Raw genomic sequence first — 72,089 nt, 5'->3', positions numbered from 1 at the left:
AAGGTTATGAAATACCGTAGACATGCAATGTTATATTATTTCGGGTGTACGACATAGAGCTTCGACATTTCTGTGAGTCACTCAGTGCTCTCACCATGATAAGTGTGGTCCCCGTCTGTGGCCATGCGTGGTTATTAGAGTATTATAGACTCTATTCCCTATCTTGCACTTTTCATCTCTTTGACTCATTTGTTCGTGACTAGAATGTTGTACCTCTTCAACCCCTCCGCCCATTTCACCCGGCTCCCACCCCCTTCCCCTCTGGTGACCACCAGTTTGTCCCCTGTTTTTATGAGTCCATCTCAGATTTTTCTTCGTTTATTCATTGGTTTTGTTCTTTAGATTCCTCCAAAACGTGAAGCCATACAGTTCGGTGCTAGTATACTACCCGTCGAAATACTTCACTACTCTTTTCACCAGTATTCATGATACTTGACGGTATTAAGAGATTGCTTTCTGATATTACCCAAGCCCTAAATAGCTATACCTTCTTGCAAAAAGATACACAACAAAAACCCGTGCAACCCAGAAGTGAATGGAGGGATCATTCTAGCCCCTTCCAACTCTCCCAGGGGAGGTGATAGCCATGGATAACCATTCGGTTGTTCTACATTCTGCCTTTCTTTGCCACCCCCACCCCCTTTCTCTCCCACATACAAGATGCTGTTATCTTTTCCTCTTATTAAATGGGGTTCTACCTGGGATTTCAGGGAGCCAGGTAGGAATTCAGAAGCAGCACGAAAACCTCCCAAGGAAGCTCTAGAACCGGGTCTCCTTCCTTCCTGTGCCCCTGGCTGCCCATTGCTCAGAGAGGGATGCGGCTCAAGAGTCTGTGAGGAGACGGTTTTGAGCTCCTTTTGTGAGATCCTCTGATGAAAGGTGCTATATGAAGTGCAAAGACTATTTTTAAGAGTCGGAAAGCACTGAGCATTTGCATACAGGACAGAGGAGGAAAGAGGCCCGCATTTCTGGGTTTCCCACTTTGCTTCAGTGCACACTTCTTGGCTTCCAACTCCCTCTCAGGATGGCAAACTGCAAGGTCCCTGTTGTCCTGACCCGTGGGGTCCTGTGGAGAGCAGCAGAGTCCCCGTACAGAAGCATGGTTCATGTGGGCTGGTGTTCAACTGTAGACATCTTCGTTACTTATGGAAAGTCCAAAGCCTATCTCAGTGGTCCTGTTACTACTTCTTGAGGTCCCCCAGCAGCAGTGTGGAGGAGGGATTGCAAGAGCCTGAGAGAGGAGACCAGTTAGAAGGCAAGGAATGATCAGGGCCTGAATGAAGACAGTGCCCAAGGGAGGAAGAGAGCTAGAGATGTTTCTGAGGTAGAATTGGTGGACCCTGATGACTGAGTGAGGTGGAGACACAGGGACTGAGGTGGGTAGGGAAGAGGAGGGGGGACCAAAGCTAATACTGTACTGTCTAGCCTAGCAGTGTACGAGGCCCCTGGTGTCATTCAAACTCAGTGGGTGCCACTGGACAGACCTGGGCTCCCGGATGCCAGCGTTACCAGGCTGCTGGCATTGCCACTTTGATTTCCCCTTCCTCTCAATCCGCACCTTGACATGGGCATCTCTATCCAGGGGCCGGGCCCGTGGGCAAAGCTCATAAAGTGGTAGCCTCTTTGTATCTCCTGTGCTTTGACCTGTAGGTTTGGTCTCCGTAGGGGTCACCTGGCTTCGTTCTCGTGTGTTGAGGACGTCCGTGATCGCCCGCCAATGGGGTCTGCACAACGTTTGTGGCACCCTGATTAGAAGGTGGGTAGAAGTCTGCTCAGAGAAACAGAGCCCTGCCCAGCTCTCCAGGCCATAGCTGCCGCGCCCCCTGCAGTTTACAGAGTGGCTCCCAAACACAGCATGAGCCTGTGTCCCAACCTTGGGCTCTGAGATGGACTATGCGCCTTGTCTTCCTTCCCACTCCTCCTCAAGGGCGAACTCATGCCTCGCAGTAGTCCACGCGTTGTCTGAGTCCCCGAAGCAGGTGGACCTCGGCCTGCCCTCCCCGGTGCTCTTTGCCACAACCTGGTTATCCAAGACTGGCCCCAACCACTGTCCGTTGGTGTGTCTTTCAGGAAGGTCACCAGCAGAGCGGCTGATGGGGACCCCGTGTGTTGGGGGAGTGGTGGCGCTCCTGACACCACACTGCCTAGCAATGGGCAGGTGTGCCGTGGTGACCTTCGGGAGACCTGCGCTCTCCATACTTCCCCTGAGCCGCCTGGCAGGCATTATGCACGTGGAGAAGCCGCGTGGCAGCCAATTCTGTTGTCCTGTCAGGGAAAGGAATCTCAGGCGAGCTGCAGCTGTCGCACACAGAGGCAAACTCCCGAAGCAGAGTGAGGGGTGTAGGTTAAACATAAGGAGGAGTATTCTGAAAGGAGACTGTCACCTACGTGGTTGGAATCCTCCTGGTCTCTGTCAGCATCACGTTTTCCTTCCTCAGTAACTTGTGAGCCGCTGGGGGAGGTAAGGCTCAGAGTCAGGCACCGGGCAGAAAAGTAGGAAGGCTGATCTCTCCTCCTCAGGACTCTAGGGGTTGGTTTAGTTTCCTAAGATATTATTCATTCCTGAAAGACAGGCGGAGACACAGGCAGAGGGAGACTCAGGGTCCTAGCGGGGGGCCTGATGCATGACTTGACCCCAGGACGCCGAGTTCACACCCTGAGCCGAAGGCACACGCTCAACTGTTGAGTCCCCCGGTGCCCCGGGACTTTAGAATGTAGTCAGTGCGACAGGAGAGAAAGAGAGGGCAGGGGAGAAGCGTGGAGGTCAGAGGCTAAGCACCCCCGTGGTCTGGCGGGTGTAACACGGTCTCTGGCAAGGGCAGCAGACACCCTGGTCTCCCTGGGACAGGATCCCCTTTGCGTCACATTTGACCCAGCCTCACTGTTGTCTCCATTCCTTTCACTCCCTCAAGTCACTGCGAGGCTTTAGAAATGTGGTCAGTGTTCCTCTGTCTGGGCTGGAAACAGAAAGTTTTTTGGCCCGTCGGGCCCCTGGGAGCCCTTAGGGGCCTGGGATAGTTGTTTTCTGCGTCCGTTAAGATGGGGTGTAGCTGTGATTAACGGGGACCTCAGACAGCAGCTCACAGACCAGGAGAGGTCATTTCTCTCTCAAGTGGAAGCCACAGGTAGATAGCTCAGGGCTGGTTTGCTGGTTCTGTTCGCCCACCTAGTGCTTTGGAATCCTGAGTCCTTCTGGCTTCTTGCTTTGTTTTCTCTTTAAGATTTCATCCATCTATTCATCACACACACACACATACACACACACACACACACACAGAAGCAGAGGGAGAAGTAGAGGCAGAGACACAGGCAGAGGGAGAAGCAGGCTCCATGCAGGAGCCTGACGTGGGACTCGATCCCGGCTCTACCAGGTCACAACCTGGCCTGAAGGTGGCCCTAAACGCCTGAGCCACCTGGGGGTGCCCGGCTTCATTCTTCCACCGTACATAGACAGGGTTCCCAAGGTTCCCTCATGGTCCAAGCTGCTGTTCTAGCTCCAGCCATCCTGTAAGCGTCCAAGCCAAGAGGAGTGAGGAGCAACTGAAGAAGCAGGTTAAAGGGCACAGGCCACAAGCTCTTCCAGGAAGGCTGCCGCATGTTTTCCCGAGACACTTTCATGACACCAGTGTCTCCTTGGCCAGAGCTTAGTCCCATGGTTACATTTAACTTCTGGAAGCTGAAAGGGAAGGCTCAAAATTATGGAAGAAGAGGATAGTGGCTCTAAGGGGGCAGTGCAGAGTCTCTCCTTCATCTTACCACTTGCCTCCAAGCAATGAAGTTCTCCCTGATTCTGCTGCACTCTCTCTGTAAGACGAGGTTGTGGTGACCATGTCCAATTTGGAAATAGTGTCACACTGCCCCTACCATGACGTTTTGCAGAGGTCGGGCTGGTAAAACATTGCTGTTCTGGGTTCCTTCACTAGGATTTAGTAATACAACTTCTTTCTTTTTCCTTTAAAGATTTATTTATTTGAGAGAGAGATACAGAGATACAGAGAGAGAGACACAGAATGCAAGAACATGAGTGGGGATAGGGACAGAGGCAAGGGAGAGAGAGAATCCCAAGCAGGCTCCACACCCAGCACTGCAGCCTGACACACGGCTTGATCCTATTACCCCAGAATCATAACCTGAGCCAAAATCAAGACACAGACACTCAATCAAATGAGTCACCCAAGCGCCCCAGTAATGAAATTTCTTACAGCATCATTGTTTAATCTTTAAATGTATGATTTGGGGATCCCTGGGTGGCTCAGCAGTTTAGACCCTGCCTTCGACCAAAGGCGTGATCCCAGATCCTGCGATCGAGTCCCACATCGGCCTCTTTGCATGGAGCCTGCTTCTCCCTCTGCCTGTCTCTCTGCTTCTCTCTTTCTCTCTCTCTCTCTCTCTCTCTCTCTGTGTGTGTGTGTGTATGTGATTTTAATGAGCCCACCTCATTTAAATTAATAGAATATTTTTTTATTTTTTAAATAAATTTACTTTTTATTGGTGTTCAATTTGCCAACATATTGAATAACACCCAGTGCTCATCCCATCAAGTGTCCCCCTCAGTGCCTGTCATCCAGTCACCACCCCCCACCTCCCTTTCTACTACCCCTAGTTCGTGTCCCAGAGTTAGGAGTCTCGCATGTTCTGTCTCCCTTTCTGATATTTCCCACTCATTTTTTCTCCTTTCCCCTTTATTCCCTTTCACTATTTTTTATATTCCCCAAATGAATGAGACGATATAATGTTAAAAAATAAATGTATGATTTATAAATATATCCTCTTTGGGAACTTGGGAACTTCAGTCAGTCGATCATGGGCTCTTAGCTCCAAGCTTTCCACCGCCATCCCAAGCCACCTTTCATCCTACCTGCCTGTTTCAGAGAAGGGGCTGCCCCTACCCTGATGGCACTAATCCTGCCTCTCTGCCCTGGTTCAAAGCTCTGCCAAACTCTTGAGGAACCTTCCTAACAAAACTTTTTTTGGTCTCATATTTGAACCTTCTTCTTTCTTCGCGCACCTTTCTGCCTAATCACATATTTTTCCCTCTGGCCCATACGTGTTTGCTTTCTTCTCTATCTTCTTTGTTCACAGATTATGCTGCATCACTGCTCCTCAGTCCATTGCATTTACTATTTCCGCCATTTGTATATAATATATGTGAATTACCTGAAGAGAATAGATAATTGGAAACTATTGGAAAGGGATTAAGAAGTAATGAGTTTTGAGTATTCACCTTTTTTTCAGTGTATTTTATTTCATTATGACTGTCTCCACCAATTCTCATGGGGTCTTCATCCAATTACTATTGGAGGAGTTCACCGAGGGCATGACATCCAGTTGATTCTTGAGCTAGACCCCAGTGATGGGAGGATCCTCACCTCCTCCCCTGTCCTTGGGCTGCGCATTCTCCTTACTGCTCCCAGAAGCTGTCAAAGGACGTAGGCCCTGAGATACAGCTTGGTGTTGTGACCATCTGGATGGTAGACGTGACTGAACCCAGTTGAGGCCTCTAGATAAACTCTTAGGATTCTGGTGGGCAGATGTAGAGATCGACTCATCTTGCAGCCACCCAAGACAATCCTCATATATAAGTTCCCTTGTTTATTAAACCTGCTACCTCCCGATCTGGAGTGGCCTGCATCTTTCTTTGATCTCTCCCTTCCCTCCACATATGGGACACAGTTTCAGACTATACCCAGGAATCTCCTGAAAAGGTTACAAACCAACAATTACCTAAACTCATGGTTCCTTACTTTGCTCATCTCTTAGATGGGTAGTGATATTCCCAACCTCTTGGGTTTTCCTCATGGAGGACGCCTGATTTCAACTCCTGTTACCAAACTTGCTTCCTCCAAAGGCTGCTTTCTGGGCCTCCCTGAAGCCTCGTTCCTAGGCCCTTTCCTAGGACTAACTACTCTTTGCCTATCCTTCAGCCTGCCACCCCAGCCTTCTGTCCTTTTATGTCCTGGTTCTTTGAATCTGATCAGACATCTGCATACTGCCATGCCCCAGCCCCTTGTAATAAGAGGCAGTACAGACACTCACAGTGGCTTTTGCCGCCGTCTTGTCACCCCATTAATTTGTTCAGCCATTTAGTCAACAGGCTTTTTGTAATTATAGTTAATACGAACCAAGCAGTCACTGTATGCCAGGCACCATTCCAACTACTTTACCTGTTACTCGTCACAACATACCCAAGAGGAATTTGAAAAGTTTAAAAAGCATAATTTACTAGTAAAGCCATGTGGTCCCGAGTGTTCTTTTTGTAGAAAGGGGTTTAATTAAAAAAAAAAGAAAAAGACAAAAAGGAAAGTTGTTTGGTCAGTAATTCATTTTTTTTACTTGTTATATAGGTCTATTCCGACTTGCTTCTTGAGTCAGTGTTGGTTCTCTGTGTCTTCTAGGAAACTCTACATTTTATTCATGTCATCTCCTTTCTCAACATACAGTTATTCATAGTATTTCTATCGAATCCTTTTTATTTGTATATTGTCTACTCTTTAATTCTTGATTTGAGTAATTTGAAACTTCTCTTTTCCTGAATGATCTGATTATAGGTTTGCCAAATGTGTACCCCTGGATTATTCAGTCACTAGCTGGTCCTCGCTTTGAGAAGTGTGTGGCCATGGCTACAACTCATTGTTTAGTCATTGACCAGTGGCCATCCTTAGAAGATTGTGACTTTGGCTATATCGTAAAGACAGAACACATAGAAGCTGATAGGAACTATCAGCTAATCACAATATTTGAGGCAGGGCAACAAGTCGTTTCTTGAAGGAGGAATCTTCTAGTCAATGACTGGATTGCCCCTATGCCTTGGAGACTGTGGCTTAGCACTGTTGAAATGTGGGTAGGGTACCTAGGTGGCTCAATGGTTGAGCACCTGCCTTCGGCTCAGGTCATGATCCTGGGGTCCTGGAATCGAGTCCCACATCAGGCTCACCACTCAGCAGGGAATCTGCTTCTCCCTCTGCCTGTGTCACTGTCTGTCTCTGTATATCTCATGAATAAATAAATAAAATCTTTAAAACAAATAAAAAAAGAAATATGGGTATAAGAGCATTGCTGTTCCTGCTTTAAAAGGCAGCCCATGCACGCACTCCCAAATGACAGAAATTCAAGTTTTTGAGTAGGAGACTGCATTTATTCTTAGACCCCAAGTAGGAGAACCACCTTCTTTTTTATTAATAATATTTTAATTTAGGTATTCAGGCTTCCAGAGATGTAGTGTCTGAGGCGGCCTATTTAAAATTAGGGCACAGCCTTTTTGCTTTCAACAAACAGAACTGACACCGTGAGCTACCAAACAGGAGTGCCAGCCACATCCAGGCAATCTCCCTCTAATGGGCTTTCATCCCTTGATCATCCACTGTCTCACTTCTGGCTACATCCAAAGAGCTTTCCTGTCCAGAGACAAAATTCTGTATTTAAGAACTGTGGCAGTCAAGAGTTCTCTAAACTTTGAAATGACAAGGAGCTGAGGTTGTCACAAAAGTATTCTTCTAGGATTTTTTGAATTAAATCACCAAAATAAAAATAGAAAAAATAATATTTCAATTTAGGTATAATTCACTAAACTAAATCCACCCCTTTAAAATACGTAATTTAGTGGTTTTAGTATATTCACAGGATTGTAAAACCATGGCCATTGTCTGACTCCAGAATATTTTCATTCCCCCAAAAAGAGTCATTCTTTTTTAGGAATGACTTAAATGACTTCCATACCCATTAGGAATCATTCCCTTTAACCCACAAACTCTGGCAGTAACTGATCTGCTTTCTAAGTCTGTGGATTTGCCTGTGTTGGGGACTTTAACTTAGCACAATATTTGAAAGGTTGATCCATGTGGAAGCAAGTATCAGTCCTCCTTTGTTTTTTTCTAAAGTGTTTAGTTCATTCCTTTTTTTAAAATAATTCTTTTTTATTGGTGTTCTATTTGTCAACATACAGAATAACACCCAGTGGTCATCCCGTCAAGTGCCCTTTCAGTGCCCGCCACCCAGTCACCCCCACCTCCCGCCCACCTCCCCTTCCACCACCCCTAGTTCGTTTTCCAGAGTTAGGAGTCTTTCATGTTCTGTCACCCTTTTGGATATTTCCCACTTATTTTTTCGCCTTTCCCCTTTATTCCCTTTCACTATTTTTTATATTCCCCAAATGAATGAGACCATATAATGTTTGTCCTTCTCCGATTGACTTATTTCACTCAGCATAGTACCCTCTAGTTCCATCCACGTCGAAGGAAACGGTGGGCATTTGTCATTTCTAATCGCTGAGTAGTATTCCATTGTATCCATAAACCACATCTTCTTTATCCATTCATCTTTCGATGGACACCTAGGCTCCTTCCACAGTTTGGCTATTGAGGACACTGCTGCTATAAACATCGGGGTGCAGTTCATTCCTTCTGAATGCATGAGTAGTAGGTCATTGTATGACATAGCACATTTTGTTTATCCCTCTGTTGATGTACACTTGGGTTGTTTCTGCTTTCAGGGTATTATGAAAAACACTGCTGTGAGTATTCAGGCACACAATTTTGTGTGGATGTGTGTTTCAGTTCTCTTGCGTGTCTATGTAGGAATGGAATTGCTAGGTCATATGATAACTTTGTGTTTAACTTTCTGAGGATCTTTCTAAGTGTTTTTCAAAGTAGCTACACCCTTTACATTCTCAGCAGCAATATATGTGGTTTCCAATGTCTTCACGTCTTTCCAACAGTTATCCTTTTTTTTTTATTATTATATCCATCCTATAGGTGTTGTAGCGGTAGGAGTTCAACCAGATAAAGACAACCAGTAGTATATAAATAGTATATAAATCAGGAGTCAGCAGCAGAACAATAGAAGGTTGGGTCAGAAAATTCATGGTGGGGGGGTGCGAAGCATAACCTAGGCTTTCCTGGCTGATACAGTCTCCAAAGGCCCTTCCAGGTCTAACATCATACATATCTAGAAGCCAAAGAGGCAGAGAGGGTGAATGTAGCAGTTTACATTCTGTAACAAGTGAAACAAAGCCTAAGCTGTGGGCAATGCTCTTTGTTTCCTTTAGCTCTTCCATGAGATGGCATCTCCCAGGAATTTGGGTCACAGTTTATTGGCTATCTCCCATTTGCCAGGCAGTGTGGCACCACTTGACACAATTCAGGAATGAAGCCTCATGGCAGGACTCGCGAAGTTTCCTTAAGATGCTGGGAAATTTTGAGTAGCAAGCAGTTTTAATGTATTCACAAGTAATTTGAAAGCAACTGGTTTGGGGTCTGTTGAACAGAATTGGAATGACTTGCAACAGCTGTTTCTCTGGAAACCTCACAGGAAGCTGCCTGTCTGGCTCCTCTCACTGGTACTTTTTCCCTGCAGGGAACTGCCTTTTCAGGTGCTGAGTTCTTTTGTCTGTCCTGGGCTAACAGCCAGGCCCAGAAAGCAGCATGCATCCTCATGTACCAGGGCAGCAGATGTATAGGAAAACCCAAGTGTGGGTTTGGAAGAAGAGAGACATGATAGGACTATTTAGAGGCTGATCCCAAATAGGAGAATCCTGTTGGCATCAATTTTCCGTCTGGGCCAAGGCTCCCAACTACATCTCAAGTAACCACAGGATGTGTTTGATGGTCAGCAGACATAACACATGCCTTGTCCTGCTTGACTCATAAATCATGACAGGGTGGTGGAAAGATATGCATGAGTATTTGGGGGTGAGACACGCATATCAGGATATTGATCTACTTATTTATCTAAATGAGAAGAGGCTATTGAGCGGCCAACATCTGGTTTCAAATTATTCCTTGTGACCACTGCATTCTGGAATGGTGGCAGAAGCGAATGGCAGGAGGAAATTCAAGTTAGTCTCTGAGATTTAGCTACTGGAAGCTTAAGTCAGAGGTAAAGGAACCATCCATGTATTTTGATGGAAATTCCAGAACTAGTGCCCCCTACATGTTGGGTTTGGGTTCCATCAAAAGCCAGAATCTAAGCCTATTGTGCCTTGTTGCTTGCTTTAGCAAATGAGATCATCTCCATGACGCTTTGTATAAATTGAAAAGTTCTAGTAAGAGGTTGCTCTTTGTATCGTGATGAAGCAATATACGTATCCTGCAGTAAGTCGGTGTGGTTGTGGACAATCAAAATGCCCGGGCTGCTTTAGGGTCCCAGTGAGAAAATGCCTGTGACCCCTACACTGATGAACAGTGCTGTGTGATGATGGCAGAAGCCGCTCCAGACATGAAGGGATTTTATTAGAACTGGCCACTGGATGGTGGCAAAGGGCGATATTTGACAGATGTAATAGTGACTTCTGGAGCATTGGAGGATCTAAGGGAGGACTTCAGGACCAGCCCCAAGGTTGACAATAACTACAATTCCATGTGCTGCAGGAGGCTTAGGCTTCAGTTTCATCAGAGCTCTATGAAGTACAAGTTTTACACCATTTACGATCCCTCTGTGAGTTGACTGACTTTATCTTGAGGCCATCCTCCAAACAGAGGATACCCCTCCTTGTTTTTGTTTCTTTGGTATTTTCTTTTTCTCTCTCTCTTTTTTTCTTCCTTTTCCAATACAACTAGTTTCTTTCCTTCCTTCTTTCGTCTCTTTTTCTCCTTTTCCCAATACAACTTGTTTTTGGCCACTCTGCACTGAGCAAAATGACTAGAAAGAAGAACTCACCACAAAAGAAAGAATGAGAAACAGTACCCTCTCCCACAGAGTTACAGAATTTGGTTTACAATTCGTTGTCAGAAAGCCAATTCAGAAGTACAAAAATAAAGCTTTTGGTGGCTCTGGAAAAAACCATAAAGGATTCAAGGGACTTCATGAATGCAGAATATAGACCGAATCAGGGAGAAATTAGAAATCAATTTAATGACATGCAATCCAAACTGGAGGTCCTACCGTCAAGGGTTAAGGAGGTAGAAGAAAGAGTGAGTGACATAGAAGACAAGTAGACGGCAAGGAAGGAAGCTGAAGAACAAAGAGAAAAACAATTAAAAGATCATGAGGAAAGGTTAAGGGAAATAAATGACAGCCTCAGAAGGAAAAAAAATCTATGTTTAATTGGGGTTCCAGAGGTCGCTGAGAGGGACAGAGGACCAGATACTGTGGTTGAATAAATCATAGCTGAGAACTTCCCTAACTTGGGGAGGGAAACAGGCATTCAGATCCAGGAGATAGAAACATCCCCCTCTAAAATCAATAAAAAACATTCAACACCTCCGCATTTAATAGTGAAACTTTCAAATTCCAAAGATAAAGAGAAAAATCTTAAAGCAGCAAGAGACAAGAGATCCCTAACCTATATGCGGAGAAGTATTAGGGTAACAGCAGACCTCTCCACAGCCCTGGCAGGCCAGAAAGGGCCGGCAGGATATATTCAGGGTCCTAAATGTGAAGAACCTGCAGCCAAGAATACTTTATCCAGTAAGGTTCTCATTCAGAATAGAAGGAGAGATAAAAACCTTCCAAGATAGGCAGAAACTGAAAGAATATGTGACCACCAAACCAGCTCTGCAAGAAATATTATGGGGGATTATGTTAAATAAAGAGGATGCCCAAAGAAATAATCCACAAAACAGGGACTGAATAGGTATTATGATGACACTAAATTCATATCTTTCAATAGTACCTCTAAATGTGAATGGGCTTAATGATCCCATCAAAAGACAAGGGTTTTCAGACTGGATAAAAAAGCAAGACCCATCTATTTTTTGTGCACAAGAGACTCATTTTAGACATAAGGACACCTACCGCCTGAAAATGAAAGGTTGGAGAACCATTTACCATTCAAATGGTCCTCAAAAGAAAGCAGGAGTGGCCATCCTCATATCAGATAAATTAAAGTTAATCCCAAAGACTGTAGTAAGAGATGAAGAAGGACACTATATCATACTTAAAGGGACTATGCAACAAGACGACCTAACAATCATGACTATTTATGCCCCTAATGTGTGAAATGCCAAGTATATCAATCAACTAATAACCAAAGTTAAGACATACTTAGATAATAGTACATTTTTACTGGGAGATTTCAATATGGCGCTTTCTGGAAAAGACAAATATCCTAAGAACAACACCTCCAAAGAAACAAGAGCTTTAAATGATACACTGGATCAGGTGGACTTCACAGATATGTATAGAACTTCACATCCAACGGTAACTGAATACAACTTCTTCTCAAGTGCGCATGTAACTTTCTCCAGAACAGAGCACATACTAGGTCACAAATCAGGACTTAACCGATACCAAAGAATTGGGAATGTGCCCTGAATATTTTTAGACCATAATGCTTTGAAACTAGAACTCAATCACAAGAAGAATTTTGTAAGAAATGCAAACACGTGGAGGTTAAAGACCACCCTCCTAAAATATGAAAGGATCATCCAGGAAATTAGAGGAGAATTAAAAATCTTCATGGAAAGTAATGAGAATGAAGATACAACTGTTCAAAAGCTTTGAGACACAGCAAAAGCAGTCCTGAGAGGGAAATACACTGCATTACAAGCATGCCTCAAAAACCTGGAAAAAACTCAAATACACAAGCTAACCTTGCACCTAAGGGAGCTGGAGAAAAAAACAGCAAATAACACCTACACCCAGGAGAAGAAGATATTTAATAAAGATTCGAGCAGAACTCAATGACATAGAGACCATAAGAACTGTGTAACATATCAACAAAACCAGGAGTTGGTTCTATGAAACAATTAATAAGATATATAAATCATTATCCAGCTTTATTAAAAAAAGACAAAAGACTCAAATTAATAAACTCATGAATGAGAAGGGAGAGATCACCACCAATACTAAGGAAATACAAACTATTTTAAAAACATATGACCATCTATACGCCAATAAAGTAGGCAATCTTGAAGAAATGGACACATTTCTGGAAAACCACAAGCTACCAAAACTGGAACAGGGATATATAGAAAGCCAGAACAGGCCAATAACCAGCGAGGAAATTGAAGCAGTCATCAAAAATCTCCCAAGACACAAAAGTCCAGGGCCAGATGGCTTCCCAGAGGAATTATCTCAAACGTTTAAAGAAGAAACAATACCTATTCTACTAAAGCTGCTACAAAAGATAGAAAGGGATGGAGTACTTCCAAACTCATTCTATTTGGCCAGCATCACCTTGATTCCAAAACCGGACAATGACCTCACTGAAAAGGAGAATTATAGACCAACATCCCTGATAAACACAGATGCAAAAATTCTCAACAAGATACTAGCCAATAGGATCCAACAGTACATTAAGAAGATTTTTCACCATGACCAAGTGGGATTTGTCCCTGGGATACAAGGCTGGTTCAACACTGGTAAAGCAATCAACGTGATAGATCATATCAACAAGAGAAAAAACAAGAAACATATGATCCTCTCAATAGATAGAGAAGGCAGTTGACAAAATACAGCATCCATTCCTGATCAAAACTCTTCAGAGTGTAGGGATAGAGGGAACATTCCTCAGCATCTGAAAAGTCATCTACGAACAGCCCACAGCAAATATCATTCTTAATAGGGAAGCAGTGGGAGCTTTTCCCCTAAGATCAGGAATAAGACATGGATATCCACTCTCACCATTGCTATTCAACATAGAGCCAGAAGTCCTAGCCTCAGGCAACAAAAAGAAATAAAAGGCATTCAAACTGGCAAAGAAGAAGTCAAACTCTCCCTCTTTGCAGATGACATGATATTGTACACAGAAAACCCAAAAGACCACCCCAAGATTAGTAGGACTCATACGGCAATTCAGCAATGTGGTGAAAGAGACCATTCTCTTACACCATACACAAAGATAAACTCAAAATGGATAAAAGATCTAAATGTGAGACAAGAATTCATCAAAATACTGGAGGAGAACACAGGCAACACCTGTTTGAACTTGGCCACAGCAACTTCTTGCAAGATACATCTAGGAAGGCAAGGGAAACAATAGCAAAAATGAATCACTGAGACCTAATCAAAATAAAAAGCTTCTGCACAGCAAAAGAAACAATCAACAAAACTTAAAGACAACCTACAGAATAGGAGAAGATATTTGCAAATGACCCATCAGATAAAGGGCTAGTTTCCAAGATCTATAAAGAAGTTATTAAACTCAACAGCAAATAAACAAACAATCAAATCATGAAATGGGCAAAAGACATGAACAGAAATCTCACAGAGGAGGACATAGACATGGCCATCAAGCACATGAGAAAATGCTGTGCATCTCTTACCATTAGGGAAATACAAATCAAAACCACAATGAGATACCTCCTCACGCCAGTGAGAATGGGGAAAATCAACCAGACAGGAAACAACAAATGTTGGAGAGGATGTGGAGAAAGGGGAACCCTCTTGCCCTGTTGGTGGAATGTGAACTGGTGCTGTCACTCTGGAAAACTGTGTGCAGGTTCCTCAAAGAGTTAAAAATATATCTGCTCTACGACCCAGCAATTGCACTGCTGGGGATTTACCCCAAAGATACAGATGCAGTGAAATGCGGGGACACCTGCACCCCAATGTTTACAGCAGCAATGTCCACAGTAGCCAAACTGTGGACGGAGTCTCAGTATCCATCAAAAGATGAATGGATAAAGAATTGTGGTCTATGTATACAATGGAATATTACTCAGCCATCAGAAAGGACAAATACCCACCATTTGCTTCAACGTGGATGGAGTCGGAGGGTATTATGCTGAGTGAAGTAAGTCAATCGGAGAAGGACAAACATTATATGGTCTCATTCATTTGGGGAATATAACAATAGTGAAAGGGACTAAAGGGAAAGGATAGAAAATGAGTGGGAAATATCAGTGAGGGTGACAGAACATGAGAAACCCCTAACTCTGGAAAATGAACAAGGTGAGTGGAAAGGGAGGTGGGGGGTTTGGGGTGACTGTGTGACAGGCACTGAAGGGGGCACTTGATGGGATTATCACTGGGTGTGTTTTTGTCTTTTAATTTTTATTTATTTATGATAGTCAGAGAGAGAGAGAGAGAGAGAGAGAGAGAGAGGCAGAGACACAGGCAGAGGGAGAAGCAGGCTCCATGCACCGGGAGCCCGACGTGGGATTCGATCCCGGGTCTCCAGGATCGCACCCTGGGCCAAAGGCAGGCGCCAAACCGCTGCGCCACCCAGGGATCCCAGTCACTGGGTGTTATGTTATATGTTGGCAAATTGAACTCCAATAAAAAATATTGTTGTCCATGTGCTGTAGCACTTCTGAAACCAGAGAGAAAGAACTTTATGTGCCTATACCACCCTATCAGAGGGTGAGCCACGCAAGGCAGCAGTCATGTGTCATGAATCATCATACTGCTGGCACCCATCATGGGCTTTGTCACCCAATAGGAAATCAGGAAAAGTTTCTTTTTTTTTTTTATGATAGGAACACAGTGAGAGAGAGAGGCAGAGACACAGGCAGAGGGAGAAGCAGGCTCCATGCACCGGGAGCCTGACGTGGGATTCGATCCTGGATCTCCAGGATCGCGCCCTGGGCCAAAGGCAGGCGCCAAACCGCTGCGCCACCCAGGGATCCCAGGAAAAGTTTCTTAAACTATATCTTATTCAAAACTTGCACAATCAAGATGCATCAACTTTATCTGGCCTCTGTACACATAACTTCTCAAGACAAATATAAGCACAAAAAGGATAAGTAACACAAATGACATATCTTAAAGCATCTATAGGAGACGTGTCTAACGCTTACACACTCAACGGGAGACGGAACCATTCCAGTCAATGGGTAACTTTAGAAGTCACATTTTTCATGGACATCAGTAAAATGCTGTGAAAGATTAAAATGGTGGCAGGAGAGATTTCCTCACAAGGAGAGCAAGCCGAACCAGTATCCTCCAAGGGCTGGAGGGACAGCTCTAACATTTAGGATGAGATGGCCAACCAAGCACAATAGGAAGGCAAATTAAGCTCATGGGGAGGGGAGCAGGAGACAGAGTGTGCTACAGTTTCCTGATGACTCCAGAAATGTGAAATCAAGGCCTGTCTTAAATAACCTCAAGCAAACTCAATTTTTTACACATCCAGTTGCTTTAAATGTATTCCAAATCAGCTGACTTTTAGCCTTTTACGGCCTGTCTGCTTTGCATATTCTAGAAAACTGTGCCCAACATCTGCTGGACATAGATAAGGTAATTCTAGGGATTTCAGACCTCCAAGCCACTGCTGCCTTTCTCAGTTCTCTGACCTAGAGAATTTACGTTGTGCTGATGGGTGAGAGCATGCTGATTCCCCTATCCTCTGGGAGTTCCCTTGTCTCCTTCCCCTTCTGCGTGGTGAGGTTTTGCCATTCTCTGTAAAAGTAGCTTGTATTTGCCAGCTAAAGCAAATTCTAGTTGATGCAATAGGCAAAACCCGAACTTTGAATGGCTTAACACAGCAGAGTTTGTTTTTTTTGTGCACATAAAATTTGATGCTGTTTGGCAGGGTCTCATCACTCTCAAGGAATCCAAATTTCCAGGCTGTTTTGAAGTGCCACCATGTCAGCATAAGATTGTCATGCTTGATTGTCATGCTGGGTAGAACATTTGGGTAAGCATCCGACTCTTGATTTTGGCTCAGGTCATGATGTCAGGGTCATGAGATTGAGGTCAGGTCAGGTCAGGCTCTGTGCTCAACATGGAGTCTGCTTGGGATTCTCGCTTTCTCTCACTCTGACTCCCACCCCAAAAACCCTGCTCTCTCACGCTCTCATTCTCTCTCTTGAAATAAATAGATAAAATATTTTTTAAAGATTTTATTTATATATTTTAGAGAGAGAAATTGAGCATGAACAGGGGAGACAGGTAGAGCGAGAGGGACAAGCAGATTCCCTGCTGAGCAGGGAGCCCATGTAGGGCTTGATCCCAGGACCCTGAGATCATGACCTGAGCAAAAGGCAGAAACTTAAGTAACTGAGCCACCCAAGTGCCCCAGTAGATAAAATATTTGAAAAAAAGAAAAAAAAGATTACCATGTCTGCTTCTGAGTAAAAGAGAAAGCACAGAAATGGCATACTGGCTTCAGGTGGGGCAAACAATGCTTTTGCTCATATCTCAGTGACAATAGCTAGTCACATGACCCTTCCTAACTACAAGCCAACTGGAAATGTAGTGTCCCTGAATCCAGGAGGGAAAGGAGGACAAGATCCGGTGAGTATTTGTAGTCTCTCCCACACACTGTTACACAGTAGGTGGTGCTCAATTAAAAGTGACCCTTGTAATTTGTGATGACCACAAGCTTCTTCATTTCTTGCAGGACTTTCTGAGAAGGCCAGGTTTGCTTGGATAGTCTCCAAATTTTAAGCGCCGACTATATGACAGATGCTTTCAAATACAATATCATGTAATTTTAAGAGGATCATGTAAATGTCAGTGGGAAGATTTGCCATTCTTTACTCAATAGTACCTTTCTATGCTGCCCTTTGCAACTATCATGTCAGTAGGCTGAGAATTTTCTCCTTCCTTTTGATCCATGAGTCACATCTCAACCTTTGAGTATCTGTTGCCCTCCACAGGACTGAACTTGCCTGAACACCTGCACCAGTGCCATTAGGCACACTGCAAGCCAGGACTTTCCTGTGGGCTGGTACGCAGAGAAGAGGCCAGAGAAGGATGGTTATTTTTCCCTTTTAATCTGAGCTAGCACGTCCACTAAGGCACCATTTTTCTCCTCGTAGGAGGATTTTAAAGCATTCAACCTAATAGATGTTTGCTCCACATTGACTTCCATGGTCTTCTTTCACACAACTATTGAGGGCAACTCTGGGTTTTGATCTCCTAGGTAAGTTCATTTCTCTGCATATGTGTTTAGTAGCCAGTTTCAAATAGGGCATCCCATTAAAATTTTACTGCAAATATCAGGGAGGTTAAAAAACCATCTATTTAATGTCCAGTTTGTTTTTTTAAATAATAAATTTATTATTTATTGGTGTTCAATTTGCCAACGTACAGAATAACACCAAGTGCTCATCCCGTCAAGTGTCCCCCTCAGTGCCCGTCACCCATTCTCCCCCACCCCCTGCCCTCCTCCCCTCCCACCACCCCTAGTTCGTTTCCCAGAGTTAGGAGTCTTTATGTTCTGTCTCCCTTTCTGATATTTCCTACCCATTTCTTCTCCCTTCCCTTATATTCCCTTTCACTATTATTTATATTCCCCAAATGAATGAGACAAATACCCACCATTTGCTTCAAGGTGGATGGAACTGGAGGGTATTATGCTGAGTGAAATAAGTCAATCAGAGAAGGACAAACATTATTTGGTCATTTTTTTAAAATAATAAATTCATTTTTTATTGGTGTTCAATTTGTCATCATGCAGAATAACACGCAGTGCTCATCCCGTCAAGTGCCCACCTCAGTATCTGGTCATTATTGCAAGAAAATGTATGTTTTTTTTAGTATTTTCAAAGAATTGGCATTTGTTAGCTGGTCTTACTCCTTTCTAAAATGTTATTTCTACACTTATCTTCATTATTTCCAACCTTTTATTCCTTTGGGTTCAATACAACCTTTTATTCCTTTGGGTTCATTCCCAAGCTTCTTGAATTTCATAGGTACTTTAACTACTTCTTTTTTCTGATGCATGTATTTAAGATTATATATTTATTTTTTGATTTCCATTTGGCCTATACCATACATGTCATGCTGTATAGCTTCATCTGTATTGTTTGAATTTTTTAAACGATTTATTTATTCTTTTGGAGGGGGTGTAGAGGGAGACAGAAAATCTTTTTTTTTCTATATTTTTTATTGGAGTTCGATTTGCCAACATATACCATAACAACCAGTGCTCATCCCATCAAGTGCCCCCCTCAGTGACCATCACCCAGTCACCACAACCCCCGCCCACCTCCCTTTCCACCACCACTTGTTCGTTTTACAGATTTACGGGTCTCTCATGTTCTGTCACCCTCTCTGATATTTCCCACTCATTTTCTCTCCTTTCCCCTTTTCCCTTTCACTATTTCTTATATTCTCCAAATGAATGAAACCATATAATGTTTGTCCTTCTCTGATTGATTTATTTCACTAAGCATAATACCCTACAGGTCCCTCCACATTGAAGCAAATGGTGGGTATTTGTCGTTTCTAATGACTGAGGAAACAATTCCTAAACTCACCATCATTTGCCATTCTGGTTCAGCTAATTGACACACTATTAAGACATTAGAACCCAGAAGAATAGAAGCAGTCAGAGATTTTCTCTTTCTTCCTCTACATCAATTGGAATTTCCTTCAATGGCTACATATTCTTCATGCCTCCAGCTACATCAGATTGACCCATCATGGCTATAGATTCTGCTGAATCCTGAACCCAGGTTCTAGTAACACTATTTCCTCTCTTTGTTCTTCAGGCCTAGAGGTGGGAGTGATTTCCTTGTAATGCTAATTATTGGTTTTCCCAATTCTCCTCTGCTTGGCTTCTCTATCACTTGCATGACCAATTTCTTGCATTAAATTTCCTCCGTGTTAAATATTTATAGTGGTTTTAATTTTCCTGAACCATCCTGACTATTACATGTGGCCAATTATATTGATTGATCTACTAGTGTTAAACTTTAACATTTTGCTGATGTCATTGCTTGTGTAGTTCCTTATGTGGCTTTTAAATGCATTTGGCTACCCTTCTAATCATCGTTGGTAACTCACATTAGGAAACTGATTTCAATGATATCCAGTGAATGATCTGATTCATCACATAAGTTATTCCATAGAATCAGTTTGACTTTGAAATACCAAATTTTTACCAATATCTAAATGTGTATTATTTCTCAGGTATTGAAGTGAACATAACCTTGAAATCTCACTGCTCCAAGGAATGGACATACACTGTTCTGTGACATGGAACAAAGTTTTCACAGCTGAGAGTAAATGTACTGCTGAGGATCTGGTGGGGTTTTACCTACATTTTCATAAGCAGAACTATATTCTTAGCTCAAAAAGTTTTGTGACAGGGTCACTGTCACAAGATGAACTGTCTTGATATGACTGGCGTGGGGAAACCAGAAGGACAGAGCAAGGAACAACAGATGAATGTATGTCTCCTTTAGGGATGGCTGATGGCCTGGTAGGTAGGCAGCATTCCGTTATAAGACAGTCAATTGACAGTTTGGATTCTGGAATTTGGAAGTCAACCTCAAGTGTTTCAAGGTATGAAATCAAGTTGGGGGAAAATGGTGACATGGGAGGATTGAAGAGACACCAAGGACTTGGATCACAGCTGGGTGGCAGGGCCCTCCACCCAAAGGACTTGGGAAGGTGTCTACTCCCTAGGACATTAGTCAGCAAAGGGGAAATTAGGTAGGCTCTGTTTTCACTGAAGCCCTGAGCAAGGAGCTCCAGGTTCCTCAACGTGGTCTGCCTCTGACTCGTTGGTGAGATGGAGTCAAGGTCAGGAGGATACTATGGCTCCAGGTGGACAGGTTTCATGGCTTTAGGGCAGGGAACATCATTACCTATACTGCAGGACTTAGTCAGAACTTGGGGATGTGCTTGGAGTTACATTTGTGCTATAGACACAGGAGGCTGTAACATCTCTTCCCTCCCACAGCTGTCTCTTCCGATCCACCAAAGAAACCTCAGGCTCCGAGAGCTGCTGGGAGAACCGCGAGTGAGCATAGAGGGACGCAGATCCTCCAGGCTGAGAGTCTCCTGCCTGAGAACAAGCAGCCGTTTGTTACAGGAGGGAAAGTGTCACCGACGGACTCACCCAGGAGAGGAGGGGAGGGTTTAATGCAGGGGGCAGCAGATGTGTCTCAGCCTGGCCCCACTGACGCTGAGCACCCCCAGTGCCCCCGGGCCCTGGGTCTGGCAGCCTGCTGTCTCCGAGGGAGAGGGGGAGCATCTGGAGTGGCAAAGCCTTCCCTGCCTGGTGTGTGACAAAGGTAGTGCAGTCCACTAGTTTTGCTCCCTGCAGGTGTTCAATAAACCGGTTCCAACTTTTCCATGGTACCATGTGCATAGTACTTTAGATGTGGACCAGGACACGGGTACTCCCAGCCAGCGTGCACATGGCCTTGGGTGGCCACGGGCGGCCAAACATCTCTAATGAGCCCTCAGGTACAGCCTGAATGGACAGAGTGTAGAGGGAAAGACGGACGGACACCCTGGAGACTCGACCTTTGGCTGGGGACCACGCAGCCGCCTTGTTACAGCTGAGGAGCCTGCCGAGAGGATTCTCGAGGCTCGAGACAGTCTACCCTGAAATGGGCAGTTTGGTGGTCCTGAGGTATCGCCCGGTGACACCAGGGGCTGAGGAACACTTACATTGCTACAAAATGCCCTGTGATTCTGGCTAGCTCCCCCTGGTATGTTCTGCGCCAACTCAGGTGGCATTTTAGTCCAGGGTTTTCACCCACCAGTGACGGGATGTGACCTACTGGAAGCCAGCGGCCACAGACTATTTAGGACTTGCTGTTAGACAAAATACTCTCAAGGCTGGAGACACAGAAATCTCCGGGGGTCATCGAGTGCCAAGCCAGAATCGAGTTGGGGTGGAGTTGGCCGTGCACGAGGGGGCGAATGTGCTAAAGAAGCTTCTCTGCCTGGCCACCTCTTACTGATCCTCCTAGCCACACAGCCCTGAGAAGGATCTCGGAGCTCATACCCCGGGCACGAGCCGGACCTGGTGTCCCTGCTATGTCGGTCAAGGGACGTAAGCCCGGTGTGAGGCCAGTGGCAACCCCCTGTCACGGAGGCCCCGAGTCTTGCCTAGGAGTCAGTGGCGGGGTGCGGAATGGGGACCCGTGCAGGTCGAATGATTCACGGGGTAGGCAGCTTTCGCTCCCCTGGTGCTCCCCAAGGCTGGGCTGCTGCCTCTGTGACACTCGTGGGTGCCCATGGTTGCTGCGGGGCCCATGGCCCCATGCCCCCCATTTCCTCGTCCCCCAGGCCTGTTCCCCTACTGCCCGGTCTGCCACTGTTTTCTGGGATACCTGTCACCTATGTCTGGGCCCCCAGATTGCCCCTACTGCACTCCCTACTGCAGGTAAATGGTTTGGACCTCGGGCAGGGCAATAAACTGGACGGTGACTGGGCCGTTGTCTGCTGAAGCCAGGTGCTCCCTGACTCTGGGACGTTTCTTGCCAAGCAACTGGGAGGCCTCAGCTCCGTCTGCTGCCCTGGGTGAGGATGGATCACAGCTTGCCACTGGTGCGTGCATGGCCCTGCCCACACTTAGGTGCCCGGGGTCCCGCTTCTGGACCGACAGATGCCCGTGGAGGCACTGGGTGGGCACGAGAACTGAGCATTGGGGCTCAGGGCTAACCGGGGCCTTGTGCTCCCACCCAGCAGGCCCATTTCCCTCTTGGGTGGGGACCCTGGTCCCACGGGGCCAAAGCGTTCAACACACCAAAGGTCGGGTCGCCCCAGGTTGGAGGGCTCACGTGTGCCCCCGTCCCCAGCACCCAGATTCGGGTGGGGAAAGCCGCCCCCAGAGCCCTCCAACGTTGCAGTGCAGGGGTGCTCACGGGCGCCCAGACGGTAGCATCTACGCTTGGCTTTTGCTGCAGGAACTGGACCTGGGACTCCCTCTCTCTCCCTTTTAAATGAAATGTTTCGAGGCTATCCTGGGTCGACCTGGGAAGAACAAAGCCCCGGTTGCCGGGATGTCCCTCTTCTATACAATGCACTGTCTTAGCGATGCGCCTCTTTAAAGGGCGATTGTCTGAAGGAGCCTAAGAAATGAGCTCCACAATCTCTCCAGAGCGATTATGGGTGGTAGATACCAGGAGGTCTCCCACATCAGGCGAGTGGGGGGTAGGGAAGGGGGCCTCCCGCCAGAACCGCAAGACAGCGCTCTCCTCTCTTTTCCATTCAACGGCAGGAAGGGGTCCCCCCAAGAAGGGGCAAGAGCTCCTAGGACATGCACATGCTCCGACGTGGTCACTGAGCCCTCGTCCCCCTGAGGCTGCCATACTTCAAGAGGGGTCACTGAGTTGTGTTTCCAGATTCTTTTCCTGGCGCAGAACCTTGTCTGGAAGATGCTTTGGGTAGTGTTCTCAGTGCAAAAATAAGTTTGTCAACAATAAAGCCCCAAAAGAACATGGAGAAGAGCAACACATTATGTTGACACAAATCAGGCCACCTAGCAATCACACAGTCAGCCATGCATGAAGCCCTATAAAACCCAGACAAATGCGGTCACAAGAGGGGGCTGCAGAAGGGGAGACTGGGACCCAGGGGCAGACACGCACCCCACGACGCGTTCCAGCGCATGTGTCCCGTTTGAACACAGTGAGGTAGGTTTGTGGTCATCTGGCCACACGTTGAAGAAAACCTCCTTTTATCCTTTCGCTACCACGACCCTAATCACTGCTGCAGCAGGACAGGACTCTGGCTCTGGGCGCCGCAAAGGGGCCGTGCCTTATGATCTCTCTGGAAGCCAGGAAAAGCCCAGAATTGCTAAGGTTAAGACAATCAGCCTTTGCTTCCTACTCCCATCCCTGGGCAGCTCGACCTGGGTCCAGGGTTACTACCCGTAACCTATCCTCACCAACTCACATTTAAAACACACGTGGTGTTTTAACGCACCCACGTGCACACACGGGCACACACATGCACACACACATGCCCTGTTGTGCGAGGTCGACTCGGCCTAACCCAGCAAAGGATGGGTCTGGTATGTAAAGTGAGGCCGGTGCCCCAGGCCTAGAAGTCTGGATCAGGAATCCCGGGTTACACATCTGGACAACCCTCGACTCATCCCGGCTTCCCCGGGCACCTGTCCGCCGGTGGGGCCTCTCCTAACCCTGCCTCCTGTTCCAGCTCTTCCTGTTCAGACCAATTTCCCATCCTCCAGTGGGGGAAGGTCACGTCATGGCGCAACTGACTTAAGACCTGGCATCTCCCGTGGAACACTGCAGGTCGAGGGGTTCAAGAGAACACTACGGCAGAAAAGCCAGCTCTAATCGGCAAAAACGAGGTCGTTGAGTAGGCTACGCACTCCACATACTCGTTCTCCCTGCTGAGAAAGCACAAAGCATTCCTGCCCTGCAGACCTGGAGCTGCTGCCGACTTATCCCTGGGGTTGCCCGTGTCCCTGAGAGCCCGGCGCAGGATCGAGGGCCTTTGATCAACATACACAAGACACAGAAGCAGAATATCTCTATTACGCCAAAAGAGTTAGAAAGCACGAGATCCGTCATTTGCGCACAGCTAGTGCAGCTGGCATCCTGCGGAATATGGGGCCCAAGTTGGGGTTGTACAAGGGAGCAAAGACAGAAAATCCTCTAGGCCAGGATGGCGTGGCAGTGAGCTTAGGAGCAGGAGCTCTGTGGATCTTCCCCCCTCAAGCCCCGTGGCGGCCGTCACAACCCACTGCTAGGGACAGCCCTAGAGGCCCATCCTACGAGGGGGTTATGACACAAGATGGGGAAGGAGCCTGCGCTGCCCCCGAGAGGCTCCCTCCCCACAGAGGACAGAGGTCCTTGGGGTGGGCCCACCAATCCAATCTCGGGCTTCATCTCTACACTCTGGCAGGGGAAGAATTATTCTTACATGTCCTTCCCTGAAAGGAAAACCACTTCCCGATCCAGGCCACTCTCAAAAGCCCGCCCTGTCCCCAGTTCTCCACTCTGCCCACTAGTGCCTCCTCCTCCAGACTTCCCGATTAGCATGGATTTGCCCGCCCCACTGGGGCTCGGCACTGGGCCCAAGGGAGCCGCAGGCCCATGGGTCTCCTATTCTTGGTCCTCCAGAAAGGCAGCTGATCTTCCCATGAGCCAGCGGCCTGCTTGGCCTTCAGGGGATGTGAGGCTAGCATGTGGCCAATGCTCTGGCAAAGTGGCATGTCTCTGGCTAGGGGGAAACTTGCATTCCGTGGCCTGGTGGCCGAGCTCGTGGCCCCAGGCTGCCGGGGGTGGCTGTGGGCCCCAGACAAGTCCGAGGCCAGGTGCTGAGGTTCCTCACTTAGTCCATTCCTGGCGCTTCAGCTACATCAAAGGTGGAGCTCGTCCGCAGCCGCGGCAGGCTGGGGCACCAAAGGGGCTTGTCCTGTGGGGCCGGATGCCGGCTGGGGCTCGGGCGCTGGGCACTCGCTGGGGTGGGGAGAACAGCCGCAAAGTTTGGAGAGAACTTTCAGGAGGAAGGCCTCTGCGGGAAGTGTGCACCGCGGACCGGCAGGTAAGTGTCAGAGAGGCCCCGCCAGCATCTCGTCCATACCTCCAGCTCCAGCAGGTCAGTGGCGTGGTGCAAGGTGCAGGGACGTGCCCCAGGCCACAGCGTTCGGCCCAGCGCAGGTCGTCAGAAATGGTCTGGGGCCATGTTGCTGGGATGGACCTCGCCACCAGGTCCCTGGAGGGCCGGGCCCACTGTGCTCCCCAAGCCTCTGGGCAAAGGAACCTACTCCTCCCCAGGGTGATCCTGGCAAAAAGGCCAAGCTGTTCTTTGGGAGCCCCTGGTTCCTCTGGGACCTCCCCAACCCGGGATGCACGGAGGCACAGCCAGGGAAGTGGGAGCCCCGGACCTCCATCAGGAGGGTCCTAACGGGGTTCGACCCGAGTCTAGGCCAGCAACACACCACGTGTCAGCACGTGGAAGGCCCAAAGTCCAGCAACACACACACTCGGAGGTGCGGGCGTATGGTGGCAACACGGGAATCTGGGAGGCACGGCGATTCGGTCCCTAATAATGACCAGTGGACACCGCAGGAGTCAAATGGAAACTGGGAAATGCTTTGAAATGAACAAAAACCCCAGCAGGCATGTCGAAGCTTACAGGATGAGGTCAAAGCAGCCCTGAAATTCTCCAGCTATAAAGGCCCAACAACACAAACACAGACCGCACACCCCGGGCACACCCCAAACACATCTAACACTTCTGTGGGCTTTCTTTCCCCCACCCCTCGCACCAAGCGATTCCCTGCAGCACCAGCTGGGTGCCCCGTTTCCATTATTGATTTGCTTCCCACACTCTCTACCCTGAGACACCACCACACCCCATGGGTCAGGGGCTCAGGCCCACAAGACTGCCTCCCACTGTCGATGCCAGTCCCAGGGAGCAGGTCCCCAGTTTCCCCATGGCTCTGCCTGAGAGGGCTACAAATCGGAGGTACCTTTGGCCCTTCCGCCATGGAGCTGACCATTTGCTAGAACAGCTCAAGGAACTCAGAGGAACACATTTACCCATCGAGTAGAGGGCAGGAGTGGCCAGGTGAAGACAACCCCCAGGGGAGGTCCGGGAGGATCCTGTGCACAGGGCCACCTGTGCCCGAAGATTTGGGTGGCACCACTCTCCTGGAATGTGGAGGTGTTCACCCTCCTGGAAGCCCCCCATACCCCATTAGTGTTGGGAATTCATGGAGGCTTCCTTGCATTGCCATGATTGATTTTTTTTTTTTTTTTTGGCCATGATCGATTATTGATTGCTTGAGCCTGGGCAACACATCCTCAGCGGGAGAGAATGACCTCCCTCCTCCCCGGGCCTGGCTTCAGAAGATGAGCGTTGCCTGGTTCCCAATCTCCACATCCGGAGAAAGCAGGCCCAAGACAAACGCTAACGACTGTGGTGTCTGTGGACGCCGATGTGGACTGGGCCTCATACGTCTGGGCAGCACCCTGCCCAACACACAGCAATGATTGAACTTGCAGGGAGACTATGCCCCGGTGACCCATGTGACTGTATGAGCCATGTGACCGTGCACAGGGTCAGGCTAGCGGAGCGTCCATTGGGGCAGGGGGAGCCTTACAACGCCCCAGCAGGTGAGCGCCCTCCAGGGGCCAAGCCCGAAGGTGTGGGCCTCAGGGTCCTCCCTGCTGCTAGCAGGGGTCCAGCTGTCCTCTGGGGAGGGGGGGACATCTTGCCAATGCTCCATGTCCCATGATTGGGGGACCGTGGGAGTGCCGGGCACTGATGCCTCCAGCAACCTGACACGGGCTGCCACCCACACACCGCAGGAGTCAACAGGAAACTGGTAAATTCTTTGAAATTAACAAAAACCCCAGCAGGTATGTCGAAGCTTATGGGATGAGGCCAAAGCAGCCCTGAGAATTCTGCAGCTATAAAGTCTCAAAAACAGAAACACAAACCCCACACACCTAGCCCTCAACACCGGAAAGCTGGCCAGGGAGCAAAGCAAACCCTATGGAGGCAAAACGAAGGGAGTGAGTGAAAACAGAATGCACAGAGGTGAAACAGAGAACAGAGATACATTGGGGTGCCTGGCTGGCTCCGTTGGGGGAGCGCGCAGCTCTGACATTGCAGCCCCACACTGGGTGGGAGACTCCCTACACAGAAAGGCTTTACAAAGACAAAGGAAATACAGAAGATTGAGGCGAACAAATGTTTGTTCTCTGAAAAGATCAAGAGACGAGAACCACCTTTAGCTAGACTCACCGAGAGACAAAGAGCATTCAAATTACTCCCAATCAGTCTTAAAGGTTGCTCACCCTGTGGGGTCCCAGTGTGTGGCATCTAGAAAAGGCTGAATGACAAATCGCGTTGAAAAGATGGGCTAGTGCTGTGGGTTTGGGCAAAGGGAAGAAGGACCCGATTGGTGGAAGGCCGGGGATATATTAGGACACTGAAACCATTCAGTGCCACCCTGTCCCTGTGGCTCTACAGTGTCACGCGCTTCTCTAAACCCAGAGAGCCCACACAGGAGAGGGTACCTTCAGGGACGCGCAGTGCACATGTGCAGACAATCACGGCGACCATCGGTGCAATCCCAGGGAGGCACGCAGACTGTCCCAGGAACCCAACCCTGGCAGAAGTATTACAAATCTGTCACTCACCGTCACGGGAGGGGCCAGGGAATGGCGTGCTGAGCTAAGGAGCTTTGGAGGCAGGGGACTCTGTGGGAATAAACCCCAGGGGATGACATAAGCTGTGGGTTCCAAGCCATGGAGCTGCTCCCCAAGATGGTGGACACAGGTGAACACCGCTGATGCTGCCGGACAAAAACACCCGAATGGACAAGTATGCAAATGGTGGCCACTGGGGGAGCCGGGTTTCTCACTGTTGAAAGGGGTGTTTACTTATCAACCAGGGCAGGAGCCTATAAGGATCCAGCTGGAACTGGATGTGAGTGGGGGTGGTCAGCAAGAGGCCAAGGCAAACTTCCTGTAGGAACAGGAGATCACAGCACAGGAAATGTGTGGGGACACAGGTGGATGCAGGGCTGAGGTCCCTGTATAGGTTTCCCAGGTCTGTCAGCAGACACGGCCAAGAACTAGTAACACCCCAGTCACAAGAAGCGCACTCAGCAGGCACATCGTGGCTTCTAAAACCATTCATGGAGGAAAGGAAGCAGGACCCTCAGACGTCAGGATGATTCCGGACTGAGGCAGGAGATACACCACATGAGCGACTAACACACCGTCATGGATCTCCCCACGACCTTGTCCTCTTCTCTATTCCCACACCCCGGCCACACCCCAAACACATCTGACACTTCTGTGGGCTTTCCCTCCCCCACCCCTCACACCAAGCGATTCCCTACAGCACCAGCTGGGTGTCCCGAATCCATGAGTGATTCGCTTCCCACATTCTCTACCCAGAGACAGCACCACACCCCACGGGTCAGGGGCTTAGGCCCACTAGACTGCCTCCCACCGTGGATGCCAGTCCCAGGGAACAGGTCCCCAGGTTCCCCACGGCTCTGCCTGAGAGGGCTAAAATCGGAAGTTCCCTCGGCCCTCCCGCCGTGGAGCTGACCATTTGCTAGAACAGGTCAAGGAACTCAGAGGAACATGTTTACTCTTCTAGTAGAGGGCAGGAGTGGCCAGGTGAAGACAACCCCCAGGGGAGGCCCGAGAGGATCGTGAGCACAAGCCCACCTGTGCCCGAGGACTTGGGTGCACCACTCTCCTGGAATGTAGAGGTGTTCATCCTCTTGGAAGCCCCCAAACCCCATTAATATTTGGATTTCATGGTGGCGTCCTCGTGTTGTCATGATTGATTATTGATTGTTTGTCCGGGGCCTCTCATGCTCTGGAGAATGGGGGGATGGGGCTGAACTTTCCAACCTTCTAATCATGGTTAGTCTCTCTGGCAAGCAATCCCCCTCTGGGGCCACCTGGAGCCCCCCTCAGGGCCTCTGGTTAGGACAAAAGGTGCCCCTCATTCTCCTATAGCTTGGGAACTGACAAGGGCTTAGGAGCCCTGTGTCAAAGCACAGGTCAAGGACTACATGGTAGGGCAAAAGAGCCTCCTAGCACCCCCGTGGACAAGGGCTTGAGGAGCCTGTGTCAGGAAGCGGGGGCAGACACCTGTGCAATGGAGAAAAAGACAGAGATGGAGAGAGAGTCAGACATAATATAGACACAGAGATCTAGAAATCAAGAAATCCATATATTCTAATTTCCCAAGGAGCCCGGAGCATCTGGAGCATCTTGTGGTGCCTCCAAGTAGGGACCTGGTTACAAAGAAACCAAAAAACAAAGAAACAAAACAAAACTCCAATCCAACCACATTGTTCATCAAAGGGAAACTGAGACACCTTCCAATGAGCGACGCTGGGAGCAGCTGACCGACCAAATAAAGTCATTTAGGAATGTAACCTACAACTCAAAGAAACATCCTGAGTCCCTAGCGAGAGAAGTACGTGATGGATGGGAAAGGAACAAATGCATGGGAGAAGACAAATTTGCCCTGCGGGAACAGTCCAGAAAACCAGGGTAGATACCCTGCCCTCAAAGAGGGGGAGCATCGTCCCTCACCCCAGAGGTGAGCTGTGCAGTGACCTCCTGCCACACAGGACAATGTGGAACAGGCACGTCCAAGAGTCACTTTGCATTGGGGACACCTGACCGCCTCTGCCTCCTCCACAAGGTCAAGGTCTTCATGGACAGAGGCAAACCCTCCTCCTAATCTGTCCTCACCCTCCCAATGGCGTGCTACGAATGCACTTTTCCTCTGTGCTCTTCCTCTCGGGAAGCTGCAGCCTCCCTCTAAGCCTGGAGAAATCTCTCCAACCCCAGGTGACATACATCCTACCGCGCCTGCGACCAGACTTCTCAGAAATGGCAAGCTCATCAACACCAACATCCGAGAGACTCCCGCAGCCAAGGGGAGGGCTAGGGAGATGCCGCGACCACCCGCTGGGGTGGGGCACCCTGGATGGGATGCTGGAATGGAAACAGGCGCAGCAAGCAGAAAACGGAGGCAATCTGAGGACCTGGTGACCTTGAGCTCATACTATCCCAAGGAAGAGAGCTCTCTAGTCTTACCTCCTGACCCAAGATCTGTGATGCTAGTACCAGGGGAACAGGGGCGGCAGGGTCCGGAGACTCTGTGCAAGGCGAGCACACTTTCTGTGCAAACGAGACTCTCCGACATCAAGTCCACGGAAATGTACAGAACTCAATGGGTGATGAACACGTTTTGAAAAGCAAGAGCCGAAGCCAACACACAGATGAACTGGGCGGCAGGACGCCTAAGGATCCACAGGGTGACTCCAGCCGTCTGTCCTCCAGGTGCCTCAAAGCCGGACCCAGCTGCGACTCTGGCCTCCTCTGCCTCGCGCACACCTCAGGACCCGCTCCCTCCCTGCAGGCCTGGCCAGGTGACAACTCATCTTGCTTCTGGCTCAGTGGGACTGTGGCAGGGGCTCCCTCAGAGCCCAGGTCCATTGGCAGCCTCCACGTGGGGGTCCCAAGGGGCCTTCCTGGCACACAGGCACCCCTGTGTCCTGTGTCTGCACAGAGCTCCTCGCCACCCTAACCAGTGGAAGAAGCCCCCGCGGGCCCACCCAGGACTCCGAGGCCTTGTCCAAAGACGCCACACACAGCGAGGTCTCCCCCGGTCCTGCCCTTGCCGACAGGTACTGGGCAGGTGTTGTTCTTGGCCAGGGCATCTCGAGGACCCAGCTCAGCACCCCATGAGCCACCTGCTGCCTAGCTGCCTCCCTGCAGCCTGGAGTAAACCAGATGCTCAGGAGGGGCCCGTCCAGGGAAGGGGGCATCAGAGCATCCCTGGGGGTGCATTGGAGCAGGCGTCGTCCCCACAGCCTCCAGGTGGGACCCCCACCGTGCTCTGAGAACTCTGGGCTGAGCGTCCACAGCAGGACAGGGAGCCCAGGGTCATTAGAGTCCGGCCCAGCGCTGGACTCTCTGTGTCCCATCCAGGGACCTGACAGTCACGCTAGCCAGCTCCAGGCAAGAGGGACCACTTTTGCTCACTTGTGACCTGGGAGGGGAACAGGCCTGGGTAACACATCCACAGTGGGAGAGCAGGACCTCCTTCCTCCCAGGCCTGGTATCAGAAGACAACCATTGCCTGGTTCCCAATCTCCACACCCGGGGAAAGCAGGCCCTAGACACATGCTAACGACCACGGGGTCTGTGGACGCCGATGGGGACTGGGCATTATATATCTGGGCAGCACCCTGCCCAATGCACAGCAATGCGAGACCTTGCAGGGACAATATGCCCGGGTGACCCGTGTGATCCATGCACAGGGTCAGCTTCGCGGAGTGTCCTTCGGGTCAGGGGGAGTGGTACATCGCCCCATCCAGCTGAGCGTCCTCCAGGGGCCAAGCTCGATGGCCTGGGCCTCAGTGTTTTCCCTGCCGACAACAGGGGTCCACCTGTCCTCCGGGGGGGGGGCATTGTGCAGATTCTCCACATCCCATGATTGGGGGGCTGTGGGAATGCAGGGCACTGATGCCAGCAGCAGGCTGACACATGCCCCCACCCACACGGCCTCTTACCAGCGCCTTGGGGTCACTGTCATTCCTACTTGGATGCCAAGCTCCAGGGCCGTATGGGGGCAGGACCAAGTGTGTGAGGAGGGAGAGAATCGCCCATGCACGGGGCTGTGGCCCCTCAAGGGCGGCCCTGGGGTTCAGGTTTGACCCTGGCCCAGTCTGGCCCTTTGTCTCCCAGCTGACTGGGGCCCCACGTCGTCCCACAGGCTCACTGCCCTGGGCAGGCCGCACGTCAGCCACCCAGAACGCCAGCAGGTGAATACCCCACCCAGGGGGTCTAAGGACCCGTACTGCATCCCCACAAGGGAGAGTCCCAAGGATCCTTGGCACTCCCGATGTCTCTGGGGGCGGGGCCAGCATGGCTTGGCCAACTCCGGGCCTGAGGACAGGCAGGGAGGCCCAAGTCAGGACCAGGAATGGCCCAAGGGCAGGTGTCAGTGGTATTTGTCACACAGGGCAGGCAGGTGGAGGCCAGACAGCAGGTCAGAGCCCAGCCAAGGGGGTGGATTCAGAGCAGGCTTGGCCATCACTGGGCAGGGGGGCTCCTCAGGAGCAGGACTGCAGCCGAGGGGCCTTGTGCCATCCTGTCAGGGCACTGGTTCAGGGCATCTAGAGAACGTCAAGACTTCCTGCTGGGGACAGGGGACCTCGTGCATAATCCGCCATGGCCTGGTGACAACTGCCAGACACCCGGCTGCTGTGTGTGAACACAGACATTGTGGGAAGGACGTGGCACCCCGGAGATGCCTCCCCGAAGACCCACATGCTGGTGCTCAGGCATTCTGTGGCTCCATGCCAGCAGTCCATGGTGGCGTGGATCAAATCCCGGGCCCTAGCAGTCAATTCCCTCCCAGGACAGCATGCAGGGTCCCCGCAACCAGCCGGAACTGTCCCACAGGGCCTGCTCCTGTGACTTGTGTCAAGGCCACCAGCCTCAGGATGGCAGGTGCTCCTCCTCCCCCTTCTCGTGGGGCAACCAACCTTCTGGACTGCCTGCCTCCAGGGCACACAAAGGCCCTCCTGGTCGGCTGCTTACAAAATCCTCATGTGAGCCTGGGGGCCTGTGAGGGTGTGGGGGAGCATCCCGGTGACCACCGCCATCACCCACTACACTTTCCTCTACTCAAAGTGCCCGTTTCGGGACCCTAGGGTCCCGGCGGCTCTGGGGATAGCTGATAGGTACACACCCCGTCTCTGCCTCAGCCTCAGAGAGCCAACCTCGCAGTGGCCTTCATGAGGACATCAGCTTCACAGAACGATGGCTATGACCCAGGAGTTCTCTGACAATACCCACCTGGCAGAGTCGCCATGGTCACCAGGCTAGGAGTGTCATTTACCAGCCCCTAAGACATGCACCACCAGCGTGGCCTGGTCAGCATCCCTGGGAGCACAGGTAGGCAGAGAGGGCATCGCCGTCTGGGGACCCCCACAGCAAGATGAGCGCCCCTGAACAGCAGCACTGGGGAGGGAGCAGTTGGCAGTGGGGAGACAGGACCAGCCCCAAAATCTGCAGGCTGAGCCCACGGACAGGAGACACAGGGCAGGGCGGGCAGCAGGGGCTGTGTGGGCTGCCGGCTGAGCCCCAGGAGCAGGACGTCCCTGATTCCATCCTGGCCGCTGGGCAGCGGGCTGCCGGCCTCCAGAAGGAACCTGGTGTGGGGCCCAAGGGGATTGATGGCCGCGCTTCGGGGACCCGAGAGTCAGGTGGCAGGAAGGACTGCCCACCGGCCCTCTCTGTGGGGCACAGAGGCTTGTCTACAGAATGTCCCCAAGCGCCCACCAGCTGTGGGGCGGGTGCTTCCAAGGCAGGATCACATCTGATTGTCACTACTTTGCACACTCACCTGGCTGTGGTGGTTCCGGGCAGCGATCCCTCGTCAATCCTAGCACCTTGCTGCACTTCCTGTGGCAGGAACCTCGAAAATTTCCATGGGCTGACAATGTGCTCTTTCCCCTGATGCACTGCCACCTGCCTGGCTCTGGTATTGTCCCATTTCAGGACAGACCGGCACATGGGACCACTGGAGACTGAGGACCGTTAGTGGTTGGGAGAAGGTCCAGCCTTATTGTAACGTCCACCACCACACCCTCTCCTCTAAGAATTTCCTGATCCCGAGACATATCCCAGGATGAGAGAGCAAGGGGAACCGAAGAGAAACTGAGCAGAATGAGCTGTCTGCACACAACCTTCCCAGACCACATAGGATTCAATGGCTGTGATACTGGGGCAGGATTCTTGCCCCGCTGGGGGCAAATCAGAGCTCCCACAATTCCAGGAAAATTCGGGGCTGGCGGGCTAGCACTGATCTCAGAGCAACACCCTTCCCCGCCTTCCTGTTTGACAGTGGCTGCTAGACACAGTCCCCGAAGGCAGCGTGACCCTGGGCCCCTCTTGTCCTCACTGCTCACACGCAGGGCATTGCAGGGAGCAGAGCTCAGCCGATGTGTGGCAGTGAGGGAGCTGCCAGCAGGGCTCCCCTCGCATTAGGACCCTTCTCTCCCGTTCCTGAAAACTCAAGTGAATGCAGGAGCGCACATTGACGATACTTTGGAAAAATGACACACGGCAAAGGTAGAAATGAAAAGTGAACAAGGTTTATTTTCCTATTTCCACCCTCCAGCACTTGCCTGCTGCACTCTTGGCCTTTCCAACAGATTCCAACGCTATTGCCCTGTGATTTCATCCCGATCCCAAACAGGAGCGTTCTCCCAAGTTGTATGGAGGATATGACAAAACTCTAACTCTTGAATTGGGGAAGTACGATCGCAAAGGGGTGCGTGTCCCTCACACACTGGCCTGGGGAACCCTTTTATCCCAAGGAACAAACATGGGGAGCTTTCTCAAAGAAACCAAGCTCTGGATGCCAGGGTCATTGCAGAGCCCAGGCTCCCAGAGAGGCTCTTGGCCCTGCTTTCCCCCAAAGTGTCCTGGCCCTTAACCCCTGAGAACACCCAGGTCTTCCTCTTTACACACCCAACAGGACAACACCGGGAGGAAGCACCCTAAGGCCTCCCTTCATACCGGCCCCACAAAAGCTTGGAAAGGGCCTGGCCGCCCTTGGGGCTGCAGCCCCCTCTTCCTTATCTCAGAATCTGTTCTCACAGGACCAGGGAGGACCCCAGGTTTTTGCTACCGACCTGGAGCACAAAGTCCATGACCTGCAAGTTGTTGGTTTCCTCAGAGGCCCTGGGCCCCACAGGAACTTGTTGCGGGCAGGGTTGCTGCCCGCCACCTGCCGGCGCTCCAGGTAGCCTTCCTGCTCCCAGACGTTGGTGAGGTGGTCCCCGGACTCCCCACAGATAATGTGCTCTTGGCCATCGTCCACCCCCGTGAACCCCAGATCTTCCCACACCTCCTCCTCGGAGACACATCCGTCCTGCAGGAGGATCAACCCCAGGACCAGCCCCAGGAGGCCGGTCTTGGGCAGGCCCCACTGATGGCTCAGCATCCCATCCCAGGTGAGGCCCAGGATGGGGTGGAGGACGTAGGAGTGCTCGCTGGGATCCACTTCAATCACATCTAGGCCTAAGACCAGCCACAAGCAGATGGACGCTTGGCTCAAGGTGGCGGGGAAGTCGTCCTGGTATTCTGTGGTGAAGACCTCCAGCATCTCTGCCTTGCTGGTGGGCTGCTTGTTGCGATACTTGAGGAGCAGGAATACCACCAGGGCAGCCGTCTTCATGTGGAAACTGCCCTCCACCAAGGGGTCCTCATCTCCCGCCTCCCCTGGGCCGCTGGGGCCAGGAGGCTCGGGCTGGGCAAGGCCACCAGCCGCCCCACCATTGGGGGAGCGGTCGGCACTCTGAGAGCCCTGGGGAGCACTCAGGGCCGCGTGAGTCAGTCAGGTCACCAGTGCCTGGACCACCATTTTATTTGCTGGGTAACTCCTCTTTTTAATAAGGCTGGCTCCTGGTTTACCTCTCTTATTAATTCTTTCAAAGAACCAACACCTGGTTTTGTTTATCTGTTCCACAGTTCTTCTGATCTCTATTTCATTGAGTTCTGCTCGAATCTTTATTAATTGGCTTCTTCTGCTGGGTGAATGTTTCATTTTCCGTTCCCTCTCCAGCTTCTTTAGTTGCAAGGTTAGCTTTGGTATTTCAGTCCTTTCCAGTTTTTGGATGGATGCTTGTATTGCGATGTATCTCCCCCTCAGGACTGCTTTTGCTGTATTCCAAAGATTTTGAATGGTTGTATCTTCATTCTCATTAGTTTTAATGAATATTTTAAATTCTCTCTACTTTCCTGGTTGACCCTTTCATCTTTTAGCAGGATGGTCCTTAACCTCCACGTGTTTGAAATCCTTCTGAACTTCTTCTTGCGGTTGAGTTGTAGTTTCAAAGCATTACGGTCTGAAAATATGCAGGGGACGATCCCAATCTTTTGGTATTGGTTAAGACCTGATTTTTGCCCCAGTATGTGGTCTATTCTGGAGAAAGTTCCATGTGCACTTGAGAAGAATGTGTATTCAGTTGCATTTGGATGTAAAGTTCTGTAGATATCTGTGAAATCCACCTGGTCAAGTGTATCATTTAAAGCTCTTATTTCTTTGGAGATGTTGAGCATAAAAGAACTGTCGATTGTAGAAAGCGCTACTTTGAAGGCACCAAGTTTAATTGTATTATTATCCAATTATGTCTTAACTTTGGTTATTAACTGATTGATATACTTGGCAGCTTCCACATTCGGGGCGTATATATTGATGATTGTTAAGTCCTCTTGTTGGATAGACCCTTTAAGTATGATATAGCGTCCCTCTTCATCTCTCACTACAGTCTTCGGGATAAACTTTAGTTTATCTGATATAAGGATGGCTACCCTTGCTTTCTTTTGAGGACCATTGGAATGGTACATGGTTCTACATCGTTTTATTTTCAGGCTGTAGGTGTCCTTATCTCTAAAATGAGTCTCTTGTAGAGCAAGTAGATGGGTCCCGCTTTTTTATCCAGTCTGAAACCCTGTGGCTTTTGATGGGGTCATTAAGCCCATTCATATTCAGAGTTACTATTAAAAGATATGAATTTAGTTTCATCATGATACCTATGCAGTCCGTGTTTTTGTGGATTGTTCCTTTGGACATCCTCTATTACAGAATCCCCCTAATATTTCTTGCAGAGATGGCTTGGTGGTCACATATTCTTTCAGTTTCTGCCTATCTTGGAAGCTCTTTATCTCTCCTTCTATTCTGAGTGACAGCCTTGCTGGATAAAGTATTCTTGGCTGCATGTTCTTCTCATTTCGGACCCTGAATATATCTTGCCAGCCCTTTCTGGCCTGGCAGGTCTCTGTTGGGAGGTCTGCTGTTAATCTAATATTTCTCCCCATAAAAGTAGAGGCTTCTTGTCTCTTGCTGCTTTAAGGATCTTTTCTTTATCTTTGGAATTTGCAAGCTTCGCTCTTAAATGTTGAGGTGTTGAGCAGTTTTTATTGATTTTTTTTTGGGGGGGGGTCTATTTCCTGGATGTGAATGCCTGTTTCCCTTCCCAGATTAGGAAAGTTTTCAGCTAGGATTTGTTCAAATACATATTCTGGACCTCTGTCCCTTTCAGTGCCCTCAGGATCCCCAATTTAATGTAGATTTTTCTTCCTGAGGCTGTCATTTATTTTCCTTAATCTATCGTCATGATCTTTTCGTTGTTTTTCTCTTTTCTCCTCAGTTTCCCTCTTTGCCATCAACTTGTCTTCAATGCCACTCACTCGTTCTTGTCCCTCTTTAACCCTTGTTGTTAGGACCTCTAGTTTGGATTGCATCTCATTTAATTGATTTTTAATTTCTGCCTGATTAGATCTAAATTCTGCAGGCATGAAGTCTCTTGAGTCCTTTATGCTTTTTTCTAGAGCCACCAGTGGCGTTATAATAGTGCTTCTGAATTGGCTTTCTGACATTGAATGTTAATCCAAATTTTGTAATTCTGTGGGAGAGAGGACTGTTTCTGATTCTTTCTGTTGATGTGAGTTTTTCCTTCTAGTTATTTTGCTCAGTGTAGAGTGGCCAAAAACAAGTTGTATTGGCAAAAGGAGAGAAAGAAGAAAAGAAAAAAAAAGAAGAAGAAGAAAAAGAGAAGAGAAGAACAGGAAAAAAAAGGGGAGGGGAAGCAAACAGAAAACAAAAAACAAGGGGGAGTATCCTCTGATTCTATATACTGTAAATCCCTCGACTTCACCTGGAACTTTCCAGTGCTGCTTGGTCAATAACTTGCTTTTCCCCTGTCTGTCTAGCTGGTCTTCTGGGGGAGGAGCCTGCTGTGCTGATTCTCAGGGGTGAGCACTTGGGGGAGCTGCTCAGCCCCCTGCCTGGTGCAGGGCTCAGTGAGTAATGTTTATCCTGTTTATCTCGTGAGGCCACCGAGAGGCTCAGTGGGGGTTGTTTACCCTGTGAGGCCCCAGGAGGAACAACTACAGTGGCAGTGGCCAGCTCCGGAGCCCTGGATTCAGCTCCCGCAGTAACTACAGAGCTCTCTGTCTGCAGAGGCCTGGAGGCTCCGGGGGCCGGCTGCTGATCTGCTCAGCTTGGGGCAGGAGTGTCCTTGCTGTCCTGTGCCGTCCTGGCCTCTGCCTGTCCCGGGGGGTGGTCGGATCCTGGGTTGTGTCCCTCAGGACCCTGGGCTCCTTGTGGGCCTGTGCTGCTGGAATCGCCCTCCCGGGCCCCCGCAGCCCCCTCAGCCCAGAGCCACCACCCGAGCCCCCCTGAGCTGCTTCCCGGTCGATCCGTGCGCGCTGCAGCCCTTTAGGGAGCTGGGCACACTCTCCCCGGGGCGCAGGTGCTCTATTAGTGTCCCAGGGATCCTGAGGGCATCACCGCCCTCCTGGGGTCCTGCTCTAAGTCCCTGAGAGTGCCTTTCCGTCGGGGAAGATTGGTGAAGCTCCTGCTTCTCCCGGGGGCTTTCCTGTCCTGGGGGCACTCCCGGCGGCCTTAGCCCGGCTCCTCGGGGACCCCTCCCCCTTGGAGGCTTTTTGTTTCTTTATTTCTTTTTTCCCCCTCTTCCTACCTTGATAGAAGCACGAACTCTTCTCACTGTAGCATTCCAGCTGTTCTCTCTTTAAATCTCAGGCTGAATTCGTAGGTTTTCAGGATGGTTTGAAAGTTATCTAGGTAATTTGGTGGGGACAGGTGACTTGGGGACCCGTCTCTTCCACCATCTTGCCCCGCCTCCTCTGATGTTTTACTCATGGTTAGTCTGGAGTTCTGTGTTTTGGGAAGGAAGATCACAGCAGTGAAGTGCTACTGTCATCACATCCTACCAACACTACATACCAGTAGCTTGATTTATCACTGATGAGGTTTACCTTAATCACCTGACCAAGTTAATGCCTCTTAGGTGTCTCCATTGTAACTGGTCTCAGCTCCCTTTCCATAGTGTCCTCTTTGGAAGAAAGTCACCATACGTGGTCCACACTTCAGCCCTAGGAAGTTATGCTCTACTATCTTGAAGTGAGAGTATCTGCGTAAACCAGAATTGTTCTCCATTGGAGATCTGCCTATTTTCCCATATTAATGTGTCTAATTAATTAGTCAACTTCTTTTCTCAGTATAGACGTATGGGCATTTCTATTACACTTTGTGTTAAAATCCAACACCGTTCTATATACTTGTGTTGTTTAAATTGTTCCAGGTTTGGCCACTGGGAGCTCTTCCTGTTAGCTCCCTTTGTGTATACCAACATCTTGTCCCTGAACATGTTTCCATTTGATTGTTTTCACGTATTTGCTTTCTATAATCACTTCTGTATTTTAGGCACTACATGGTGCTTCAGGCTCATTTTGCATATTTCTCTGTCGCATTTCTACAATCATACCATAACATACCATAGAATAGTATGAGAATCCTAGGTATGTGCACTAAGTATGCACATTGCATCTGGGGTCATTGCTCCTACGGCTCCTTGGCTGACAGAGGAAGACATTACATGTATGTTCACTACCCTGTGTCCATTCACATATGTATAAAAATTTTAGATGTAATCATCTATATGTGCATTAAGCTAAATAAGAGTTTTTACTGATGTTTCTGGCTCTAATCCACCACCACATAGAACATTATAGCTTCCTCCTCAACAGTGAAAAACCTTGATATTTGGAAGTTGTTTATGTGTCAGTGTCCTGTTGTCTTTGCTGGGTAGCCCACAAGGTTTGGTTATCTCTGAAGGAGCTGCTCAAACAGAATTTGTGGATGTTGACTGTATCATTTGCTGTGCAAAAGCTTCTTATCTTCATGAAGTCCCAATAGTTCATTTTTGCTTTTGTTTCTTTTGCCTTCGTGGATGTATCTTGCAAGAAGTTACTGTGGCCTAATTCAAAAAGGGTGCTGCCTGTGTTCTCCTCTAGGATTTTGATGGAATCTTGTCTCACATTTAGATCTTTCATCCATTTTGAGTTTATCTTTGTGTATGGTGAAAGAGAGTGGTCTAGTTTCCTTCTTCTGCATGTGGATGTCCAATTTTCCCAGCACCATTTATGGAAGAGACTGTCTTTCGTCCAGTGGATAGTCTTTCCTCCTCTATGGAATATTAGTTGACCATAAAGTTGAGGGTCCACTTCTGGGTTCCCTATTCTGTTCCATTGATCTATCTGTCTGTTTCTGTGCCAGTACCACACTGTCTTGATGACCACAGCTTTGTAGTACAACCTGAAATCTGGCATTGTGATGCCCCCAGCAATGGTTTCCTTTTTTAAAATTCCCCTGGCTATTCGGGGTCTTTTGTGATTCCACACACATCTTAAAATAATTTGTTCTAACTCTCTGAAGAAAGTCCATGGTATTTTGATAAGGATTGCATTAAATGTGTAAATTGCCCTGGGTAACATTGACATTTTCGCAATATTAATTCTGCCAATCCATGAGCATGGAATATTTTTCCATCTCTTTGTGTCTTCCTCAATTTCTTTCACAAGTATTCTAGAGTTTTTAGGGCATAGATCCTTTACCTCTTTGGCTAGGTTTATTCCTAGGTATCTTATGCTTTTGGGTGCAATTGTAAATGGAATTGACACCTTAATTTCTCTTTCTTCAGTCTCATTGTTACTGTATAGAAATTCCATTGATTTCTGGGCATTGCCTACAGAATGGGAGAAGATATTTGCAAATGACCTATCAGATAAAGGGCTAGTTTCCAAGATCTATAAAGAACTTATTAAACTCAACAGCAAAGAAACAAACAACACAATCATGAAATGGGCAAAAGACATGAAGACAAATCTCACAGAGGAAGACATGGACATGGCCAACATGCACATGAGAAAATGCTCCGCATCACTTGCCATCGGGGAAATACAAATCAAAACTACAATGAGATACCACCTCACACCAGTGAGAATGGGCAAAAGTACCAAGGCAGGAAGCCACAAATGTTGGAGAGGATGCGGAGAAAAGGGAACCCTCTTACACTGTTGGTAGGAACGTGAACTGGTGCAGCCACTCTGGAAAACTGTGTGCAGGTTCCTCAAAGAGTTAAAAATAGACCTGCGCTAGACCCAGCAATTGCACTGCTGGGGATTTACCCCAAAGATTCAGATGCAATGAAACGCCGGGACACCTGCACCCCGATGTTTCTAGCAGCAATGTCCACAATAGCCAAACTGTGGAAGGAGCCTCGGTGTCCATCAAAAGATGAATGGATAAAGAAGATACGGTTTGAGGAAGGGCAAGATGGCGGAAGAGTAGGGTCCCCAAATCACCCGTCCGCACCAAATTACCTAGATAACCTTCAAATCATCCTGCAAATCTACGAATTCGGCCTGAGATTTAAAGAGAGAACAGCTGGAATGCTACAGTGAGAAGAGTTCGGCTTCTATCAAGGTAGGAAGACGGGGAAGGGGATCCCTGGGTGGCGCAGCGGTTTAGCGCCTGTATTTGGCCCAGGGCGCGATCCTGGAGACCCGGGATCGAATCCCACATCGGGCTCCCGGTGCATGGAGCCTGCTTCTCCCTCTGCCTGTGTCTCTGCCTCTCTCTCTCTCTCTCTCTCTCTCTCTCTGTGTGTGTGACTATCATAAATAAATAAAATTAAAAAAATTTTTTTAAAAAAAGGAAGACGGGGAAAAAACAAATAAAGAAACAAAAGGCATCCATGGGGGAGGGGCCCCGCGAGGAGCCGGGCTGAGGCCGGGGCGAGGGTCCCCACGACAGGAGAGGCCCGTCCCGGAGAAGCAGGAGCTGCACCAACCTTCCCGGGCGGAAAGGCGCCCGCCGGGTTAGAGCAGGACCCCAGGAGGGCGTGGGTGCCCTCAGTTAGTTAGGTGCACTAACAGGCACCTGCGCCCCCAGGAGAGTGTGCCGAGCTCCCTAAGGGCTGCAGCGCGCACGGCGGGACCCAGAGCAGCTTGGACGGGCTCGGGCGGACGCTCCGCGGAGGGGGCTGCGCGGCTCCAGGAGCAGCTCGGAGGGGCTCGGGTGGAGGAAGAGGCTCCACGGAGGGGGCTGCGCACTGGGAGCAGCTGGGAGGAGCTCCGGCGGCGACTCCACGGAGGGGGCTGCGCGGCCGGGAGCGCGAATCCAACAGCGCAGGCCCCGGAGCACAGGGCGCCGGGACACAGCCCAGGATCCGGCCTCCCCCGGGACAGGCAGAGGCCGGGAGGGTCCAGGACTGCAAGGACTCTCCTGCCCGGGGCTGAGCAGATCAGCGGCCCCACCCCGGAGCCTCCAGGCCCTGCAGACCATGAGCTCCCTAGTTATTGCGGGGGCTGAAGCCAGGGCTCCAGAGCTGCCGCCCCACTGGGGTTGTTCCTCCTGGGGCCTCACCGGGTAAACAACCAGGCAGGGGGCAGAGCAGCTCCCCCAAGTGCTAATACTTGAAAATCAGCACAACAGGCCCCTCCCGCAGAAGACCAGCTAGACGGACAAGTTCCAGGGGAAGTCAAGGGACTTAAAGTATACAGAAACAGAAGATAGTCCCCGTGGTTTTTTCTTCTTTTTTATTTTCTTTTTGATTTCTGTTTGCTTCCCCCACCCTTTTTTTCCCCTTTCTTCCTTTTTCTTTCTCTTTTTCTTCTCTTTTTTCTTCCTTTTTTCTTTTTTCTTTTTCTCTTTTCTTTCCTTCCTTCTTTCGTCTCTTTTTCTCCTTTTCCCAATACAACTTGTTTTTGGCCACTCTGCACTGAGCAAAATGACTAGAAGGAAAACCTCACCTCAAAGGAAAGAATCAGAAACAGTCCTCTCTCCCACAGAGTTACAAAATCTGGATTACAATTCAATGTCAGAAAGCCAATTCAGAAACACTATTATACAGCTACTGGTGGCTCTAGAAAAAAGCGTAAAGGACTCAAGAGACTTCATAACTGCAGAATTTAGATCCAATCAGGCAGAAATTAAAAATCAATTGAATGAGATGCAATCCAAACTAGACGTCCTAACGACGAGGGTTAATGAGGCGGATGATCGAGTGAGTGACATAGAAGACAAGCTGATGGCAAAGAGGGAAACTGAGGAAAAAAGTTACAGACAATTAAAAGACAATGGAGACAGATTAAGGAAAATAAACGACAGCCTGAAGAAGAAAAACTTAGGTTTAATTGGGGTTCCTGAGGGCGCCGAAAGGGCCAGAGGGCCAGAATATGTATTTGAACAAATCCTAGCTGAAAACTTTCCTAATCTGGGAAGCGAAACAGGCATTCCGATCCAGGAAATGGAGAGATCCCACCCTAAAATCAATAAAAACCGTTCAACACCTCGACATTTAATAGTGAAGCTTGCAAATTCCAAAGATAAAGAGAAGATCCTTAAAGCAGCAAGAGACAAGAAATCCCTGACTTTGATGGGGAGGAATATTAGGGAAACAGCAGACCTCTCCACAGAGACCTGGCAGGCCAGAAAGGGCAGGCAGGATATATTCAGGGTCCTAAATGAGAAGAACATGAAGCCAAGAATACTTTAACCAGCAAGGCTCTCATTCAAAATGGAAGGAGAGATAAAGAGCTTCCAAGACAGGCAAGAACTGAAAGAATATGGGACCTCCAAACCAGCTCTGCAAGAAATTTTAAGGGGGACTCTTAAAATTTCCCTTTAAGAAGTTCAGTGGAACAATCCACAAAAAGAAAGACTGAATACATATCATGATGACACTAAACTCATAACTGTCAATAGTAACTCAATAGTAACTGTAAATAGAACGTGAATGGGCTTAATGACCCCATCAAAAGGCACAGGGTTTCAGACTGGATAAAAAAGCAGGACCCATCTATTTGCTGTCTACAAGATACTCATTTTAGACAGAAGGACACCTACAACCTGAAAAAAAAGGTTGGAGAAGCATTTACCATTCAAATGGTCCTCAAAAGAAAGCGGAGTAGCCATCCTTATATCAGATAAACTAAAATTTACCCCGACGACTGTAGTGAGAGATGAAGAGGGACACTATATCATACTTAAAGGATCTATCCAACAAGAGGACTTAACAAGCCTCAATATATATGCCCCGAATGTGGGAGCTGCCAAATATTTAAACCAATTAATAACCAAAGTGAAGAAATACTTAGATAATAATACAGTTATACTTGGTGACTTCAATCTAGCTCTTTCTACGCTCGATAGGTCTTCTAAGCACAACGTCTCCAAAGAAACGAGAGCTTTAAATGATACACTGGACCAGACGGATTTCACAGATATCTACAGAACTTTACATCCAAACTCAACTGAATACATGTTCTTCTCAAGTGCACATGGAACTTTCTCCAGAATAGACCACATACTGGGTCACAAATCGGGTCTGAACCGATATCAAAAGATCGGGATAGTCCCCTGTATATTCTCAGACCATAATGCCTTGAAATTAGAACTTAATCACAACAAGAAGTTTGGAAGGACCACAAACACGTGGAGGTTAAGGACCTTCCTGCTAAAAGATGAAAAGGTCAACCAGGAAATTAAGGAAGAATTAAAAAGATTCATGGAAACTAATGAGAATGAAGATACAACCGTTCAAAATCTTTGGGATGCAGCAAAAGCAGTCCTGAGGGGGAAATACATCGCAATACAGGCATCCATTCAAAAACTGGAAAGAACTCAAATACAAAAGCTAACCTTACACATAAAGGAGCTAGAGAAAAAACAGCAGTTGGACCCTACGCCCAGCAGAAGAAGAGAGTTAATTAAAATTCGAGCAGAACTCAACGAAATCGAGACCAGAAGAACTGTGGAACAGATCAACAAAACCAGGAGTTGGTTCTTTGAAAGAATTAATAAGATAGATAAACCATTAGCCAAGCTTATTAAAAAGAAGAGAGAGAAGACTCAAATTAATAAAATCATGAATGAGAAAGGAGAGATCACTACCAACACCAAGGAAATACAAACATTTTAAAAACATATTATGAACAGCTATCTGCCAACAAATTAGGCAATCTAGAAGAAATGGACGCATTCCTGGAAAGCCACAAACTACCAAAACTGGAACAGGAAGAAATAGTAAACCTGAACAGGCCAATAACCAGGGAGGAAATTGAAGCAGTCATCAAAAGCCTCCCAAGACAGAAGAGTCCAGGGCCAGATGGCTTCCCAGGGGAATTCTCACAAACGTTTAAAGAAGAAATCATACCTATTCTACGAACGCTGTTCGAAAAGATAGATAGAGATGGAATACTTCCAAACTCGTTCTATGAGGCCAGCATCACCTTAATTCCAAAACCAGACAAAGACCCCACCAAAAAAAGGAGAATTACAGAGCAAACTCCCTGATGAACATGGATGCAGAAATTCTCAACAAGATACTAGCCAATAGGATCCAACAATACATTAAGAAGATTAATCACCATGAGCAAGTGGGATTTATGCCCGGGATGCAAGGCTGGTTCAACACTCATAAAACAATGAATGTGATTGATCATATCAGCAAGAGAAAAAAGAGCCATATGATCCTCTCAATAGATGCAGAGAAAGCATTTGAGAAAATACAGCATCCATTCCTGATCAAAACTCTTCAGAGAGTAGGGATGGAGGGAACAGTCCTCAGCATCTTCAAAGCCATCTAAAAAAGCCCACAGCAAATATCATTCTCAATGGCGAAGCACTGGGAGCCTTTCCCCTAAGATCAGGAACAAGACAGGGATGTCCAGTCTCACCACTGCTATTCAACATAGTACTGGAAGTCCTAGCCTCAGCAATCAGACAAAAGAAAGACATTAAAGGCATTCAAATTGGCAAAGAAGAAGTCAAACTCTCCCTCTTCGCAGATGACATGATACTCTACATAGGAAACCCAAAAGACTCCACCCCAAGATTGCTAGAACTCATACAGAAATTTGGCAGTGTGGCAGGATCCAAAATCAATGCCCAGAAGTCAGTGGCATTTCTATACACTAACAATGAGACTGATGAAAGAGAAATTAAGGAGTCAATCCCATTTCCAATTGCACCCAAAAGCATAAGATACCTAGGAATAAACCTAAACAAAGAGGTAAAGGATCAATACCCGATTAACTACAGAACAGTTCTGAAAGAAATTGAAGAAGACACAAAGAGATGGAAAAATATTCCATGCTCATGGATTGGCAGAATTAATATTGTGAAAATATCAATGTTACTCAGGGCAATTTACACGTTTAATGCAATCCTTATCAAAATACCATAGACTTACTTCAGAGAGTTGGAACAAATAACTGCAAGGGGAGAAAAGGGTGATGTGGAGGAAGTCTACTGATTAAAAAAGACTAAATGGATATAACCAAAAAAGTCACAGAATATAGGCCATATTTGTGATTCCAATAAACTTAAAACTTTTTTTCCAGATCAGTTAAATGTGAAAAGTAACTGGACATTTGATACTAGCAACTTCTTTAGATTTGTAGGAATGATAATTGTATTGCATTTATGTGTTACCAAAGATTTTTGTTTGTCTTTTGGAAATGCATATTGGAATACTGATGTGATGAGACGAAAAAACACAGCGTATCAGATGATCCTCACGTTAATCCATTGGCAGAGATGTGGGTAAGGTGAGGGTATATTGGAACCAGACTGACCACGTACGAAAGATGATTACTGCTGGCCATTGGGTTTGTTATACTCTTCACTACTATTGTATGTGTTTTAGACTTTGTGTAATTAAGGTTTTATTATAATTATCATGCAATTGCTTTATAAATCCTGGGTGAAATGGACAATATATTTTTAAAAGAATTATTTATTTATTTATTTATTTATTTATTTATTTATTTATTTTTTCACGAGACACAAACACACACACACAGAGACAGAGAGAGGCAGAGACAGGCAGAGGGATATGCAGGCTCCACGCAGGGAGCCTGACACGGGCCTGGATCCCGGGTCTCCAGGTTCAGGACCTGGGATGAAGGCAGGCGCTAAACCACTGAGCTACCCAGGCTGCCCAAAATGGACATTATTTTTAAAAAGAAAAGGACCATATCAGCCCATAGAGAAACAGAAAATTTAATTAAACAATACAAACTGAAACCATAGTCAACACCTAAACTATCCTTAGTTCCTGGACAGGCAGTTTGGGTGGCCAAAGCTGAATGTTGCCAAATTTAACTCCAATTAAAGAAATTTAAAAATAAATAAAAAATAAAATGAGAAAAAAAGAAAACCTTATCTCCATCTTAACTCAAGTCTCCTGAAGCATACAAAAATATGGGGAGTTATTTAACTCATTTTTCCAGGCTAGCTCTCTATACTTCTCATACCAGATGAGCACCCCATTTGCACACCGAAAACACTTGAGCCAAGTTCATTCTTACAGTAGCAAATATCCTTTTTTTTTTTTTAGTAGCAAATATCCTAAGTAAATTGATACCATATTCATTATAGCAGTGAATTGAGTGAACAAGTAGGCTTGGCTAAGAAGTGAAGAAATGATTTAAGGTAGAAAATACTTTGAATATTATTTGGCCATCCCGACAAATTAAAGGTAAACATTATATCATGCCAATGGGTATGATAATAGCGCTAGAAAAAAAATCACCATGAGTACAAGACAAAAACTTATAACAAATTTCCTAATAACTACTCCAAATATACTTAAATGTGAAATGCGAGGTGCATTCCCAATGAAGACACGGATAAGACACAGATGTATGCGTTTACCTGTACCATTCAAAAGTACACTAGAACAGGGCAGCCCCGGTGGCTCAGTGGTTTAGCACCACCTGCAGCCCAGGGTGTGATCCTGGAGACCCGGGATCGAGTCCCACATTGGGCTCCCTGCATGGAGCCTGCTTCTCCCTCTGCCTGTGTCTCTGCCTCTCTCTCTCACTCTGTGTGTCTCTCATGAATAAATAAATAAATAAATAAATAAATAAATAAATAAAATCTCTATAAAATAAGAAAACCAACAGTACACTAGAACAGAGCCAGAACTATGCAAATCAAAATAAATGACTATCAAAAAGGAAGATAATGTTGCATGACAATATGATCATGTATATAGAAAATTCAGAGAAATAGGTATATGGGATATCTGAATTAGTAAGAGACTTCAGAAAAATTGTGTATGCTACATCACTATAGCAAGATCAAGTGCCTTCTACACATGCAAAAGTAATAACTATTTTGAAGATGTCTTAGAACATATCCCATTCACAACAGAAGAGGTCTAAGATATTTATGGAGGTTACTATACAAATTTACTGATAGACTGAGGTGAAAAAAAAGCCCTGAATAAATGGAGCACTAAACCCTATTCATTGATGGGGAACAAAATGTTGTAGAGATGTCAATTCTGCTTAAAATTACTTTATTCTTTTCTTTTCTTTTCTTTTCTTTCCTTTTCTTTTCTTTTTTCTTTTCTTTCTTTTCTTTTCTTTTCTTTTCTTTTCTTTTCTTTTCTTTTCTTTTCTTTCCTTTCCTTTCCTTTCCTTTCCTTTTCTTTCCTTTCCTTTTCTTTTCTTTTCTTTTCTTTTCTTTTCTTTTCTTTTCTTTTCTTTTCTACAAATTAGGTGCCTTACTTGTAGCTGGCAAGAAGACGGTGAAGTGCAGGCTACTGTCTTCTGCTTCCAAAATCAAACCAGGAAAACAAAACTAATAAAAAAGCACAATATGAACAACAAAAACTTAACAGCCAAACATGAAAAACCTCTGGGGTAGACGGAAGTCTGTGCTGAACTGAAGAACACCAACAAAATCCCAGAGGAGAGAGCGTGAGGCTTGGCGTCAGGACAGCATTCAACATACCTGCCGTTCATCCAGGTTCCAATATATGCCAGGCGGCGTGCAAGGTGCTTCCCATCCCTGGCACACATCCCTGCCATCCTACGGGGTGGCTCAAACCCACGTACTTCACCAATGACAACCCTAACGCTCTCAGGGTTGGTCCTTCTCCCAGGATCCCATGGCTGGTGAGTGACAAGGCAGAGACTGGAACCCTGGTGGGAAGTCATGTCCAGTCCACAATGTTCCCATCCCACCCATCCTGTGGCCAGGCTTCTGACTCCGACTTCAGGAGTGAGGACAGCGTGGTGTCTCCCAGGTGACAAAAGGAAGGATGTCGTGGCGAAGGTACTGAGACCCGGGCTAAGAAAGGCAGGTGACCCTGAGAATCAAATACAGTTTGGAGATTGTCTGAGTTTTGCTCAGAGTAGACTGCAGATGCCACCATTCCTGTCCAGTTGCAGCACTTTCCCACGTGACAACATCCTTCCCTGGTCTTGCCCCATGTGTCTTCCTGTCCACCTCTGGTACCTGGCCTGCTGGCCAGCTTATCACTGCTACCTCCTCTCCAGGATTCACAGGGTCCTCTGTCCTCCCCTGACACAGAGTGTGCCTACCGCCTGCAAAAGCACCCCCGGCCTACTCACCTGGAGGAGCAGGAGCTTTACCAATCTTCCTGGACAGATGGCACTCACAGGGAACACGGGCAGGATCCCAGGAGGGGCAGTGTGCCCTCAGGCTCCCGGGGGCACTAACAGAGGATTTGCGCCCAGGGGAGAGCACGCCACACACCTTGTGCCGAGCTTCGTATAGGGCTGGAGGGAGTGCCCAGCGAGGCCCGGGAGCAGCTCAGTCGGCACAGGTCCCGGAGCTCAGGGCACTGGGGGACACAGCCCAGGATCCGGTGCTCCCCCCGGGGACAGGTGGAGGCCAGGAGGACACAGGCCAGCAAGGACACTCCTGCCGCTGGGCAGCCCTGAGCTGTATAGGTGCACACCCGCCGTCCCCCAAGGCATCCAGACCCCTACAGCCTGGGAGACTGCAATATTTACTGCAGGAGCTGACTCCAGAGATGGAGAGCTGGCCGCTGCCACTGTCTTTGTGCCCCCTGGTGTTGCCTTGTGCTTGGGTTGAGCACGGGCCTCACAGCATAAACACCTCCCATTGAGCCGTCCACCTGGCAGGGGACAGGGCAGCTCCCCCAGGTGCACACAACTGACAATGGGCACCGAAGGCCCTTCGCCCAGAAGACCAGCTGGAAGGACAGGGGAAGAGCAAGTCCTTGACCAAGCAGCCCTGGAAAGTTCCAGGGGAAGTCGAGAGATTTACAGTATATAGAACCAGAGGATACCCCTCCTTGTTTATTATTTTCTGTTTCCCCCGCACCCCCTTTTTTCACTCTTTTTCTCCTTTTTCCAGTGCAACTTGTTTTTGGCCACTCTTCACTGAGCAAAATGACTAGAAGGAAAAGCTCACCACAAAAGAAGAATCAAAAACAGTACTCTCTCCCACAGAGTTACAAAATTTGGATTACAATTCAATGTCAGAAAGCCAATTCAGAAGCACAATTATAAAGCTACTTGTGGCTCTGGAAAAAAGCATAAAGGATTCAAGAGACTTCACGACTGCAGAATTTAGAACTAATCAGGCCGAAATTAAAAATCAATTAAATGGGATGCAACCCAAACTGGAGGTCCTAACGATGAGGGTTTACGAGGTAAAAGAATGAGTGAGTGACATACAAGACAAGTGGATGGCAAGGAAGGAAACTGAGGAAAAAAGAGAAAAGCAATTAAAAGATCATGAGGATAAGTTAAGGGAAATAAATGACAGCCTCAGAAGGAAAAAAATCTACGTTTAATTGGGGTGCCAGTGGGCGCCGAAAGGGATAGAGGACCAGAAAGTATATTTGAACACAAATCATAGCTGAGAACTTCCCTAACTTGGGGAGGGAAACAGGCATTCAGATCCAGGAGATAGAGATATCCTCCCCCTAAAATCAATAAAAACAGTTCAACACCTTGACATTTAATTAGCTAAACTTGCAAATTCCAAAGATAAAGAGAAGATCCTTAAAGCAGCAAGAGACAAGAGATCCTTAACCTTTATGGGGAGAAGTATTAGGTTAGGAGCACACCTCTACAGAGAGACCTGGCAGGCCAGAAAGGGCTGGCAAGATATATTCAGAGTCCTAAATGAGAAGAATCTGCAGCCAAGAATACTTTATCCAGCAAGGCTCTCATTCAGAATAGAAGGAGAAATAAAGAGCTTCCAAGATAGGCAGAAACTGAAAGAATGTGTGACCACCAAACCAGCTCTGCAAGAAATATTAAGGGGAACTCTGTAAAAGAAAGAGGAAGTCCAAGGAAACAATCCACAAAAATGGGGACTTAATAGGTATTATGATGACACTACATTCATATCTTTCAATAGTAACTCTGACCGTGAATGGTCTTAATGATCCCATCAAAAGGTGCAGGGCTTCAGACTGGATAAAAAAGCAAGACTCATCTATTTGCTGTCTACAAGAGACTTATTTTATTTTATTTTATTTTATTTTATTTTATTTTATTTTATTTATTGGTATTCAATTTGCCAACATATAGAATAACACCCAGTGCTCATCTCATCAAGTGCCCCTTCAGTGCCTGTCACCCAGTCACCCCCACCCCCCGCCCACCTCCCCTTCCACCCCCCCTAGTTCGTTTCCCAGAGTAAGGAGCCTCTCATGTTCTGAAGAGACTCATTTTAGACCTAAGGACATCTATAGCCTGAAAATGAAAGGTTGGAGAACCATTTACCATTCAAAAGGTCCTCAAGCCTTTGTGCCCCTGGATGCCGCCAAGTAAGCATTGTTAAAGTCTCCCCTCCCACTGCTGTCATATCTAAGTCAAAGTTTCCCAAAGAGCTTGAGCAGCTGCAGAAGCTCTTCATCGGATTTTTGAGCTTGGAAACAACCGATGAGTGTCTGAGGAATCATTTTGAGCAATGGTGGATGCTTATGGACTGTGTGGTAATGATGACCCCAACACCAAGTGCTCCAGAGGCTTTGGGTTGGTCACCTACGTCACCGTGAGGAGGTGGACGCAGCCATGAATGCTCGGCGGCATAAGGTAGATGGGAGCGTCGTGGAACTAAAGACGGCTGTCTCCCGAGAAGATTCTCAAAGACCTCGTGCCAACGTAACTGTGAAAAATATTTCTGTTGGTGGCATTAAAGAAGACACTGAAGAACATCATCTAAGAGATTAGTTTGAACAGTATGGGAAAATTGAAGTGATTGAGATCATGACTGACTGAGGCAGTGACAAAAAGAGAGGTTTTACTTTTGTGACCTTTGACGACCATGACTCTGTAGAGAAGATTGTCATTCAAAAATACCATACTGTGAATGGCCACAACTATGAAGTAAGGAAAGCCCTATCGAAGTAAGAGATGGCTAGTGCTTCGTCCAGCCAAAGAGTCCGAAGTGGTTCTGGAAACTTTGGTGGTGGTCGTGGAGGTGGTTTTGGTGGGAATGACAACTTTGGTTGTGGAGGGAACTTCAGTGGTCGAGGTGACTTCGGTGGCAGTCGAGGTGGTGGTGGATATGGTGGATGGCCGTGGGGATGGCTATAACAGATTTGGTAATGATGGTAATGATGGAAGCTACTTTGGAGGTGGCGGAAGCTACAACGATTTTGGCAATTACAACAATCAATCCTCAAATTTTGGACCCATGAAAGGAGGAAATATTGGAGGCAGAAGCTCTGGCCCCTATGGTGGTGGAGGCCACTACTTTGCCAAACCACAAAACCAAGGTGACTGACGGTTCCAGTACCAGCAGCAGCTATGGCAGTGGCAGAAAGTTTTAATTACTGCCAGGAAACAAAGCTTAGCAGGAGAGGAGAACCAGAGAGGTGACAGGGAAGCTACAGGTTACAACAGATTTGTGAACTCAGCCAAGCACAGTGGTGGCAGGGCCTAGCTGCTACAAAGAAGACATGTTTTAGACAATACTCATGTGTATGGGCAAAAAACCTCAAGGACTGTATTTGTAACTAATTGTATAACAGGTTATTTTAGTTTCTGTTCTGTGGAAAGTGTAAAGCATTGCAACAAAGGGTTTTAATGTAGATTTTTTTTTGCACCCATGCTGTTGACTGTTAAATGTAATAATCTGATCATGACCCTGAATAAATCTGTCTTTAAAAAAAAAAAAGAAAGCAGGGGTAGCCATCCTGATATCAGATAAATTAAAGTTTATCCCAAAGACTGTACTAAGAGATGAAGAGGGACACTATATCATACTTAGGGGATCTATCCAATAAGAGGACCTAACAATCATGAATATTGATATCCCGAATGTGGGAGCTGCCAAGTATAGCAATAAATTAATAACCAAAGTTAAGACATACTTAGATAATAATACACTTATACTTGGAGACTTGAACACAGTGCTTTCTACAATCCAGAGATCTTCTAAGCACAACATTTCCAAAGAAACAAGAACTTTAAATGATACACTGGACCAGATGGATTTCACAGATATTTACAGAACTTTACATCCAAACGCAACTGAATACACATTCTTCTCAAGGGCACATGGAAGTTTCTCCAGAATAGACCACATACCGGGTCACAAATTAGGTCTTAAATGATACCAGAATATTGAGATCGTACCCTGCATATTTTCAGACCAAAATGCTTTGAAACTAGAACTAAGGCACAAGAAGAAGTTGGAAGGATTTCAAACACGTGGAGGTTGAGGACCATCCTGCTAAAAGATGAAAGGGTCAACCAGGAAATTAGAGAAGAATTAAAAAGATCCATGGAAACTAATGAGAATGAAGACAGAACAATTCCAAATCTTTGAGATACAGCAAAAGCAGTCCTGAGGGGGAAATACATCACAATACAAGCATCCATCCAAAAACTGGAAAAAACTCAAAATACAAAAGCTAACCAATCCAATCATGAAATGGCAAAAGACATGAACAGAAATTTCAAAGAGGAAGACATAGACATGGCCACCAAGCACACGAAAAAATGCTCTGTATCACTGGGCATCAGGGAAAAACAAATAGAAACCACAATGAGATACCACCTTACAAGAGCGAGAATGGTGAAAATTAACAAGACATGAAACAACAAATGTTGTAGAGGATGTGGAGACAGGGGAACCCTCTTGCCCTGTTGGTGGGACTGTGAACTGGTGCAGCCACTCTGAAAAACTGTGTGGTGGTTCCTCAAAGAGTTATAAATAGATCTGCCCTACAACCCAGCAATTGCATTGTTGGGGATTGACCCCAAAGATACTGATACAATGAAATGCAGGGACACCAGCATCCCGATGTTTATAGCAGCAATGTCCACAATAGCCAAACTTTGGATGGAGCCATGGCGTCCATCGAAAGATGAATGGATAAAGGAGATGTGGTCTATGTATACCATGGAATACTACACAGCCATCAGAAAGGACAAATACCCACCATTGGCTTCGATGTGGATGGAACCAGAGGTTATTGTGCCGAGTGAAATAAGTCAATTGGAGACGGACAAACACTATATGGTCTCATTCATTTGGGAAATATAAAATTAGTGAAAAGGAATAAAGGGAAAGGAGAGAAAATGAGTGAAAATATCAGTGAGGGTGTCAAAACATGAGAGACTCCTAACTCTGAAAACCAAACTAGGGGTGGTGGAAAGGGAGGTGGGTGGCGAGGTTGGGTGACTCTGTGACGGGCACTGAGGGGGGCACTTGATAGGATGAGCACTGGGTGTTATGCTATACGTTGGCAAATTGAACTCCAATACAAAACATTCTTGTTTTCCATGTGCTGTAGCACTTCTGGAAGCAGAGAGAAATTACGTTATGTGCCCATTCCACCCTCTCAGAGGGTGAGCCACGCAAGGCAGGAGTCATGTATCATGACTCATCATACTCCTGGCACCCATCATGGGCTTTGTCACCCAATAGGAGATCAGGAAATGTGTGTTAAACAACATCTTATTCAAAACCCACACAATCATGTTGGATCAACTTTGTCTGGCCTCCAGTACACATAACGTGTCAACACAAACATAAGAACAAGCAGCATAAGTAACACAAATGGCATATCTTAAAACATCGTAGGAGGGCAGCCTCCGGGGCTCTGTGTTTTAGCGCTGCTTTCAGCCCAGGGTGTGATCCTGGAGACCTGGGACCGAGTCCCCCATCCTGCTCCCTGCATGGAGTCTGCTACTTCTCCCTCTGCCTGTGTCTCGCATGTCTCTCTCTCTCTCTCTCTCTCTCTCTCTCTGTGTGTGTGTGTCTCATGAATAAATAAATAAAATTTAAAAAAACATCTATAGGAGAGATGCCTAATGATTACACACTCAACAGCAGATGGAACCATTCCAGTCTATGTGTAACTTTAAAAGTCCCGTTTCTCATGGAAATCAGTAAAATGTTGTGAAAGAACAAAATGGTGGCAGGAGAGAGTTCCTCTTACAGTGATTGAGCTGAACCAGTATCCTCCAAGGGCTGGAGGGACAGCTCTACCATTTAGGGAGAAATGGCCAACCAAGCACAATAGGAAGGCAAATTAAGCTCTCAGGGAGGGGGGCCAGAGACAGAGTGGGCTGCAGTTTCCTGATGACTCCAGAAACGTGAAACCAAGGCCTTTCCTAAAATATCCTCAAACACATTCAAATTTTTACACATCTCGTTGCTTTAAATGTATTCCAAATAAGCTGACTTTTAGCCTTCTATGGCCTGCCTGCTTTGCATACCCTAGAAAACTGTGCCCAACATCTACTGGGCATAGATAAGGTAATTCTAGGGCTTTCAGACCTCCAAGCCACTGCTGCCTTTCTCAGTTCTCTGGCCTAGAGAATTTACATCGTGCTGATGGGTGAGAGCACACTGATTTCCCTATCCTCTGGGAGTTCCCTTGTCTCCTCCCCCTTCTGGTTGGCGAGCTTTTGCCATTCTCTATACAAGTAGCTGCGTATTTTCCAGCTAAAGCAAATTCTAGTTGATGCAATAGGCAAAACCCAAACTTTTTTTTTAAATAATAAATTTATTTTTTATTGGTGTTCAATTTGCCAACATACAGAATAACAAACACCCAATGCTCATCCCATCAAGTGACCCCCTCAGTGCCCATCACCCATTCACCCCCACCCCCCGCCCTCCTCCCCATCCACCACCCCTAGTTCGTTTCCCAGAGTTAGGAGTCTTTATGTTCTGTCTCCCTTTCTGATATTTCCTACCCATTTATTCTCCCTTCCCTTCTATTCCCTTTCACTACTATTAATATTCCCCAAATGAATGGCTTTGAATGGCTTAACGCAGCAGAGGTTTGGTTTTTTTGTACACCTAAATTTTGATGCCGTTTGGCAGGGTCTCACCACTCTCAGGGAACCCAAGTTTCCAGGCTGTTTTGAAGTGGCCCCATCTCAGCGTAAGATTGTCATGTTTGAGGGCACCTGGGAAGAACATTTGGATTAGCATCAGACAATATCAACTGTATTTGATTCTCAGTGTCACCTGCCTTTCTTAGCCCGGGTCCAAGTACCTTCACCAGGGCATCCTTCCTTTTGTCACCTGGGAGACAGCACGCTGTCCTCACTCCTGATGTAGGTTTCAGAAGGCTGGCCACAGGCTAGGCAGGATGGGAACATGGTGGAATGGACATGACTTCGCACCAGGGTTCCAGTCTCTGCCTTGTCACTCACCAGCCATGTGATCCTGGGAGAAGGACCAACCCTGAGAGCCTCGGGGTTGTCATTGGTGAAGTACGTGGGTTTGAGCCACCCCGTAGGACGGCAGGGATGTGTGCCAGGGATGGGAAGCACCTTGCATGCCACCTGGCATATATTGGAACCTGGATGAACGGCAGGTATGTTGAATGCTGTCCTGACCCCAAGCCTCACGCTCTCTCCTCTGGGATTTTGTTGTTGTTCTTCAGTTCAGCACAGTCTTCCGTCTACCCCAGAGGTTTATCAAGTTTGGCTGTTAAGTTTTTGTTGTTCATATTGTGCCTTTTATTAGTTTTCCCTTCTCTAGTTTTCCTGGTTTGATTTTTGGAAGCAGAAGACAGTAGCCTGCACTTCACCATCACTTTGCCAGCTACAGTTAAGGCACTTTAAAAAAAAAAGAAAGAAAGAAAGAAAGAAAGAAAGAAAGAAAGAAAGAAAGAAAGAAAAGAAAAAACAAATTTTAAGCATAATTGACATCTCTACAACATTTTGTTCACCATCAATAAATAGGGTTTAGTGCTCCTTTTATTCAGGTCTTTTTTTCCCACCTCAATCTATCAGTAAATTTGTATAGTAATCTCCATAAAGATCTTAGACCTCTTCTGTTGTGAATGGGATATGTTCTAGGACATCTTCAATATAGTTATTACTTTTGTGTGTGTTGCAGGCTCTTGATCGTGCTATAGTGATGTACCATACACAATTTTTCTGAAGACTCTTTCTAATTCAGATATCCCATGTACCTATTTCTCTGAATTGTCTATATAGATGATCATATTGTCATGCAGCATTATCTTCCTTTTTGATAGTCATTTATTTTGATATGCATATTATAGTTCTGGCTCTGTTCTAGTGTACTTTTGAATGGTACAGGTAAAAGCATACATCTGTGTCTTATCAGTGTCTTCAATGAGAATGCACCTCGCATTTCACATTTAAGTATGTGTGGAGTAGCTATTAGGAAATTTGCTAAAAGTTTTTATCTTGTACTCATGGTGAATTTGTTTCAAAGGCTTTTATCATACCCATTGGCATGATATAATGTTTCCCTTTAATTTGTCAGCGTGGGGAATTATAATTCAAAGAATTTTCCACTTTATTTTTTAAAGATTTTATTCATTTATTCATAGAGACACACACAGAGAGAAAGAGAGAGAGAGAGAGAGAGAGAGAGAGAGGCAGAGACACAGGCAGAGAGAGAAACGGGCTCCATGCAGGGATCCCGACGTGGGACTTGATCCCAGGTCTCCAGGATCAACCCCGGGCCGCAGGTGGCAGTAAACCGCTGTGTCACCGGGGCTGCCCAGTATTTTCTACTTTAAATCATATTTTCCCTTCTTAGCCACAGACTGTTTGTTCACCCAATTCACTGCTATACTGAATATGGCATTAATTTACTTAGGATATTTGCTTCTGTAAGAGTGATCTTGGTTCAGGTGTGTTCTGTGTGGAAATGGGGTGCTCATCACCCCATGAGCATGGTCATCCAGTTTGAGAGTTATAGAGAGCTACACTGGAAACATGAGTTAAATAACTCCCCATATTTTGTTATGCTTCTGGAGACTTAAGATGAAGGTAAGTTTTTCCTGGTCACCTGTAGAACTGGCCACACAAACTGCCTGTCCAGGAACAGGAGAGTTTGGGTGTTGACTATGGTTTCAGTTTGTATTGTTTAATTAAATTTTCCCTTTCTCTATGAACTGATTTTGTCCTCTATCTTTGTAAAAATATTGTCCATTTCACCCAGGATTTCTAATGTAATTGCGTGATATTTATAATAAAACCTTTATTATAGAAACTCTAAAACACATACAATAGTAGAGAATAGTATAACAAACCCAATATACATGATGGCCAGCAGTAATCATCTTTAGTTCATGGCCAGTCTGGTTCCAATATACCCTCACCTTCCCCACATCTCTGCCATTGGGATAACGTGAGGATCATCTGAGACATCGTGCTTTGTCATCTCATCAGTATTTCAATATGCATTTCCAAACAAAGGATCTTTGGTAAAACATAAATGCAATACAATTATCGTTCCCACAAATTTAAAGTAGTTATTAGTATTAAATATCCAGTTACTTTTCACATTTAACTTATCTGGAAATTTTTTTTTTAAGTTTCTTGAATCACAAAGATGGCCTATATTCTGTGATTTTTTGGTTATTTCCCTTAAGTCTTTTTTCATCAATAGATTTCCCCCCACATCACCCTTTTCTCCCCTTGCAGTTATTGTTCTTGAGGGAAAAAAGCAGGTCAAATTTTGTGACATTTCCCATAATCTGAATTATGTTGAACAAAACATTTTGGTGTCCTTAAGCATGTACTTTGACCTCCTAGTTCTTTAAATTGATAGCCTCAAATAGACACTTGATCAATTTAAGTTTGCATGTTTGTTTTTCTACTGTATTTTCTTTTTTAAAAAAACAAGATTGCTACATAGATAATGCTACATACTTCCATTATGAGGATCATAATATCTATTGTCCTCTGTGCTGAAGTTGGCACTCATTGATGATCATCACTTTTATTTGTGTGTTGGGGGTTGCAGACTGGTAATTTTCTAGTTCTCTCATTTGTTCTTAGCGTATTATTTGAAAAACTTTTATATCTTTTTTTTTTAACTTTTATATCTATAAAAATTTCTTCATCTATCACTTGGTTATCCTGAGAGGATCATGTATTTATTCTGTGTCTTTACATCATTTAAATATATTCTGCATCTATATTTTGTACAGTTTTAACCGACACTGTTTACTTGTGATTTTTCTCCTTAGTACCTGGTCATATTTGCAAAAATATGTCGGTTTTATGAGTATTTTCAAAGAATTGGCATTTGTTAGTTGGTCTTACTGCTTTCTAAAATGTTATTTCTACACTTATCTTCATTATTTCCAACCTTTTACTCCTTTGGGTTCAATACAATGTTCATGCCCTAGCTTCTTGAATTTCTTGGGTACTTTAACTACTTCTTTTCTCTGATGCATCTATTTAAGACTATATATTTATTTTCGATATCCATTTGGGCGCTACCGCACATGTCATGCTATAAGCTCCATGCGTATTGTTTGAATTTTTAAAAATATTTATTTATTCTTTTGGAGGGGGTGCAGAGGGAGAGAGAAAATCTTTTATTTTCTATATTTTTTATTGGAGTTCGATTTGCCAACATATAGTATAACACTCAGTGTTCATCCCGTCAAGTGCCCCCCTCAGTGCCTGTCACCCAGTCACCCCTTCCCCTTGCCCACCTCCTGTTCCACTACCCCTTGTTCATTTCCCCTAGTTAGGAGTCTCTTATGGTTTCTCACTCTCTCCGATATTTCCCACTCATTTTCTCTCCTTTTCCCTTTAATCCCTTTCATTATTTTTTATATTCCCCAAATCAATGAAACCATATAATATTTGTCTTTCTCCGATTGACTTACTTCACTCAGCATAATACCCTCTAGTTTGGAGAGAGAAAACCTTAAGGAGACTCCCCACTGGTCACAGGGCCCAACATGGGGCTCAGTCTCACGACCCCGAGGTCATGACCTGAGCCGAAATCTAGAATAGGATGCTCAACTGACTTAGCCACCCAGGTGCCCCTGTATTGCTCAAATTTTTAACAAGTTGACTAGATCATTCTATTACTTATGCTACTGGAAGATTTTCAAAGTATATCTCAAAATTTGGAAGTGTAAAATTATTTCGAGAAGTCTGCAAAGATGGTAAGAGTGTTAGAATGTTATTTGGAGGAAGTTGTGGGGTTCAGCAGTGTCATTTTATTTTTGTTATTAATTCTGGGAGAAACTTAAACATAATTAGCTGTTGGTGACAGAGTTGAGTTTAACCCAGGGATGCAAAGAAGTTTAACACTAGTATATCAACCAATATAATTGGCCACATGTAACAGTCAGGATGGTTCAAGAAAATCAAAGCCGGGCTTCCTCACCGGGGCTGCCCAATAAATAAATCTTTAAATAAGAAAAAAGAAAAGAAAATCAAAGCCACTGTAAATATTTAACATGGAGGAAATTTAATGCAAGGAATTGGTCACACAAGTGATAGAGAAGCCAAGCAGAGGAGAATTGGGAAACCCAATAATTAGCATTACAAGGAAATCACTCCCACCTCTAGGCCTGAAGAACAAAGAGGGGAAAGAGTGTTACTAGAACCTGGGTTCAGGATTCAGCAGAATCCAGGGCCATGATGGGTCAATCTGATGTAGCTGGAGCCAAGAAGAATATGTACCCATTGAAGGAAATGCCAGTTGATGTAGAAGAAGGAGGAGAAAATCTCTGACAGCTCTATCCTTCTCGGTTCTAATCTCTTAATGGTGTGTCAATTAGCTGAACGAGAATGGCAGCCAAATGTTGGTGAGTTTAGGAATTGTAACCTACAGGCACAGCCCTTGCACAATCTAGAGCAGAATGGGGAAGAAAGAGGGGTGGATCTGGAGGGAGTAGGACCAGGATTGCCTTACATTACATTAACAGATTGAATGAGAAAAATCAGATCTAAATCGATATAGAAAAGTATCTAATCAAAATTAACATCCATTCATAATAAAAAACAAAAGAGATGTCAGCCCAAAGTATTAGACAGGGACTATGGGTTTTGGGGAGGAAGCCCAGAGAGATAATGTGCTATTCTCATCACATCACATCAAGGACACATACTGTGAACATGATTTGTCATCATTAACGTTGACCTTTATCACCCAGCTGTGGTAGTGTTCCTCAGGTTTCTCCTTCTCTCGAGCTCAGGTGCAGAGGTAAGGAAGGGAGGGAAAGGAGGGGTCAGCACTTGCCTAATTTCCTAAATTACCAGCCCAGGCATCAGCACTAACCGTAGCCAACTTGTCACACAGATTAGAACCCAACAAAAATAATTCAACCTCTACTTCCTGCAGTGTAACAGAAGTCTTCTAATGTGGACAAAAATGAAAAGGATCATGGTGTATATAGAGGTGATTAGGGAGTTTGGGTCCCTCTTTAGACGGAGCCTGAATATCAGAGTACAGCATGTGAACCTTACTTTGTGAGTGGCAGGGAATTAAGTAGCAGAGTGCCAGGATCACAGCTGGCCCCTCATCCTTCCTTCTTCTTAGTAGTGGAGCTCGGAGCTATTTTCTCATGTACTGCCTGTTTGCTCACCTTCCTCACCGGGTGTTAGGAAGGGTTAAAAGTGTTGAGTAAGACATGTACTTATCAGTACCTCAGAAGGGCCCCTTTTAAACTCCCATATGAGAATGATACTTTGCTCGTTTGTAGACCAAAATATTTCATAAGAACCACACTTGGTTTATGTGTATGTTCCCTCTTGACTTTCTCAGGGTAAGCTCCATCCAGTGGCAGCTGTACATCATGGCCCCAAACCCAGGAAAGCAGGAAGTCTTGATGAAGAACTGGAAACACCAGCTGCATTTCCCTATTGGATGGCCTGAATCCTCAAACCTACGGTCATGTACACAATTACATTTTCCATCTGGATCTCACTTGTAGGTTTATTTATTTATTTATTTATTTATTTATTTATTTATTTATTTTGCTGGGGTATCACCTTGACTAGCTTGATTTCTCTGTCACTAGAATGGTGGAGTTGCTAACCAGACACAAATTCTTAGGTTTTGACTTAAGCGAAAGTGAACTAACTTACTGCGTACTTGCTTCACATGCTCACTTCGCAATAACAGTGATAGGAAATTGTAACCCAGAATTCGGGCTGTGTAGGCGCTTGTTTCTTGGTACTGGCATTGAATGTGTACACCAGCAGGAGAGGGGCCACTATGTTCCCCCAATTAGAAATAGAGTTAAAAGTCTCCCTCTCTTGGGCAGCCCGGGCGGCTCAGCGGTTTGTTGCTGCCTTCAGCCCAGGGCATGATCGTGGAGACCCGGGATCCAGTCCCACATCAGGCTCCCTGCATGGAGCCTGCTTCTCCCTCTGCCAGTGTCTCTGCCTCTGTCTCTCTCTGTCTTTCTCAGAGCATTGTACTGATTTTCATAGAAAATGTGACTTTTTAAAGTTACACATACACTAAAATGGTTCTGTCTACCATTGGGTGTAAGAGTAGGCACCTCTCCTAAAGTTGTTTAGAGACATGTACTTGAGTTACTAATCCCGTGTTTATGGGTGTGTAGATATGTTGTTCATATTAGAGGCCAAATAAAATTGATCCAACAAAATTGTGTGTTTTGAGTGAGATGATGTTATTTAGCAAACATGTCCTGATTTCGTACTGAGTGCCAAAGCCCATGCTGGGCTCAGGAATACAGAGTATGACATGTGACCCTTCTCCAAGCAGCTTACAATCTTGGTGGCAGGGTTGCTACAAATCTGTTTTCCAGAGTCTTACTGAGATTGATTCTAACAGTTTCTGCTTGATTTTTTTACATATTGTATTTATTTATTCATGAGAGACGCAGAGAGAGAGGCAGAGACATTGGCAGACGGAGAAGGAGGCTCCCTGCGGGGAGCCCGATGCAGGACTTGATCCCAGGGACCCAGGGTCATAACCTGAGCCAAAGACAGACGCTCAACCCCTGAGCCACTCAGGTGCCCCTCTGCTTTATTTTTTGATGTTCCGGTGGTCCTAAAGATATCCTTCTTGGAAAAATTTAAAACTATGAAATCAGTTCTTGAATAGCTATGGTACTGGTCAGGATATGCAATTTCATTGAGGATAAGCTTGGGTAGTTTCTGATATTTGAAGAATTCTACAGTTTCATTTAAGTTCTTGAACTTATGTACATAGATTTGTTCTTAGTATTTTTCTTTTATTCTCTAATGTCTAGTGTGGGGTTTGTGGGCTTGCAGTGATACCGACTTTCATTTCTGATATTGGTAATGTACGCCTTCTCTTCTTTTTACTTTGTCTGGCTAGAGTTTTAAAATTTATGGGATGCAGCAAATCAATGTTACAAGGGGGAAATTGTAGCATTTAATGCTTAGATTAAGAAAGATCTCAAATCAATAATCTGTTTCCACCATAACTTAGAAAAAGAAGAAACAACCAAAATCAGTACGACGGAAAGAAAGAAATAAACAAAGGGACAAAACAACGGAAGACAAAGAAATAAAAGTGAAATCAGTCTTTTCTTTGACCTGCGGATGATTTTAGAGTATGCTGTTTAATTTCCAAATGTTTTGAGGTTTTTCTTGTTCTTCCAATAGTGTTTGATTTCTACTTTGATTCCTTTATTATCACAAAATATCCTCTGGATCATTTACATGTATTTTTTGATTTTATTTATTTATTCATGAGAAACATACACACAGAGAGGCAGAGACATAAGCAGAGGGAGAAGCAGGCCCCCTTTGGGGAGGCCGATGCAGGACTCGATCCCAGGATCCCGGCCGGTATCATGACCTGCGCCGAAGGTAGACGCTCAAACGCTGAGCCACCCAGGTGCCCCTGGGTCATTTAAATTTTAAAAACATTTTAATGACACAGGATGTAGTCGATCCTGGGGAATGCTCCGTATGTGCTTGAAATAAACGTGCATTTTGCTGTGATGGAGCAATTATATATGGATCCATAGTGTTTCTGACTAACCCAGGGCCAGACTGAGCTCTTCTCCAAGCTTTTGGCATCCTATTTGTGGTGAGATTCCAGCATGAGCAACTCAGGTAAAATCAGGACTTCCCTGGGAACTTGATCCCTTGCTGGTATTTGCCCCATTCATCATTTCCTCCTATACTGGCTACTAGGACATTCCTTTCCTTGTCCTCTAACTAGGAGGGGATCTATAGTCTCCCCACTCTGCTGAGTATTCATTCCATTGAATGGATTGGTCTTGGTGGCCAAGTGGTGGGAAAATTGAGAGAAAAATAGCAAAGTAGTTACCTCGCACTTTTTGGTACCAAAGATTTTCTTTACAGAGAAACACGTTACCTTCCCTCCCCATTTAAGGTATCTGCCCTGCTGTTGCTGAGGCTCCGCCACAGGGTTTCAGCTTTGGGCCGGGGCTTTCCTTCGACCTACGTGATAAATCCCTCCGTACATTCATGCACGTTTGCTCTATACTGTGGTCGACATATATTTCCCATAAAAGGCTAGACTATAAACATTTTTGGCTTTGTAGGCCATACCTTCTCTAAGATAGATAGGTTTTATATTTTGTTTTCATATGATGTGGGTATTCATATCCATTTTACTTCAGGTGTATTTCTAGTTAACATTTATAGTTAAACCAATTATTTAATTGTTTGTTTAATATTTATATTACTAAATAGCATTCAATGCTTAAAGAAAGATGTCAATATTTAGTTTTTTATATGTTTATATTTAGTTTTAACCTAATGTCCTTTTCCAGTTACAAGATCATGTCCAGTAAACTGCATTCCATGTAACTGTCATGTTTCCTTAAGATCCTCTTTTCAGTGACGGTTTCTCCGACTTTCCATTCCTTCTGATGATGACAATTTTGAGTACTAGTTAGGCATACTGTAGAATATCCCTCTATTTGAATTTGTTTGGTGTCTTTCTCATAAGTAGGCTGTTGTTATGAGTTTGGGGGAGGAAGCCTAGAAAGGTCAAGTGCTCTTCTCATCACGTCCTATCAAGGGTACATTCTATCAATATGACTCATCCCTGATGATGGTGATCTTGATCATCTGGCTGAGATGGTGTTGCTTAGGCTTCTGCACCAAATGTTTTCTTCTCTATCTTTCCTCCATTATCTGGAAGGAAGTGACTATGTGCAGGCCACAGTTAGAGAGTAAGGATTAGGTTTCATCTCCTTGAGTGGGAGACTATCTACATTAATAAGGATTTGGAATTCTTTGGCATAAGAAATTTGTCCTCACGGATATTTATTTTATGCTTTGGGTTATAATGCAGTACAATTTTATTTATTTGCTCAAATTTTTCCAGATTTGGGAGCTCTTTTGATTGGGAGCTCTTTTCATTGACTTCTGTGGCCTTTTGACATATCCACATGATAGTTTTATTTGTTTGTTTGTTTGTTTTGAGAATTTCCTTATGTTTGTTTTGAGCATTTCCTTATATTCTGGCATGACAAGATGTCCCAGGCTTGTCTTGTCTATTTCCTGCATGGGCCTTAGGATTATTTATTTCTTTAAGGATCCCCAGTTTTCTTAATTGGGAAATAAGATTAGAAACTGATGCTGCAGGGGTCCATTGCCCCTGGTATGTCCTTGCTTCTCAGCTCTCCCAGCTGACAGAGCAAGAAAATACATGCGTGTATATAATACTTATTTTTTATCGTTCTCAGGTGGCTGCTCCATATTTTTTTCTCTAAGATTTATAGTTGCTTTCAATGGAATAGACAAGAAAGAGTATGCTTACTCCAACTTGACCCTAGATAATTTACATTTAATGATTGAGATGGTTGTTTTAAAAATACCACTTGCTTGTTGCTTTCTATTCATCCATCTTGTCTTTGTTCTTTCTCCCTTTTTTGCAAACCTTTTCTGATAAATTGCTTACTTTCTATTATTCCATTTTAGGCATGCTATTGGTTGATAGTTGTATATCTTTTGGATTTTTGTAGTTCTGTTTTTGCAGTATCAAGTTTTACTTATTATCATCCCTTCAAATAATATTATACCAATAGGCATAATATAATATCCTTAACACAGTAAGTATATTCCATTTCCTCCTTCTCATCCCTTAGACTATTGTCACAAGTTTTACTTGTACATATTTTGCAAAGTCTTCAATATATTGTGGCTATTGTTGCTTTATGCCAGAAGTCAGCACACTTTTCCCATAAAAAGATAGATAGTGAATATTGTAGGTTTCGCAGACTGCATAGTCCATTAAAGATGTAAGCTTTTAAAACTATTCTGATTTCAAAGGCTGAATAGAAACACGCTGCAGTCTGGAACTGACCTAGAGGCAGCAATAGACCAACCCTTGCTTTGGACAGTTTTTTGTTTTTTTTTTTTGCTTTGGACAGTTAATGATCTTTTAAGGTGTCTAAATATAAGGAGAAAATGTCTTTTATATTTACCCTTATTTTTACAATTTCTGGTGCTTGTCATTCCTTTGTATATATCCACAATTACACATAAGAGTGTACTCCATCTGCACCAAGGACTGTCTCTTACATTTCTTTTTTTTTAATGTTTTTAAAATTTTTTATTTATTTATGATAGTCACAGAGAGAGAGAGAGGCAGAGACATAGGCAGACGGAGAAGCAGGCCCCATGCACCGGGAGCCTGACGTGGGATTCGATCCCGGGCCTCCAGGATCGTGCCCTGGGCTAAAGGCAGGCGCTAAACCGCTCTGCCACCCAGGGATCTCGTCTCTTACATTTCTTACAGTGTATTTCTGGCAATGAATTTGAGCTTTTGTCTGTAAAATTTTTTTGAGTGACAAGTCATCTTTTTAAAAGACTTTTTTCACTATTTTAGAGAGAGTGAGTGCTCCTGCATAAGTGGGGGGAGGGGCAGAGGAAGAGAATCTTTCAAGCAGACTCCCTGCTGAGTGAGGAGCCCACTGTGGTGAGGGATCTCAGGACCCACTAGATCATGACCTGAGCGAAAACCAAGAACTGGATGCTTAACTGACTGAGCCACCCAGGGCACCACCCACCCTTGAATTTTGAGCAAAATTTTCACTAGATACGGGAATCTGGATTTAGAAGTTATGTTCCCCTCCTTTTAACACTTTAAAAATCACTCTTTTGCATTCTGGATGAAAATCTACGATAATTCCCATTTTTCTTTGTATGTAAGATTTTTTCCCCTCTTATTGCCCTTGTTTCCTTTATGGAAACTTCTCTTTCATTTTCAACAGTTTGGGTTTTGTGTGTCCTTTTTATCCTGGTTAGTGTTTCATGAGCTAATTAGATCTGTGTGTGTATTTTGTCTTTTGCTGACTTTAGAAAATTCTTGCCTATCAGCTCTTCAGACATATTGTCAACCCTGTTCTTTACCTCTTTCTTATTCTGGAACTCCAAATTAACACACAAACTACATCATTTCATATTATCTCACCACTTTCGGACACTGTATTCTATTTTTCAGTTATTGTTTTTCCTCTTTGTATTTCATATGAATAATTTCTAATATATACATATTTTTTTAGTTTTACTAAAGTGATTTCTTTTGACAACTATTCACACTGTGAGGCTTTCTGGTAATATGGAAGGTCAAAATGCATATATATCTCTATATATATTTATTTGTAAAATACATATATATTCAAAAATTACCCCCTACACACAAAATGATGACAACCATGTCCTATATATCCAATTGTTGTTAAATCTGATAAGACTTTATTCTAATGTGGTTGACAAGGAAATCCAATTATTTCTGTGGCACACAATATTTTACTAATTAGAATTACATGTAATGACATTATGTCAGGACATATTAAAACTTTAAGAATTTTACATAACTTTTAGAACCATAATAACATTTACCCACATAATATACCCTCATAAAATTGTTATTTGTTTGACAATATTTCCAATGTAACTTAGCATACCAAATAAACAAACCTAATTAGTCAAAATGGGGATATGGAGCATTTTCTCATGTGTTTGTTGGCAATGTGTATGTCTTCTTTGTGGAATTTCTGTTCATGTCTTTTGCCCATTCAATGACTGGAATGCTTGGTTCCTTGCTGTTGAGGTTAGTAAGTTCCTTATAGATCTTGGATACTAGCCCTTTATCTGATGGGTCATTTGCAAATATCTTCTGCCATTCTGTAGGTTGTCTTTTAGTTTTGTTGACTGTTTTCTTTGCTGTGCAGACACTTATTATCTTGACTAGGTCCCAATAATTCATTTTGCTTGTCTTTCCCTTGCCTTCATAGATGTATCTTGCAAGAAGTTGCTGTGGCCAAGTTCAAAAAGGGTGTTGCCTGTGTTCTCCTCTATGATTTTGATGGATTCTTGTCTCCCATTTAGAACTTTCATCCTTTTTGAGCTTATGTTTGTGTATGGTGTAAGAGAATGGTCTCATTTCTTTCTTCTGCATGTGGCTGTCCAATTTTCCCAGCACCATTTTTTGAAGAAACTGTCCTTTTTCCTGTGGATAGTCTTCCCTGCTTTGGAATGAAGGTGATGCTGGCCTCATAGAACGAGTTTGGAAGTACTCCATCTCCTTCTATCTTTCAGAACAGCTTCAGTTGAATAGGTATAGTTTCTTCTTTAAACGTTTGGTAGAATTCCCCTGGGAAGCCATCCGGCCCTGGACTTTTGTGACTTGGGAGGTTTTTGATGACTGCTTCATTTTCCTCCCTGGTTATTGGCCTGCTCCGGTTTCCTATTTCTTCCTGCTCCAGTTTTGGGAGTTTGTGTTTTCCAGAAATGCGTCCATTTCTTCTAGATTGCCTAATTTATTGACATACCGTTGCTCATTATATGTCTTTAAAATCATTTGTGTTTCCTTGGTATTGGTGGTGATCTCCCCTTTTTCATTCGTGATTTTATTAGAGTCTTTTCTCTTTTGTTTTTAATAAGGCTGGCTCCTGGTTTACCTGTCTTATTAATTATTTCAAAGAACCAACTCCTGGATGTGTTGATCTTTTCTACAGTTGTTCTGGTCTCTATTTCATTGAGTTCTGCTCCAATCTTTATTAACTCTTCTTCTGCTGGGTGTAGGTTTTATTTGCTGTCTTCTCCAGTTCCTTTAGGTGCAAGGTTAGCTTGTGTATTTGAGTTTTTCCAGTTTTTTCAGGGATGCTTGTATTGCGATGTATTTCCTTCTCAGGACTGCTTTGGCTGTATCCCAAAGATTTTGAACGGTTGTATCTTCATTCTCATTGGTTTCCATGAACCTCTTTGATTCTGCTCTAATTTCCTGGTTGACCCTTTCATCTTTTAGCAGGATGGTCTTTAACCTCCAACTGTTTGAATTTCTTCCAAATTTCTTCTTGTGATTGAGTTCTAGTTTCAAAGCGTTATGGTCTGAAAATATGCAGGGGAAGATTGCAACCTTTTGGTATCAGTTGAGACCTGATTTGTGACCATTTATGTGTTCCATTCTGGAGAAAGTTCCATGTGCACTTGAGAAGAATGTGTATTCAGTTGCATTTGGATGTGAAATTCTGTAAATATCTGTGAAGTCCATATGGTCCAGGGTGTCATTTAAAGCTCTTGTTTCTTTGGAGATGTTATTCTTATGAAATCTGGCATTTGCAGAAGGCACCATATTGAAGTCTCCAAGTAAAAATGTATTATTATCTAAGTATGTCTTAACTTTGGTTATTAGTTAATTGATACACTTGGCAGCTCCCACATTAGAGGCATAAATATTCATGATTGTTAGGTCCTCTTGTTGCATAGTCCTTTAAGTATGATATAGTGTCCCACTTCATCTCTTACTACAGTCTTTGGGATTAACTTTAATTTATCTGATATGAGGATGGCTACTCCTGCTTTCTTTTGAGGACCATTTGAATGGTAAATGGTTCTCCAACCTTTCATTTTCAGGCTGTAGGTGTCCTTAGGTCTGAAATGAGTCTCCTGTACACAACGAATAGATGGGTCTTACTTTTTTATCCAGTCTGAAACCCTACGCCTTTTGATGGGATCATTAAGCCCATTGACGTTCAGAGTCACTATTGAGCGATATGAATTTAGTGTCATCATAATACCTATTCAGTCCCTGTTTCTGTGGATTGTTTCTTTGAGCATCCTCTTTCATTAACAGAATCCCCCTTAATATTTCTTGGAGAGCTGGGTTGGTGGTCACATATTCTTTCAGTTTCTGCCTCTCTTGGAAGCTATTTATGTCTCCCTCTATGCTGAATGAGAGCCTCCTGGATAAAGTATTCTTGGCTGCCTGTTCTTCTCATTTAGGACCCTGAATATATCCTGCCAGTCCTTTCTGGCCTGCCAGGTCTCTGTGGAAAGGTCTGCTGATAATCTAATAGTTCTCACCATATAAGTCAGGGATCCCTTGTCTCTTGCTGCTTTAAGGATTTTCTCTTTATCTTTGGAATTTGCAAGTTTCGCTAATTAAATGTCGAGGTGTTGAAAGGTTTATATTGATTTCAGAGGGGGAATCTCTCTATCTCCTGGATCTGAATACCTGTTTCCCTCCCCAAGTTAGGGAAGTTCTCACCTATAATTTGTTCAAATACACATTCTGGTCCTCTGTCCCTTTTGGCGCCCTCTGGAAACCCAATTAAATGTAGATTTTTTTCCTTCTGAGGCTGTCATTTCTTTCCCTTAACCTTTCCTCATGATCTTTTCATTGTCTTTCTCTTCTATCCTCTGCTTCCTTCCTTGCCATCAACCTGTCTTCTATGTCACTCACTCATTCTTCTACCTCCTTAACCCTTGTCGGTAGGACCCACAGTTTGTATTGTATCTCATTTAATTGATTTTTAATTTCGACCTGATTAGATCTAAATTCTGCAGTTATGAAGTCTCTTGAATCCTTTGTGCTTTTTTCTAGAGCCACAAGTAGCTTTATAATTGTGCTTCTGAATTGGGTTTCTGACATCAAATTTTAATCCAAATTCTGTTACTCTGTGGGAGAGGGTACTGTTTCTATTCTTTCTTTTGTGGTGAGTTCTTTTTCTAGTCATTTTGCTCAGTGCAGAGTGGCTAAAAATGAGTTGTGTTGGAAAAAGGAAGAAAAAAAGAGAGAAAAAACGAAAAAGCAAACAAAGAAACAAAAAGAAACAAACAAACACAAAAAACAAGGACCGGTATCCTCTGTTTCTATATACTTTAAATCCCTGGACTTGCCCTGGAGCTTTCCATTGCTGCTCATTTCACAACTTGCTCTTCTCTGTCCTTTCAGGTGGTCTTCTGGGGGAGGGGCCTGCTGTGCTTTTGCTCAGGTGTGTGCACCTGGGGGAGCTGCAGTGCCCCCTGCCAGGTGCACGGCTCAGTGGGAGGTGTTTACCCTGTGAGGCCCATGCCCCCTGGCGGCCCCGACCCTCCCAGACACAGGTGACACCAGGAGGAACGACCACACTGGTAGCGGCCAGCTCTCCAGCTCTGGAGTCAGTTCCCGCTGTAAGGATGGCAGCTCCCAGTCTGCACTGGCCTGGATGCTCCAGGGGTAGGGGGCGCCAGGTGGTAGGACCATCCCTGCTGTCCTGGCCCCTCCCGATCTCAGCCTGCCCCAGGGAGACCACAGAATAGGGGGCTGTGCCCCCCATCGCCCTGGGCTCTGGTGCCTGCACCGCTGGAATCATGCTCCTGGGGCTGCCGAGCCCCCTCCACTTGAGCCACCGCCTGAGCTGCTCCCGAGGCCCCGCTGGGTGCCCGCTCCAGTCCTTTACCGCGGTTGGCCCGGGGTGTGGGGTGCTCTCCCCCAGGCGCTCCTCTTCTGTGAGGGACCCCGGAAGCCTGGGGGCTCCACGGCCCCTCTTGGGATCCTGCCCGAGGTCCCTGCCAGCACCTTTCTATCCAGGAAGAATCCGGGTGGATTTTTTTCGTTCCTGCTTCTCCAGGACTGGGCTTTCCTATCCGGGGGTCTCTCGCTGCGCAGCTCCTCGGGGGGGCCCCTCCCCCACCGAATTCTTTTTTATTTATTTATTTTTTCCATGGTCCAACCTTGTTAGAAGCGCAAACTCCTCTCTCTGTAGCATTCCCGCCATTCTCTCTGTAAATCAGGGGATGATGTCATAGGTTTTCAGGATGATTTGAAAGTTATCTATGTAAGTTGGTGAGTACAGGTGACTTGGGGACCCTACTCTTCCACCATGTTGCCGCGTCCTTCTCGACAACCAT

This window comes from Vulpes vulpes, chromosome X (assembly GCF_048418805.1).
Source record: "Vulpes vulpes isolate BD-2025 chromosome X, VulVul3, whole genome shotgun sequence".
NCBI classification, from domain to species: Eukaryota; Metazoa; Chordata; class Mammalia; order Carnivora; family Canidae; genus Vulpes; species Vulpes vulpes.
Note: the sequence above shows the minus strand (reverse complement) of the source record.